The 72,089-nt window shown below is 40.8% G+C and overlaps 1 protein-coding gene across 1 annotated transcript; it reads right to left on the bottom strand.

The window, feature by feature from the left end:
* Positions 1-13,629: 13,629 nt before the first annotated feature.
* On the bottom strand, positions 13,630-64,558 carry LOC126298274 (28S ribosomal protein S21, mitochondrial). Its single transcript, XM_049989573.1, has 3 exons — positions 64,367-64,558; positions 18,731-18,797; positions 13,630-14,262 (listed from the first exon to the last, which is right to left on the bottom strand). The coding sequence occupies exons 1-3, from the start codon at positions 64,450-64,452 to the stop codon at positions 14,146-14,148; spliced, it is 270 nt and encodes an 89-aa protein (XP_049845530.1). The 5' UTR covers positions 64,453-64,558; the 3' UTR covers positions 13,630-14,145.
* Positions 64,559-72,089: the final 7,531 nt, after the last annotated feature.

Below are 72,089 nucleotides of genomic sequence, written 5' to 3'. Positions count from 1 at the left end.
GATTGGTGAAATAATAAGTAAGGTGTATGGTAACAACTAACCATTTTTTATTCAGACATAAATACTCTCAGCAGTAATACAGCTTTACATCAACAAATCTTGTTTTTTTGTACCATACACTAATTAATACTGCTTTTAAATTCACAGTTCTTGTAACTGCTTGAAATCTTGTTATTTACAGTTCACAGTTTTTCAAAATGATAGTACTGATTGAAAAGAATATTTTTTTCCTTCACATTGTAGTACTGTTTACGGCAATTGCAGAATTATAGTTTCTCTTACACTAATACTATTACTAGTGCAATTCCACCCAAACAGAAGACCTAATTTATACTTTAAACTGGGTGGCTCTAAACATTTTCCACCTCAAGCAGCTGAAATAATTTAATAATACAATGAAGTGGATGGCCCTAAAATGTTCATCTCTACACTAAAATGAACTGGGTGGAACTCACACTTACAACTAGTGTATCTTGGATACCTAGCAGTAGGTGAAACTTAAAAACTAATCTACTTACACACACACACGAAGTGCAAAAGCGAGAAATACGGTAAACAATTTTTTTCCTTCATTTACATTTTTAACATTTTTTATGATTTTGGTTAAAATTTTTAATCTTTTATATACATTATACATTGCTTATTTTTAATTTCTTTTAATAATTTTTTCCCCCAGAACATACTGCTTATATAGTTGTGCCTAGATATTATGGTACTTATTTAGAAAAAAAAGAATATATTTACACACAATTATACATATTTACATGGACATCTACACTCATATGCACTCACAAGCACATAAGCACTCACACAGGCAGGCACGCTATACATCACACATACAATATTTAAACTATGATAAAAGAACCATACCATTAGGTACAAGCTATCACTCAGCCAGTTACTCTCTCTCTCTCTCTCTCTCTCTCTCTCTCTCTCTCTCTCTCTCTCTCTCTCTCTCATTCACACCGTCGTACTCCCCCACCCCCTCTTGCACTCAAGTAGCGTGAGTACGGGAGGGTTTTGATCTTGTCATCACAAATGGCTTTTTTTATCATCAAGAAGTGACAATCTGACTTTAGATTGGAGCACAGTGTACATCTCATGACCTAGCGATCAAATACTAGTTTGCTGTACCAAATGCGGAGGCTGCGGCGGAGCACTGCGAACACCACCGTACAGGCACTGCAACTGGTCATTGACCATGAGGACACGTGATGTCGCACATCGCATACCCTTAGCCAAGCTCTGGTTGTCTCCATTTGTTGTACAGTAATTTTGGATCTTAGACTCACAAACTCCACAATCATCAATCCATCCACCTCATCTTTCATTAATCTGATAACCTTCTTGTTCTGAGGAACAATACTGTAAGGATTATTGCCTGTGTATCCCGATGTGTCAAATTCATTACTGTGACACCTAATTACTTCATACGGATCACAGAACTTCACCCAGTAGATGAAGCTATCTTTATCTATGTAAAGTAACTTTGGTTCCATGAAATGCATCCTAGCAAACTCATAGTGGAAGCGGCACATGTGGAGTTTGGATATGTCCAGTATACACACACCCAAATATATTGTTTTCATAAACTCTACTGAAACCTTCACATCTGCACAGCAACAAAGTTCTCGTTGAAAATTGTGACCCACTTAAAATTTGGTCTGGTGATGCACTTTCTTACACTTCATGATCCATCCCATTTGATTCTAATCAGAATATCGTGTTTGTTTCTTACATTCTGCATGGTTTTACTGAAAATTGAACTATTCATCAATTTGTAAAAGTATTTTTCAAAATCACTAGTTGCACTCACACTATTTTCAGTATATAATTCAATATACTCCTTCAACTAGGGGGACTGATTGAAGGAGATAGCCTGGGTGATTCCACCTAGTTCCATCCCTAAGGTGAGACACTGCTGGAGATTATGATAATGAATTACATACCTCTGCTTGTGTCCAACAGTGGTCACCATTTTAGGGATAGTGCTTCCTCACAGAACTTGTTACTTTGGACATAATGGTAATTGTCATTTCATGCAAACTAACAGGGTATATGAGGTCTGCCTCCACCACATACCCTACATCAGAATCAGCCGCTAGACCCTTTTTTTTTCACTAAATCCCTCTAATTCGTTTTTGGGCACCCATTGAAACCCACCAATTGGCAGCAGCTGCATCATGGCATGCTCATATAAGTTATTCACATCCGATTACAGAATATAACTTGAACTGAGGGATTCGTTGAACCCCACACCCATACGTGGATTATTTGCCTTGCCTTGGCGTGTCGATGGACACCCTTGCAAAGCCCTCCATGGATCCCACACTCAAAGAAAAGAAGCATATCGGCATCAGTCAAAAGTTGGATGCTGCACCTCATTTTCTTCAGCATTGCAAGCCAGGACAACCTAGGTGCCATGTAATAAAAGATGGGGTCCACAAAGCACTCAAGTCTCCAGTTCATGCTAATGTTAAAGTGAATAAAAGCAGGGCTCAGATTAACAGTAAAAGTAACGATAAAACCTTACAGTCACATGATACATGAGCTGCACTTCAGAATAAGATGAGAACGTCTTGTTCTCAGTGGTTTTCAAATCATTATAGAAAGGATTGTCCTTTTCGTGATGCAGAAAATTTTAAGTGTGGTTAACAAAGTCATACTAACACATTCTGTTTACAATGCAGCCAGGGCAGGCACTGGTCACCTGCACAGCTATAGTGTAGCTTTCAGTAAGTGAATGTTGTGGCAGCACTAGTACCAACTGATGCTCCCTTTTATACTTTGCTGAAATCCTCTGCTGTAGTCTACAAATATAAGAACAAACTTTTTTGTTGAGTTAAATTTCAGTTAGACACAGGAGCACCTGTTTCTCTAACCAATGAAGGCATCTATGAAATGAATGGTAGCCAACAGCTACAGAAGCCTGCTTCTGTTTTGTCTGCATATAATAGACACAAAATATCAGTACTTTGTGTATGTATTTTGCTAGCAACTTTTCATGATGTTACAAAGTGTACTATGTTCTAGGAATAGTGCAAAAAATTTCTGGTTTTAGACTTGTTTGATTTGTTCAACTTGCACATACGAAACAATGTGTTACAAATCAGTGTTTCAGTGTCTCATACTAACGTTTCTTAGTCGTGTAATAAGTACTTAACTCTTTATACCAGGTTTAGGAAGGGTTAAAGATTTTAAGGCACCCATTACTGTTAAAGACAACGAGCAATCATGATTTCGCCATGCTAGGCCAGTCCCCCACGCAATATGCGAACAGACTGCTCGGGAACTGCAATGATGGAAAGACATTGGGGCCATAAAACCAATTTCTGCAAGTCAGTGGGTGTCCCCATTGGTAGTACTTCATAAGTCGTCAGGAGGTTTAAGTCCGTGTGCTGATTTCAAAACCACAGCACAACAAACATGGTGAATTAATTTCCTCTTCCACAAGCAAAGGAATTAATGGGCAGACTGGGATAGGGAAATCCTTTTTCAAGATTTATTTACATGAGGCATACTTAGTTACCTCTGGATGAGCAGTCCAATCAATATTTTGTGATCTATGCTCACCTGGGCTTGTTCCAGTCCCAAAGACTATCTGTCATTCAGAAGTGCTTTAGCTCTGCTGTTTTTCAGGGTTTCCTGGGATTGTTAACAGCCAGTCTCCTATCTGAATGATATAGTTGTTGTGGGCCGTAGGCCTGTGCTGAAAATTTGGCAAATTTAGAATGTTTGTTTAATGTGCTTGCTGCAGCTGGCTTAAAAACAAGGAAAAGATCTCTTCCTTCCATGAAGAACTTGAATATTTAGAACAGGTCATAAATGTCCAGGGTATTCATCATGCTTGAATATTTAGCTCAAGTCATAAATGTGCAGGGTATTCATTCTGCTTATTCACACTTGTCTGCAATTAAAGATCTGCCAGCACCTCATAGTATCAAGGAGCTACAGGTCATCAAGGGGAAGTTAACATGTTACATTAAGTTTATTGCAAATGCTGTGAAGTTTTCTGCCCTGCTGAACTGGCTGTGCTAGGTTAGCTGCAGATGCATCTTTTTGTGGGACTGGACCTGTGTTCTCCCACAGCAGAGGTACATCTGATAGGACCAGTGCTTTTGCTAGAAAAACTCTCAACAAAGTGCAGTGCAATTGCACTCAACTTGAAAAAAAGGTGCTCATCATTGTCTCTGGTATTACAAGATTCCACCAATATTTGTACAATTGAAAGTTCTATTTGCTTACTGCTCATTGGCCTTTAATAATTTTATTCAATTCTTCAAAGCCTGTGCAACTGTGGACAGCACACAAATTGCAAAATTGTGGTCTGTTCTTGCCTAATTATCAATATGAGTTGTTTTACTGTCCCACTGCAAAACATTCGAATACTGACTTGTTATCTCAGTTACCTGCTGGTACCGATAGAGCATTCAATTTGTCTGAGGAATAGTCAATACTCCAAGATTTTGAAATTCTTCATAATGTTCCTCTTGACTTTCCGCGTATTTCTGATGCAGCTGCTTCTGACCCAGCTCTCTGGGTAGTTCTGCAATACCTGCACCATGGTGGACTCTTAGTCTGAATGTCAGCAGCATGTGGTCTAGTGACTAGTGTTGTTGCCTCTAGATCATGGGGTCCCGGGTTCGATTCCCAGCTAGGTTGTGGATTTATTTTCTATACCCCAGGACTGGGTGTTTCTGTTGTTCTCATCATTTCATCACCACCACCATCTGTGATGGTAACTAGATTGGACTGCGTGAAAAATTGGACTAAGTGAAAAATTGGCACTTTGTATGGGCGATGAACACCACGCAGTTGAGTGCTCCAAACACCAGTCATCATCATCATCATCATCATCATCTGAAAGAAAATCCCCGCACAGTGGTATGTCGCTACTTTTTGCGTCATCACACACTGTCCACAAGGTCAGGTATTCTGTTGCTGCATGCAGAGAATGATGATGCACCGGTTGTGATTACTAATTCCCTTCAGCACAAAGCTTTCTCACTGTTACATCAAGGTCACTGGGGCATAGTCACAAAAAGCAACTCGCCTGATGCCACTGAACTTTGCAGGTCATGGGTGCCAAAATTCAGCAAACACAATCCAGATCAGCTGATTTTCAACAGTTTTATGCTGACAGCGGCATACACCGGGTAACTACTGCTCCTTTCCACCTTTGATCTAACAGTGCAGCCAAACAGTTCATTTAAACATTCAGAAGTCACAGTGAGAACCTCTGTTCCTCCCAAACACAGGAGTAAGCCTTAAAGATTTTGCTTTCCTCCATTCTATATGATGGGAAGTCATCAGCAGAATTATAGCACAGTCATCACCGTACCCTGTTGCATCTTCTGCAGCCGCCATGGAAGCCACTTCATTCCGCTGGGTCAGAGAAAGATTCAGCCACAGGGCAAAGTCGTTTTTTTCTAGTTTTTGGCAAGAAACAGTGTTGGGAGCATGGTGTCATCAGATAAGTATTGGGTTTTTCGTCTTGCATCATTCAAGGTCCCTCTGGGCTGCATCATTACCACCACATGCAGCTCAGCATTCTTATATCAGTTATTCTGCCACCAAATTTTTCCCCATAGACCCAGCATGCCGCTGAGGTATGCAACAGTAGTCATCTCCATCTCTCCGCCCACTGTGGTTGGTGCCATACAGAGCAATACCAATGGAGATCAATGTCACACTACTGTCACCAACATCACTGTTGGTCCTGCTGCCAGAACTGATGTCCATGGAAACACTGTCCCCAGACACCTGTCACAATGCCCGTTTCCACCTGCTGTCCTCACAACCCCAGCATTTGTGTTCCTGGATGCGGGTGTGCCTCCATGGTTGATTTTTTGACCAGAGTTCCTGGTCACTCGCAAGGTGGACAGGGAACTGCCATCAACCGTTGTTACAATATCTGCCATCTCAGCTATGTCCGCATTCCGGCATTGCAAAAAAAAAAAAAAAGTCATGCAGTAGAGTGCTAATTACAAAAATCTTCGAAGTCCAATTTACACAAGTCATAGGTTGCAAGCTGTCACCACTTTTATAGTTCCAATTTACACTGAGGTGACAAAAGTCATAGAATACATACTAATATCATGTCGAACTGCTTGCTGCCCAGCATAGTGCAGCAACTCGATGTGGCAAAGACTCAACAAATCGTTTGAAGTCCCCTGCATTGAGCCATACGGCGACTATAGCCATCTAGCATTGCAAAAGTGTTGCTGGTCCAGGATTTTGTGCATGAACTGACCATTCAATTATGTTCCATAAAAATGTTCGATAGAGTTTGTGTCCGACGATCTTGGTGGCCAAACCATTCACTCGAATTGTCCGGAATGTTCTAGAAACCAATGGTGAACACCTATGGCTTGGTGACAAGTTTGTGAATATGAATTCCATTAATGGCTGCAAATGGTCTCCAAGAAGCCAAACATAACCATTTATAGTCAATGATTGGTTCAGTTGGCCCAGAGGACCCAGTTCATTCCATGTAAACACAAACCACTCCATTATGGCATCGCCACCAGCATGCACAGTGCCTCGCTGACAACTTAGGTCCATGGCATCAAGGGGTCTGCGCCACATTCAAACCCTCCCACAGCTCTTACCAGCTGAAACTAGTTATCTAGGGTCCAACCGATACGGTCACAAGTTCAGGAGAGACGCTGCAGGCAAAGTACTGCAGTTGGCAAAGGAACTTGTGTCAGTCATCTGCTGTCATACCCCATTAATGCCAAATTTCGCCACATTGTCCTAACGGATATGTTTGTCCTATATCCCACACTGATTTCTGCAGTTATTTCATGCAATGCTGCTTGTCTGTCAGCACTGACAACTCTATGCAAATGCCGCTATTCGCGGACATTAAGTGAAGGCCATCAGCCACTGTATTGTCCATGGTGAGACGTAATGCCTGAAATTTAGTATTCTCAGCACACTATTGTCACCTGGATCTCGGAATATCGAACATGCTAACGATTTCCAAATCGGAATGTCCCATGTGTGTAGCTCCAACGACCATTCCATGTTCAAAGCCTGTTAATGCAGCCAAAGTCACGTCAGAAACCTTTTCACATGAATCACCTGAGTACAAATGACAGCTCCACTAATGCACAATCCTTTTAATACCTCATGTACACGATACTATTGCCATCTGTATATGTGCATATCGTTAGCCCATGACTTTTGTCACATAAGTGTATTACACAATTTGAGATCTGTTACGGAACACTTCTGGAACAGTGGAAGCCATCTTAGAGTAAGTAATCCATTTCAAGTCTAGTTCATCCAGTATGAGAGTTCCACCCATAGCAACTAGGGTCCGAAATGTAAACATTATTAACCAAAACAATATATTGACTGGCACACAGTTCACCAATCAAATCGCAACTGCCCAGATCGGCCGCTGGCTGGCTTACATGTAGGAGTCTAGCATTGTCTTGTCAGCGGGTGCTCTTGATGACAGGCGCTATCTGCGTATTGGTAACGTGGTAGTCGACAGTAATGTTGTGCCAGAGTCTCAGTTTCCATAGTGTCATCAAGTAGTGCCACGAAAATCACAGTAATACTAAACTAATATATAATCAACAAATAAAGAAGAAAAAGAGTACTTTTTAGCAATGAAAGTATAGAATTAGCTGATGAGCTTTGGATCTAGGGAAACTGAAGACAATGACTGATTTGCAGCAAAAGTAATGAAGAGAAGGAAAAATGTCATAAACTGCCTTCAGTAAAGTAATGAGAAGTTTACAATCAGTGAGACTTCTGGCAGACATGGAGTCTAATGGAAGAACAATTTGAAAACTGAGAGTTTCTGCATTAAGCAAAACCTATGGTGAGAATTACTAGGAGAGAGGGAAAGAAAAAACAAACAAGTGAATCAGGAAACATGCTTGAGCAGAAGATGTAACTATGACTGTAATTAAAATAAAATGATGAGCACAGCGTGTAAAAAATTGAGAGCATCAAGACACTTCTCTGTTGGATTCCAAGATGTTGGAGAAGCCGAACACGATGACATTCAAAAACACAGAACAACCTGAAACTGGACAGTGAACTGTGCATGGAGAAGTCTGGAGGAGGCCTTTATCCATCAGTAGATACTGAATGGCTTATGATGATTATATGCCCATATAGAAATGGCTGACATCCTAGTAACTGCAGACAGCCTTTCCACCAACAGGGTGTATACACGCTGGGACAACCAGGAAATCCGGGAAAACCGCAGGAATTTTTTTATATGAGAGAAAACCAGCAAAAACAGGATTTTTTTATAACTCCAAGAATTTTTCATTGTTTTAGTTTTTAGTCAAACGTTTGTAATTGTGACTGGTAGGAATTGATAAACAGCAAAATGTATCAAAGGCTTTAGGACGAAGACAATGAAATGCTTCATAACAGCAAACTGCCTCGGATGAGCATGACATCCGAACTGTTTATTTTAAGTTCGGTTTGAGCAGTTGCCAGAGGGCTGGTGTGCATGTGCAGTTGAGTTGCATATGAGTAGTGCCTTCTCCTGCTTCTCGCTACTGGAAGTGTGGCTGCAGCAGTAGCAAGACACAGTCATGCTACACAGAAAAATTTTTCTGGCAAGCTGCCAGAGTCACACATGTGCAGAGCAGTCTGGGTTTTAGTGGGGAGGGGGATAGTGACCGATGTTTACATTTAGTGATTTTGCTGCTTCCTGATGTCCTATTTCCTCTTCGTTTACAGTTCACAAGTCAAATGAAAACAAAACGGATTTCTGTGACCGGGAGCTATCAAGTGAATTAAAATACATTCACATAACTACAGAAGGCTCTTATCAGTTTCAGTTTCCTGATTTGATTTTATTTCCTCATTCCTGGCAGTCAAGCATGAATCGCCTTGTATATCAATGAAGTTATTTTTGTGTTTGCTAAGTAAATGTGGCTTTTATTAACCTTTTCCACAGATGCAGATACTAAGTGATTCATTCCACACTACTGGCTAGTTTCAACTCTTCACTGAATTTAAAGTGCACATTTTCATCTTCTGGGACATACAACACTATGCAATTATAAAGAATCAAAAATGAGACAACACAGTACTGGTACTCCAAGAAAATTTGCATCCTCAAAAGAGCACTGAAAAGGTTGATATCAGGTTGGAGCCTACTTCATTGTGAATCTGAACATATGAATGTGTCCTTTAAGCCAAATTATGCACTTTGGTATGGTTTTATGAAATTCTTATGCTCTTGGAGTATCCTCTGATTCCTATTTCATTTATTACGTCATGTAAGACATCTTAATGCCATATATGTACAAACATAAGGGCTTCCTACATCATCGTAGCTGTCCATGCGTGGTAATGCCTGTTTTCTGGCACTCTCTGGCAGCTGCTGAAACAAAACCACATTTAAGGAGTTGAAGGAAAATATTGTGGATGGTTCTTTGAAAAGTGTTATCATTTTCAAAGTAAATTTTCTTTTACGCAAGGTGAACTATGTTACGTGTGAGAATGTGCAATGAATTTTTTAAATCACAGGACGTTTGGCTCTCATTTAAACCTTAACACTTTCAGGGCCATGCACTAAGAATAATTTCGAGCCAAAAAGACCAAACATTATTGTCTTTCTTTAACATTTTACTGGCACATTTAAGTGATGTATCTTAAAGTGTAACAGACACTAAAAATACCAATGTTATATGTGAAAGCTTAGATTTTCTTGTAGCTATACTATGTACATTAATTTAAACCATTAATTTTCCTGTTTGTGTGTTAACACTACTTAACAGTGATGTTACTATTGTCTGAACACACCATGTGTCCTATGCTCTGAATATCTGCTGTAACTGGCTGACAAGATCACATGACATGAGCTGTGATTGGCTTACAATAGTGCACTGCAATCTCTATTTCAATGCATCAGAAATTAACATGCTGTGTTTGGTGGAATTCGAATGTATACTTTCATAATACAAAAATATGCAGGATACATGTTGCTGCACATCAAACATCTTTCCAAAACACGTTCTTCATTTTTTTGTATATATATATATATATATATATATATATATATATATATATATATATATATATATATATATATATATATATATATGCCGAGTTCTGGGAAGTTCTTGCTAGTGTTTAAAATCAATACCATTCAAAGGATTCACTGCCGCTTATTGTGGGAAAAGTGTGTTTTCACCTTGGAAGTGCATTTTTAACTGGGAGATCCACGTATACATCTTGAACAACCAGTTAGATGTTACAACATTGCCCAATTTGGTTTGCTCACACAGAATTAAGGAACAGTTATACAATTATCGAGATCATTAAAAACGTGAAGTCAGCACAAAATTCTAAACAAATGCGTTTGGATTAACTGAAAAATATCCAGCTTTTTCTCTGATAATTCCCCTTGTTTAAAGTGAGACAGTAGACTAATTACATCTCATTTTGATCACTTGAAAGGCTCTGCTAATCTTTTGCTTGGAAAATGCAATATGTACCTAACAAGAAGTGGAGCAAAATGAGTAAATACCGTTTTTACCTCAGTAATGCATCATAGGAAAGGAAGGAAATTGACAGAGACCCGAAGTGTAAAATAATTTGTGTGAAGGTTATAGTTAAAGCAGGCTCAGACATGGTAATTGGATGTCCCTATAGGCCCCCTGGATCAGCAGCTGATGTGGCAGAGCACCTGAAGGGAAATTTGGAAAATATTTCGAGTAGATTTCCCGACCATGTTATAGTTCTGGGTGGAGATTTTAATTTGCCGGATATAGACTGGGAGACTCAAATGTTTATAATGTTTGGCAGGGACAAAGAATCCAGTGATTTTTTTTTAAGTACGTGATATGAAAACTACCTTGAGCAGTTAAACAGAGAACCGACCCGTGGCGGTAACATATTAGACCTTCTGGTGATAAACAGACCCGAACTATTTGAAACAGTTAACGCAGATAGTGTTGAGGATCAGTGGACAAAGTTCAAAACAATCGTACAATATGCATTAGATGAGTATGTGCCAAGCAAGATTGTAAGAAATGTAAGAGAGCCACTGTGGTACAACAACCGAGTTAGAAAACTGCTGTGGAAGCAAAGGGAACTTCACAGCAAACATAAACATAGCCAAAGTCTTGCAGACAAACAAAAATTATGCGGAGCGAAATGTAGTGTGAGGAGGGCTATGCGAGAAGCGTTCAATGAATTCGAAAGTACAGTTCTATGTACTGACTTGGCAGAAAATCCTAAGAAATTTTGGTCTTATGTCAAAGCGATAGTTGGATCAAAACAAAATGTCCAGACACTCTGTGATCAAAATGGCACTGAAACAGAGGATGACAGACTAAAGGCTGAAATACTAAATGTCTTTTTCCAAAGCTGTTTCACAGAGGAAGACTGCACTGTAGTTCCTTCTCTAGATTGTCACACAGATGACAAAATGGTAGATATCGAAATAGATGACAGAGGGATAGAGAAACAATTAAAATCGCTCAAAAGAGGAAAGGCCACTGGACCTGATGGGATACCAGTTTGATTTTACACAGAGTATGCAAAGGAACTTGCCCCCCTTCTTGCAGTGGTGTACCGTAGGTCTCTAGAAGAGCGTAGCATTCCAAAGAATTGGAAAAGGGCACAGGTCCCCGTTTTCAAGAAGGGATGTCGAACAGATGTGCAGAATTATAGATCTATATCTCTAACGTCAATCAGTTGTAGAATTTTGGAACACGTATTATGTCCGAGTATAACGACTTTTCTGGAGACTAGAAATTTACTCTGTAGGAATCAGCATGGGTTTCGAAAAAGACGACCGTGTGAAGTCCAGCTTGTGCTATTCGTACACGAGACTCAGAGGGCCATAGACACGGGTTCACAGGTAGATGCCGTGTTTCTTGACTTCTGCAAGGCGTTTGATACAGTTCCCCACAGTCGTTTAATGAACAAAGTAAGAGCATATGGACTATCAGACCAATTGTGTGATTGGATTGAAGAGTTCCTAGATAACAGAACACAGCATGTCATTCTCAATGGAGAGAAGTCTTCCGAAGTAAGAGTTATTTCAGGTGTGCTGCAGGGGAGTGTCATAGGACCATTGCTATTCACAATATACATAAATGATCTTGTGGATAACATCGGAAGTTCACTGAGGCTTTTTGCAGATGATGCTGTAGTACATCGAGAGGTTGTAACAATGGAAAAATTGTACTGAAATGCAGGAGGATCTGAAGCAAATTGACGCATGGTGCAGGGAATGGCAATTGAATCTCAATGTAGACAAGTGTAATGGGCTGCAAATACACAGAAAGAAAGATCCTTTATCATTTAGCTACAATATAGCAGGTCAGCAACTGAATGCAGTTAATTACATAAATTATTTGGGAGTAGGCATTAGGTGTGATTTAAAATGGAATGACCATATAAAATTAATCGTTAGTAAAGCAGATGCCAGACTGAGATTCATTGGAAGAATCCTAAGGAAATGCAATCCGAAAGCAAAGGAAGTAGGTTACAGTACACTTGTTCGCTCACTGCTTGAATATTGCTCACCAGTGTGGAATCTGTACCAGATAGGGTTGATAGAGAAGATCCAACAGACAGCAGCGTGCTTTGTTACAGAATCATTTAGTAATTGCAAAAGTGTTACAGAGATGATAGATAAACTCCAGTGGAAGACTGCAGGAGAGACACTCAGTAGCTTGGTACAGGCTTTTGTTGAAGTTTCGAGAACATACCTTCACTAAGGAGTCAAGCAGTATATTGCTTACTTCTACATAAGTCTCGTGAAGAGGCCATGAGGATAAAATCAGAGAGATTAGAGCCCACACTGAGGCATACCGACAATCTTTCTTTCCACAAACAATTTGAGACTGGAACAGAAGGGAGAACCGATAGAGCTCCTCAAACTACCCTCCACCACACACAGTCAGGTGACTTGTGGAGTATGGATGTGAATGGATGGAATAGCAATGAAGGACCATATGTGCAGAATTACTTGCACATTGCATGGCTGATTGTGACAATTTTTTGTCAAGCATTGTCACTGGCGATGAAAGACAGGTTAATCACTTCCAACCAGAAACAAAATGGCAATTCACGGAATGGCACCACACCACCTCGCCTCTGAAGACAATGTTCGTAGCCATATCCTCAGCTGGTAAAGTCATGGCGATGGTCTTCTGAGTCTCTGAAGGGATTATTCTGTTTGATGTCCTCCCCCATGGTTCAATGATCAGCTCTTAAGTGTATACAGCTGTCCTCAGGAAATTGAAGAAACAACTGAATTGTGCTTGTCGCCACAAAAATGCAAACGAACTTCTCCTTTACCATGACAATGCAAGGCCTCACACAAGTCTGCACACCCAAAAGCAGCTCACAAAACTTCATTGGACTGTTCTTTCTCATCCACCTTACAGTGCGGATCTCTCACTTTCTGACTTTGATCTGTCTGATACCCCTCATCTATTAAAATTCTCTCTCTGAAATATAAAGGGAGAACTATAACACGAACATTAAGTCGGATGCGAGGTTTTGTGATAATGTTTGTTTATATAACACAACGTCTATAAAGAGTATCTCAGAAATATTAAAGTATCAGGTTTTACCATTCCATAATTTTTGTAAGTCCCCAGGGTAGTTCACACAATAAGACATGTGTAATTTCCCAAATATTTATTATTAAATCATTCTTTGTAACAAATTTTTAATATTATCTCACACATGTATAGAAAAATGGGTAAGGTACACTAGATGCATTTTTCAAAACATCTTTAATTACAGACAGGCTTAGGGGAAAAAATCCACTAGCAGTCTTTGCAGATGACTGAAATATCGACACATGCTCCACTGATTTCCATCTGTTGAATACACACTCTTTTTCCAAAAATTCAGATTTTTTTTGTATTATTTTAGTTTCCAGTGACCAAATAGCACTTAAAAAATGTAAGACTAGCAACTTCGTTACAATGGTCAACTTATTAACGTAATTTACCCATACAAGAAACCAATGAAACTGATTAATAAATTATTTCATTCACAAAACTTGCAGATTTTTTCCACAGTTCCCTGGCAAACATTTCTTCAACAACTGCTAAAGAAATAAACCAACTTTATGAGAAACATTACCAACAAAGCAGCTGACACTACTGAAAACAAGATATTGCAAGGCCTACATTAATAACATCCCGGAAAGGGTTCCGTACGATTTTTTCTCATAACGAATTGTATCTTGCGACTCATATCTTCATTATAAATTGCCTTACACCTTTCGTAGTTAACTCTTCTTCTCACCTGAAAATTTTAGAAGGGTGAAATTAGTATCTATTGATGTGGCTGAGAAAAGAATTGATAATGCATGATAATTGAGGATGGGGAATGATGACTAAATGAGGTTACATTTACAGCCTACACTAATTATCATTTACCTAGTTTATGTGAACACTTGTACTAAGTTACAAAACTAACCTTAAATTTTAAAATAAATGTCTGGTTTCATTATGTAATGAACATAGGATAAGAAAACTTTACAGTACAACCTTGTTCCACTGTTAACAGAATTAGCTTCATAAGAGGCTCTAAATGTAATTTTAACAACAGTTGTATCTATACAAAACCCATTTTATCCATCTTTATTTTGTAGGTATCAGAGAATATTATTGTCAACTTCTGCTTATTCATCATACCAACTAGTCAGTGTTCAAGAACTTTATCTTTAGGAACTAAAATGCCACTCCCAATCCTGTCATTTTGTGCAAACAGATGGCTGCAACGCATCCTGAACTCAAATGGGAATCCCTGGAGGGAAGGTGATGTTCTTTTCATGAAATATTGTTCAGAAAATGTAGAGGACAGTAATTTGCTTATAACTGTGGAATGCATCCACCTCAGCCAAAGTACATTTCACATAATGGCCATACAGACATGAGAAATTAGAGCTTATATGGGGGCATATAGACAGCCGATTTCCTCTTGCTTCACTTATAAGTGGAACACAAAAGGAAATGACTCATAGGGGTACAAGGTCAACATTGCCATATACCATACAATGGCTTGCAGGGTACGTATGTAGATACATCAAATCAACTGAAGTTGAATATATTTGTATCAAGTTTATTGCAAAAAAAAACCTGGATCAAATCTCTGCCAGATGTAATACCTTTAATTTGTCCTTTGTTATTGTCCTCTACAATGCTGGCAGTTCTCTCAACTTTCATAATACATATTATGCTTATGCACTCCACTCATTTGCTTCTCTGTTCTCCTGCTTCTGCAACACGTCTTGGAATCTGAGAATTGTCTTTGAGCTATCTTGCTTCATATCCATATATTTGTCTTTCTAAGAAGGGAACACTGCAGTAACTGGGCCAGCAATGCCCTCTACTTCATCGCCTCCTATCTTAAATTCTTCCAAATTCTGAAATCAAATGTTTTTATTTCAGCTTCTGGTAACTGAAAATGACTGGCAGAAATGGCACATGTTTGCATGGGTACTTTATTTCCTCCAATACACGGGAGCAATTGATGGGAAACATAGTCCTGGATTGTCTTATTGTTAGTAGGAGTGACTTTTACAGTTACAAAGGGCCATTTAGCATTGTGCTGTGGAGTGGCACAATGCCTGTTACAACTCTTTGAATGTAAGTACTGGTTGCCACGGATGAATTACGGGCAGAAGTTTATTCGAGAATGTGTCCATAAGTACACTAATTTATATAAAAAAAAGTGTAACAACATGGTATTTCCCTATGTTTTCCTGGCAGACTACGCTTTTCCATTATAAGAACACATTATGAACCCATATGCAGGAAGGCATGTTCAAGGTTGAAATCAAGGAAATTTCAGTTACCAATTTTCTAAGGCAACAATGGTTGTATGAAACACATTCTATATTATTCCTACACTTTTTGTCTCTGCTGAATCAATGTTGCTGCAACCCAAGAAGTCATGAAGTGGCACCTGTGCAGCGTGTGTCTCCATAATTTTTTAAGGTGAATTGCAGATGAACCAAACCAACATATCCCACAAGGAAGGTTCGATTGTTATAACTTGCAGAATCAAGGTACACAAGAAATGAGATGACACTCATCTCTTATTATTGCACCACAGAACATACAATGGAGAGCTTCTAACTCAAATAAATAAATCCATAATGAATTTGCAAATTACTTTTTAAGCCCACATGAAAATGTTGCAGTACAGTATAAAATACAAATAAAGACAGGCAAGCATGAATTTGTGTACCTCTTTGTCCACAGTGTATATTGTTTCTTTGGGTTCATGAACATCAAGACATCCCAAGAACTTATATTCAACCCATGGCAGCTCATACTGAGTCGTGCATTGCCTGCGCCCTGCCCAGTCTCTCTCACTGTCTTCCATCTTTCACTTCTCCCTTTGGTACTGTACAACAAGTAAGTGACATTTTACGAAGGAAACTCCAGGTAGGAATATCAGCAATGCACTAAAAGATAGCGTGCTTCTAATTGTAAATAGGACATGTTGAGTTGCAGACAGACATAAAGCTTTCGATCACAGCCTTCATCAGCAAAAAAGAAACACAAGCGATTCGTAAACACAAGCAAGCACACCTCATGCACACATAACAGCTAACTCCAGAAGCTCAAGCCAGAATGCAACTAACACATGGGATGCAAGCTGCAGTCTGGAGGGGAAGGGAAAGGGATAGTAATGTATACACGGGACGAGTGACGAACGCTGTCTGGTGGAGTGTGCAGAAACTAGAATGCCAAGAGGCAGGAGGTTGTGGAACAGAGAGGTGGGAAAAAAGGAGTGGAAAAGGAGATGAACAAGGAAGGATTGGCAGGTGTGTTGGCAGAGGGCAGCAAACAAAGAGGATGGGAGATGATAGGACAGAGGGGGTGGAAACTGTTGGTTGGAGCGTGTAGAGACAGTATGTTACCGTAGGTTGATTATCCCAGACCTATGGTAACATTCTGTCCCCACACCCTCCACCCAACAGTTTCCACCCCATCTGTCCCATCATCTCCTCCAATTCTCATCTCCTACCCTTTTTGTTTGCTGCCCTCTGCAACCGCAGCTGCTCATCTTTCCCTGCTCCTCTCCTTTTCCATTGCTTTTTACCCCACCTCCCTGCCCCATAAGCTCCTGACACTACGCCTCTTGACATTCTAGTCCCTGCACTCTCCACCAGACAGTGATCATCTCTCCTGGCACCCATGCACTACTATCCATTCTCCACCCCTCCAGATTGCTGCTTGCATCCCACGTGATAGTTGCATTTCAGCCCAAGCTTCCAGAGTTGATGCTCATGTGTGCATGAGATGTGCTCACTTGTGTGTATGAATTGTGTGCGTTTCTCTTTTGCTGATGAAGGCTGTATCCAAAACCTTTAAGAAAGTGTCTTAACTGTACTAGTCTGTAACTTAAATTGTCATCTTTATGATAAGTAGCAATCTATCTTCTACTACATTACTGAGTGATACTTTTCTGTATGCAGTTGCTACTGGTGTTCAAAAAGCAGCAGCAATTTTCTGCAGTGAGTTGCGTCTGGTGTTGTCATTTTTGTAGTCTGATTCTTACATTCCATAAGCAAGCCTTTGACTTACACAATATTGAAATTTCACAATTTTCTGCCTCATCCACTGCATTATCACACTGTTTATGAAGCAGTGACAATACCTGTACATGAAATCACAGTTCAGGATATAAATATAAGTTAGTGCTGTGCAACCACAATATATGGCTGCTGGCTAGAAACATTATTTTCTTTGATTTGTACTACATTGTAAACATCAGCCACATGGTATAGCTGGAAACTTGTTGGAAAGATGTTTCAAACTCATTGTGCCTGCAGCTTCAGGAGCAGCTACATGTTGTTTTCCCTGCCAAAATCCTCATTTGCCTGGTAGAAGTAGGAATATGTTGTGATTGGGAAGCAGGATTATGATTTTTTTGGCTGTCCATATACACGCATTGCATACTTAACACATGCATTGTGAATTTTTGTGTGAAGAATGAGGATTCAAATTTCTGTTTGATCATACTGATTTATTACGCACACGTGCATGTGTGTGTGTGTGGGGGGGGGGGGGGGGGGAGGGGGGGGAACTTTTGTTTTTGCATGCCACAATGGTGTATCTGAGTTGGGAATTTGGGTCGGCCGGACTACATGTTCATATTGCAAATGCGGTTGAGGCAAAGAGAAGTAAAGCGTCCACGTTCGAGTTCCAACCAGGCGCAGGTTTTCAATTCACATCCTTGATTAATTGCAACGCCCTAATGCGGCCACGGTTGGAAAAATTTCCCTAAATACTAACATTGATTTAAGTTTTCTAAAAGAAACACTTAAGGCACAAGCTGGGATAATCCATGTAAAAGGTTGTACCAACTTTCTTTGCCTCATTTGTACACTCACAAGGTCTGTTGTATTTGTAATCACCTCTACTGAACATGAGGGTTTAATTTTCTTTCCTTCTGCACCTGCTCCATGTAAAATATGGCATAGGCTGCTACCAAAAGATGTGCACAACATATTATCAGTAAACACAAATATGTCTTGCAAGGGTAACAGAATTAATATAGTTAAGAACATGTGTTAAATATTAAAAAAGTACCACTCAAATGATTTAAAACTTACTGGTCATATGTGCATTTTGCATTCTACTGTATTTACAATGGCTGACACGTAATACATGTTCAGCAGTTACAAACAAGGTCTACTCAGTATTGTGGCCTTTATGAGTGAAGTGTAATAAAAAATACTGGTATAAAAACTTACTTGGTATGGTTTTTCATAATACTGTATCCTCCTGAACTGATCAAATATGCCTTCCTTCCCCAAAATTCTGCAAATAAAACAAATCAAAATTACCACCTGCACATTAAGATACCATTTCTGTAGTTATTATATTGAAAAAGCAGAAGTAAATCTGACTGCTGACAATATAAGTATTACATTTAAGTTTAATGGAGAAACATTGACAGAAAAAAGCACAAAAGAAATTTTTCATAAAATTAATCATTGGTTCTCTGTAAATTGATTATCACTTAACTTTAAATACAGAAATTGATACATTGCAAGATTAAGTTGAACAATAACAGCAGAATATGAAGAAAGGACAAAATGCAAAAACAGAATATGTGAAATTTAAATTTTAAGATTCTGTTTACTTTCCATACTTCCAGCTGTTACCATCATATATTAACTTCTGCAGAAACTCTACACTAGGGCTAGGTATTCATTACACAAAAATATACATTATGGAAAATGTGTAGACTAAATTTCAAGCCTCTGTCAGACAATTTTTCACCCAACTAGGCATACAAACAGAAGTTTCACAATATATTTACATCTTTATTATGTCTGTTGCTAACATGCATTGAGAATTTGGAAACATTAGCATTCATAAATATCTACCTGCTTTACACTGTAGCCTTAGACACTTACTTTACTTCATGTAGTACTTATGATATTGAATTATTTCATATGTCTCCTACACTGTGCTGCCACAATGCTGTTAGTACTTTAAGGTTTATACAGGGTGTTACAAAAAGGTACGGCCAAACTTTCAGGAAACATTCCTCACACACAAATAAAGAAAAGAATTTATGTGGACATGTGTCCGGAAACCCTTTATTTCCATGTCAGAGCTCATTTTAGTTTCGTTCTTCCACCTATAGCTCAACGGAGCACGTTATCATGATTTCATATTGGGATAGTCTACCTGTGCTGCTAGAACATGTGCCTTTACAAGTACGACACAACATGTGGTTCATGCACGATGGAGCTCCTGCACATTTCAGTCGAAGTGTTCGTACTCTTCTCAACAACAGATTCGGTGACCGATGGATTGGTAGAGGCGGACCAATTCCATGGCCTCCACGCTCTCCTGACTTCAACCCTCTTGACTTTCATTTATGGGGCACTTGAAAGCTCTTGTCTATGCAACTCCGGTACCAAATGTAGAGACTCTTCGTGCTCATATTGTGGACGGCTGTGATACAATACACCATTCTCCAGGGCTGCATCAGGGATTCCATGCGACGGAGGGTGGATGCATGTATCCTCGCTAACGGAGGACATTTTGAACATTTCCTGTAACAAAGTGTTTGAAATCACGCTGGTACGTTCTGTTGCTGTGTCTTTCCATTCCATGATTAATGTGATTTGAAGAGAAGTAATAAAATGAGTTCTAACATGGAAAGTAAGCGTTGCCGGACACATGTCCACATAACATATTTTCTTTCTTTGTGTGGGAGGAATGTTTCCTGAAAGTTTGGCCGTACCTTTTTGTAACACCCTGTATATAAACACCACCTCGGCTGCTTGTAAGAAATACTTTAATATTTACTACTGGTTATGTTCATCGAATAAAATGTTCTCGACACATGTGATCATAAGATGTTCAATGAATGTAACCAGCAGTGAAAATTAAAGCACTTCTTAACAGCATGTGAGGTTGTTTTTAAAATACACCTTAAAATATAATATTGAAGGTTTAGTTCTATACTGAAGTTTTGATGGATCCTATCTAGGTCTGACATTTGTTTACTTATGGCCAGCATATTGAACATGCACTAAAAACAAGCTCTGTACATTCTTACACATTTTTACATATACTGCTTGTAGTGAATACCTGCGCTAGTCTCATTTTCTAGCCACGTAAGTGAAGATTTATGAGTTTTAGAAAATATCTCATATTCTTTGGAATTATGTTAGAAGGCCACTTGGGCCTAGCATTTACTTTACAATATGTACAGCTGACATTACTGACCTTGTGCCTGTAAAGAAGTTAAGTGCTCATAATTTTCTATTATTGGATAAATATAACACATTTCAGGATAATCACAGAGGCCTTTCTTCAGAGTTGCAAGATACACAGTTGGAATAGCTTGATAGAGGCAGGAAAGGAAGAGCTGTGCCGTTTGGGCAAAGCTGGAAAAAGTGAGGAAGGAGACAGTGTGTGCAAAGGCAGTCATTGGGAATTGAGGTAGCTGGGAACTTGCAGGTGGTAGGAAGGTAGTAATAAGCAACCCTGGCATAGAGAAGCAACTGAAAGAATTGGAAACAAGCAAGTTGCCAGGTCTGGATGGAATCCATATCGGTTTTACAACGAGTCTTCTATGGCACTAGCCTCATAGCTTGCATTTATCGGGACTCTCTCAACAAGCGCAAAGTCCTAAGTGACTAAAAAAAGCGAAAGTGACTCCTGTATATAAGAAGGGAAAAAGAACACACCTGCAAAATTACAGACCAATATCTTTAACATCTGTTAGCTGCAGAATTTTAGAACATATTCTGAGTGTGAATATAATAAATTTCCTAGAGATAAAAAAGCTTCTGTTCATGAATCATAATTTTTTAAAAATCATGGCTCTTGTGAAACTCAGCTTGCTCTTTTCTCACATGGAATACTGTGAACTCTGGAGGAAGGGTAACAGGCAGATTCCATATTCCAAGATTTCTGGAAAGCATTTGACATGGTACCAAATGCAGACTTAAAGGTATGAGCATATGGAATAGGTTCCCATATATGTGAGAGGCTCCAAGACTTCTTAAGTATTAGAACTCAGTATGCTGTCCTCAACATTGAGGGTTGATCAGAGATAATGGTATCATAATGAGTGCCTCAGGGAAGTGTGACAGAACTTCTATCATTTTCTATATACACAAATGGTCTGGCAGACAGGGTGGGCAGCAATCTGCATTTTTTGTTGATGATGCAGTGGTGTATGGGAAGGTGTTCAAAATAAGTGACTTTAAGATGATACAAGATGACTTATACAAAATTTCTAGTTGGTATCATGAATGGCAGCTGGCTCTAAATGCAGAAAAAATGTAAGTTAATGCTGATGAGTAGAGGGAAAAATGCATAATGTTCAGATACAGCATTAGTAGTGTTCTGCTTGACAGTCATGTCATTTAATATCTGGGTGTACCGTAACAAAGTGAAATGATATCTAACAAGCATATGAGGGTTGTGATAAGAAAGGTGAATGGTTGACTTCAGTTTATTGGGAGAATTCTAAGAAAGTGTGATTCATCTGCACAGGAGAACATATACAGGACACTAGCTTGACCTAATTCTTCAGTACTGTTCGAGTGTTTGGGATCCACATCAGGTTGGATTAAAGGAAGACATTGAAGCAATTCAGAGGCAGGCTGCTACATGTGTTACCAGTAGGTTCGAACAAAATGCTAGTTTTACGGAGCTGCTTCACGAACTCAAATGGGACACCCTGATGGGAAGGCTATGTTATTTTCAAGGAAAACTAATGAAGAAAATTTAGATACTGACTGCACAACGAATCTACTGCTGCCAACATACATTTTGTGCAAGGATCATGAAGATAAGATACGAGAAATTAGGGCTCATACGGAGGCATATAAACAGCTGTTTTACTTTCGCTCTGCCTTATGAGTGGAACAGGAAAAGAAATGACTAACAGTGGTACAGGGTACCCTCCATCACGTACCATGTGGTGGCTTGTGGAGTACATATGTATATGCAGATGTAGAATGTGTACAAACAGTGAACAAATCACAGCTGTCAGAGCAGGAGTAGAAGTACGAAACATGCAGAAGACTTTGCAGACAATAAGGAAAACAAACATCGTTAATGCTAAGTTCTGAAACGTAACAGCCCATTTTTCATAAGATTATGAAGATAATCTGGAGTGCTACTAAGTCATTAGATATGACCTGTATATGCAATTTCACATTTTGAGCTCAGCAATATGATTTTCAACAACTGCATGCCAAAGTATTCGCTAATAGTATGTCCATCTATTGATAGGAACATGTATCGTTGATTCATTTACTTGTAATTAGCATTATTCATTTACAAACAATTGGATAACAAAAAAAGCATCAAATATACTGTATTTTATAAAATGTCAGAAATCTATAATAACTCTGTTTGTCATACTGTCAACTTGCTGTGCTATTGTTTAACAAAACAACATCTAATTACTTTGTAATTACTGTAGTCCACAATACGAAACTAAATGAGAATGAAAACAAAGTGTTTATTTAGGCTACTGAAATTTTGTCTACACTAAACAATACTGTACTCATATTTGAAGCAAGAGTTATGGTAGGTATACTTGGGATAATGTAGTTTCAGTGCAATTAACAAAAATGTAACCAGTATTGTTTATTTGAATCATTTGACTTATTTTTTCCATGAAAATGACCTATTTATATTTGACCTTGTATCTTACTGCATGTATATAATTTTGAACAAATTCTGTGATTGTAATTAGCGAAATTACTATATGTAACAATGTTCCAATTGTCAGCGAATGTATATAAGACCCATGAGAAATCACACGCTGGGGCCAGTACAATGTGAGATTTGGAGCTGCACGGTGAGACGTGACATTAGTTCAGGAAATAAACAATATTCTAAATCTGAGAACATGCACCTAAATCATTTTTTGACCTTTCACACTACTGGACAACCATTGTCTTCTCTGGCCCGTCATCACTTAAGAAATTTACAGGAAGAATCAGCTGCAGCGGAGCAACAAAAATAAGTTTATGCCAACTTTTTTTAACAATTTGTGTTACACCCGTCCAACGTCAAGAACTTTTATTTCAGCTACCAGCTTCACAATTGATATGCATAAAGACTTACTTTATTTATTTTCGAAGATTATAATCTCCCAAGCAAGGTGGGTACACTGTAATCTGGTCCTAGCAGCTGGGATCATGATTTAATTTGGGTCAAAGTGCTGATGTCACTTGTGAGTTTCAGGTGTATGATTCAAACATCAAGACTGAGATTTTATTTGAGAAGAAAAATTTTGGATTGGACGCAAACATCTGGAACTAAAAAATTAAGAGGGTGAAGAAACTGAACTGTGGAGCTGTGGGTACCAATGGCTACAATCAGTTTGGACATCGCAACAACTGAGGAATACCATCTACTATTATTTCATATTTTCTTCAATGTCAGTTCACTAGGCTGAGTGAAGAACTTCTTGTTTGGGGAGTGTGGTTTTTGTTTTTTCGTATAATCTTTTCATGATGTGCGACAACGGTAGGGCTGACAATCAAGAGGTGGAGGAGAAGGTAAATTTGATACATGGTAATTAGGAGATAGTTCAATGTAATGCTAGTGATATACAATCAGAAGGGGAAGCATAAGGCAGAGATCCAAACAGTATCTGTTCACCAGTCCAAGGTTTCAGTAATGAGGAAATAGTTGGCAATAGTAGCAACATTTTTAATATGCTTGCAAGATTTGTAGGGGAGGAATTAGATAAACAAAATCAGAAGCTAGACAGTTGTGTTGGGAAAAAAACCTGAAAACACAGCGAAAAATTAAGCAAAAAGTTGGATCAACAATGGAAAAAAATAGATTATTTAGATAAAAACTTGAAGAGGAAAGATCAAACCCTAAAATGTATCAGAAAAGAGTTAGAGGATTAAAAGTTCATGTAGAGAAAATTAGAGAGATAACTTAGGGGTTAAAAATGGATATAAATGATTTTAAAACACATGTGAACACACAGCATAGTACCTTTGAAACCATTATTAGTTCTATAGAAAAAAAAACGGAGAACTTAGCAAACAATCTGATCAACGACATAGAGAGAAATGACAGGAGCTTAAAAATCTTACGCTCTATGATTAAAAACGAGAGCAACAGTATTAATTTGAAACTGAGTGAATCAAACAGAATATTTAATAAAGAATTGTCAGATGTAAAAGATGGTGGTGCATACGTTAGTAATACAGTGACAGAAGAAAACTGCAACACCAAGAAGGAGTTATGTCAAATCAACAAAAGTTGGCTGGTGTGTTTCCAAATCTGAAAGATGCTAATTATTCAAATTTTTTGCCAGTCGCATAGGAGTGGGGTAGTAGTGCTGGAATGAGGATGAAGTGGTGAGTTGATGATAGTCAAGAATACCTTTAATGCGACTGAGTTTGAACAAGGTTGTGTAATATGGCTACGAGAAGCTGGATGTTCCTTCTGCGATACTCAGAAAGACTTGGCAGGGCTGTAGCCACTGTAAATTACTTCTGGCAGCTGTGGTTACGAGAATGTACAGTTGCAAGAAGACCAGGCTCCTGATGGCTGACTGGCACTACCAAGAGGCAAGATCATCGTGTTCGGTGCAAGGCTCTGGCACATCATACTGCATCTGCAGCAGCAATTTGAGCATTAGTTGGCACCACAGTGCCACAACAAACTATTACAAATCTGTTATTTCAAGGACAGCTCTGAGCCAGATGAAATGTAGCATGCATTCCACTGACCCCAAACCACCACCATTTGCAACTTCAGTGGTGTCAAGTGAGAGTTTGTTGGATGGCAGGATGGAGGCCTGTTGTGTTTTCCGATGAAAGATGCTTCTACCTTGGTGCCAGTGATGGCTGTGTGCTTGTTAAAAGGAGGCTAGTTGAGAGTCTGCAACCAACCTGTCTGCACACTAGACACACTGGACCTGCACCTGGAGTTATGGTCTGGGATGTGATTTCATATGGCAGCAGGAGCACTCTTGGTTATCCCATGTGCCCCGACTGCAAATCTGTACATCAATCTGTCTGGTGATTAAACCTCTTGTGCTGCCATTCACTGACTGACAGGGGTTCTGGGACTTAACAGTGAGTGGGTAGATACAGTCATGGGAGTCAAACTTTAAAGTGAGGAAGCTAAAAACACACACTGCAGAAGACATAAAAGGGTATGTCAAATCTAAAAACTGGAAAAACAGAGGGATGAAAGAATGGTCTTTGTACAGGGGAGCTTTCATGGGTCCCAGATCCAGAAAACAAGAAGAGGGGCCCCAACCACAATCACCTTGCCTATGCTCCAGTAGGAATGCAAAACCTTATAAACTGAAAATAAAAACCCCTTTCATGAAGGAAAGTGAGGACCAGTTTGGCCATCTGTGAATTGTCCGCTAATATTAAGGGCAAGGAATTTGGAAGGACATACTTAGTACGAAGGGTCAAAAGAAGGGGATATTCCATCAATATATGGGATACTGTGAACCTGGTCCAACAACCACACTGTCAGCGTAGCTCGTTACGCGAGAGAAAACAATGGGCGAGCCCTAGTATGACCGATGAGTAGACGACAAAAGACAGTGGTCTCCTTCCAAGAGGAGCAGAAGGGACAGTTTCAACTGCAGTTGTCTCCTTGACTGTGCAGGATTTATTACTAACAGTAGTAGCACACCAGATGTCATTCCACTTTTGGGCAAAAAGCTATTTGACGTGAATCTGCATATCTGCACTTGGAATCATGAAAGGGAATGGGAGATAAGTATCTGCCCCTCTAGCCAAACAGACAGCAAGTTCATTCCCCGGGATGCCCACATGACTGGAACCCAGAGAAAGACAACTGAGCAAGCAGCACAGCTGAGGGCAGAGAGAAGGTCATAGATAGCAGAGACCAAAAGGCGACGAGAGTAGCATCAGTCTATAGCCTGCAGACTGCTCATTGAGTCTGTACCTATTAAAACACTGAGGAGAGACTGAGTAATAAAATGGAGGGCCCTGTTAATGACTAGCAATTCTGCTGTAAACGCACTACATGATGCCGGCAGAGACATAAAAGCGTACCCCGCCTTATCTATTGTTTTAGAATCATCAGTGTAGAAGATGGTAGCACCCTGGAACTCCTCAAGAATGGAACCTATAAGACTATGGTATATCATAGGGATAACAAAGACTTTAGGAACCTGGAATAGGTCGCTCCTAATCCGTGGTCACGACACCATCCAAGAGTGAGAGGGAGGGGGACGGGGTGAGGAGGGGGGCAGGGGAGGTGCAGGAGGAAAGACACTGGGCACAGATGGAAGTGACACATTCCAACCGGCAATCCCACCCGAGGGCAGCTTTGAGGAGGGAGAACACACTCTTTGCAAAGAGGACGGGGTACATGGGATGGAGGACGAGGTACACGGGATGGTCAGGGATTTGTTGAATGGTGATTTTGTAAACAAACAGGAGTTGGCTCCACTGTATTTTTAAAGGAGAAATCCCCACTTCTGCGGGGAGGCTGTTGACAGTACTAGTGTGAAAGGCACAAACAGCCACACACACTATGAACAGCGTCAAGTAATTGCAGAGTGGAAGGAGCTGCTGAGCCATAAACCTGACAACCAGAATCTAGTCTGGACAAAGCAGAGCAGTGCATGGTAAAGATGTGTGAGCCAGGAGGTGGAGAGCATTAAGCTTCTGCATACATATAGTCTTCAGGTGACTAATATGGGGCACCCATACCAGCTTTATATCAAAAAGAAGGTCCAAGAAATGGAATTGCACTACAACACATAGGCCTAAAAGGACATCACCTAAATAAAGTTCTGGATCGGGGTGTACTGAACGTCTATGACTAAAGTGTATAACCCGCATTTTGGAGGGAGAAAACTGGAAGCTTCAGGAAAGGGCTCACACAGAGGACTGTCAGATGGTGCCTTGGAGCTGGTGTTCAGCAGATGCTACCAAGTGGGATTTGCACCAGATGCAAAAATTGTCAGAGTAACCAGATGCCCAACAGAAGGTACAAGCCCATTGATGGCGATGAAGAAAAATGTGACACTTAACACAGAACCCTGTGGGATACCATTCTCCTGGGTCTGAGGGGTGCTGAGTGAGGTGCCAACTCGAACATGGAAGAGCAGGTGGGATAAAAACTCACTAATAAGAATTGGAAAGGGGCTGTGAAAGCTCCAGTCATGGAGGGTAACTAAAATGTGATGACATGAAGCCCTGTCATATGCATTATGTAAGTCGAAGACCATGAAAAGGTATCGGCAGTTAGTAAAAGCTGTCTGATTGTTGTTTGCAATCTGAGTAAATGGCCAGTTGCAGATCATCCTTCCCAGAAGCTACATTTATATGTGGATAAAAGGCCCCGAGATTCGAGTACCCAACATAATCTGCAGCTAACCATCCTCCTGAGCAGTTTACAAAGAACATTATAAAGCTAATCGGTCAGTATAGACATTGGATTCTTACTGGGCGTAATGATGGGGGTAACTACGCTGTCTTGCAATTGCAAGGGGAAGGCACCTGTGAGCCAAATGCAGTTGAAGTCCCTGAGTAGATTTTGCCTCTGGGTAATGTCCAAATGTTGGATCATCTGGCTGTGGAAGGAATCTGGTCCTTGGGCCATGTCATGTGAAAAGCTACAACTTACACACTCAGGTGGTGGAATACAGGGACTTCCCTCATGGAGTGGGTGCCCTACATCCACCACAAAGGGGGTTCACTGTACAGCAGGATAACATATGCAAAAAACACAAGCACTGAAAGCACCTCGTGGGTGGTGAGATGTACACAGCCTTATGTCACATCGGGAACACATGACCTTCACCTTCTCTGGGAGGGTATCTCCCTCAAATGCTAGAATAAAGATGTCGGTATCGGTGTGGTTGTATGTGTGACCATCCTGCACATGTGGTACAAAGTGAACGCCACTCTGCTCCAGATTAGCCTGGAGATCCTCGCCAGTTTGCAGGATGAGGTCCCAATGAAAAATCACTCCCTAGACCTAGTGAGAGATAATAGACGCTATGACATCACCAAGATGATCACAAGCCCAAAGAGTGGCAGACTGGGTGGCACGAGGAGGACTGGTCAACAGGGAGCCCGACTGTATCTTACTGAGACACTCCACTTCACCAAACTTGTCCTCGATATTCTCCACAAAAAATAACAGCTTTGTGGGAGTGAATGTGTTCCCGGCCATCATAGTACAGACCAGGTAGCAGGGAAAGTATTTCATTCCAAGGCAGCGAGCCTTGTCCTCTTCCCAGAGCATAGCCAGGGAAGGGAAGGGAAGACTGCAGGATCATATGAAGCAGCATTTAATGAACATTTATTACACAGAGAGATGGCTGTTTGAGAATAACCAGATTTTTGCAACTTGATACACTTCATGTGCCAGGCATCCACCCTGGTACCACCCACACCGATCAGGGGCTCTCCCCATGGGCGCCACCCAGCCAAAACAACAAGGGTTGTCTGGTGCAGCAGTCTTTGAGGGAGTTCCAATGCTCAAGGAAGACAAGCAACCACTCCTTGGCGTACATGTGGAGGCAACAGCTCATGTTGCAGTGGTGTGGTCCCTGTGTTGTCAGGGGCTCAGAGAGATGGGTACATAACAGCCCCACCACACAGACTAGCGGCACGGGGTGGTGACCTAGTGCGGTGGAGGGCGGTTACGGCAGGGAAGGAAGGGGGGGGGGGGGATGAATCCAGACAACAGACGCTAGGAAGGGAGTTCGTCCCAAATGGCTCACACTAAAAACAGAAAATTTAGAAGTAGAGGTCAAACTCCAAGGGGGGACCAAAACACCAAAAATAATGAAAGAGAACAGGTGAGAGGTACAAGATTGCAAGGAATACAGGGAACCAGGTGGATAGCCAGGCTGACATAAATCAGAACACCGAGAGAGGGGAAGGAGTGGGCAGCGGTGAAGGAACAAGGATGGGGAGGGACGGACACAGTGAAGGAAATGTAGCCAGGGTAGGAAGAATGGGCTGCAATAGCTCGGCATCCCGTGTGCACCATGCACTTATGAAAGAACCTGTGGGCTGCTGCCATTCATGAACAGCATTCCAGGAGGTGTTTTCCAACTGAATAACGCTTGCCCACATACCACTGTTGTGACCCAACATGCTGTACAAAGTGTCAACATGTTGCCTTGGCTTGCTCTATCACCAGATCTGTCTCCAGTGGAGCGAATATGGGACATCATCAGATGACAACTCCAGCACTATCCACAACCAGAATTAACAATCCCTGTATTGACTGAACAAGTGCAAAAGGCATGGAACTCCACCCCACAAACTAACACCTAGAGCCTGTACAACACAATGCACACACATTTGCATGCTTCCATTCAACAATCTAGTGGTTACACCAGTTATTTATGTACCAGTGTTCAACATTTGCAATGGCTTATCTCACATTTACATTAACCTATGATTTTGCAATGTTAATCACTTAAATAGGTTACTGTTACGTAGCAAATGTATTCCTGAAATTTCATTACTCTACATTAATTACTTTTTGGTACTGCATTTTTTTCAATCAGAGTATTTCAAATGTTAGGGAAAATGTAAATGACATCAAGGAAAATGTTTTAACCAGATATTTTTGTAGCAGCAATGGTGGTACTTTGAGTAGTATAAACATAATGAATTTTCATGGGGAAAACTAACTCCACCCCTTTGACTGTATTTGCCAGTACAGGGATAATTTTAGCAACAGTATGCCAGACAACTTAAAAATTAAATTCGTAAAGAAATTGTTTGAGGGGGACGCACTGTTGTTGTTGCACGACTCCTAGTTAGGATCAGATCAGAATTCTATAATGCCCATAAGGTAGTACTCAGATGGAAGATTTTTGGGAATAGCAACTTAAAACATTTATCTGTTTAAATAAACCAATAGATGAGATAAAACAAATGAATGTATTAAAAAGATGATTGCCAAAAAGTACAGTGGAGGTTAGTTTATGAGACCAGTTGACTCTACTGAACAATTTTTAAGATATGTTGATAAACTAGATATAGCAAGAAAAAAAAACGAGGAACAGAGAGATAGGCAGAGAGAATATAGGGGCAATGATGATCACGGAGACAGAAACATAAGAAGAGGTAACAGGAACAATTATCATGAGCATATTAATAGGAGGGACACAATTGGAATGACAGGTGCAGGGACAATGACAGGTGAAATAATAATTGGAATGATAGATGTAGGGACAATGAAAGGGGTCTTGAGCAAAGGAATAGGCAGAGGAAAGGTAATGACTAAAGGTTTGATAACAGGAATTTTGAAAGTAGAAGTAATGGATCAGAAAACAAAACTGTGTCTCTTGGGTAGCCAGTCAGTTTTGGGGCAAGACAAAATAGATACCAAAATCAGACAACTAATTTTAGGAGAGGAAGAGGTAATTTTCAGAGGGGGTTCCACCATAGAGATTACTGTAGCTCACACAAGGTAAATAGGATAGAGTTTAGTAGGGAATTTTCGGAAGATTTATTAAAGGAAATGAAAGCTGAAGTAAACATGGAACAGATGGCTGAAATTGATCTTGACCATGATGTCTTGACAAACTTATTTAATGAATCTTGTAGCAATAACAGAGCAGTAGCTACGATGATGATGATGGTGATAATGATGGATGGTGATGGGTGATGATTATACTTGGGCTGCGAATAGTGATGTTATTGATGATGATTTGGGTAAGATTCATATTGATGTTGAAAGTGATAGTGATGATGATGATGATGATGATGTTAAGGGTACAACTGTAGGTCTTGATGATTTAATGAAGAATAGGGAAGTACATGACGATCTCATTATACCAGTTAATATCAGTGAAATAGTGTGCACTTATTCTAATGTTAGTAAGGAAAGTGAGCTGATTACTAATGAGATTTTGATAGTTACTTACGATTATTTTGATAACATTGATAATGGCACTGAAATGCGCAATGTTTTGAAAGTAATTTGTCAGAATATCAACCAGAATGGGGGAGGAGGGAGGCTGAATTTTGAATCTAATGAAGAGCCAGTTAGATTACAATGTAGTTTTGGAAAGCTTACAGCCTGTGGAAAGTGCAGCAAAGAGAGAAGAGGATTTGCTGTATAAAAATGAAAACATTTGTAACTGTGATGTACAGGGGAGTCCATATATGTCTGTTCAAACTGATAATTGGAGGGGTAATTGCCTAGTTGGCACTGGAAATTTTATTTGTGGATATCAAAAAACCTTCAGGATAGAATAAAAGATGGGGGAGAATTTTGCTGAGTTTTCAGTAACTGGGGTCAAAATTAAGAGTTCCACTGAGAACATTAGTAAAGTGATAACCATACAAGTTTTACTGTATTTAAATAATGTTTCTTTTATGTACGGATGTTCAGTGATTGAGAATTTGAATGGAAGTTTAATACTGGGATTGAATTGGACTGTCAAGTTTTAATTGGAATGAGATGAAATTGTCATTCACTGATTCTAAGAGGGGACTTTCTCGGGAGACATGCACTGTTATGATAAAACAGTATCAGCAATCAGGTCACAGGGGTAGTGAAATTTGATGATAGAGGATACTATGGGGGAGGTGAAGGGTTTTGTGGTGGGCAAATGACTAGTGATTCTTACAGTGAATTTTTATCAAAAAAGATAGGGGAAGCTGATGCTTTGAGTATTGAGCTGTTTCACAGAGGAAGACTGCACTGTAGTTCCTTCTCTAGATTGTCGCACAGATGGCAAAATGGTAGATATCGAAATAGACGACAGAGGGATAGAGAAACAATTAAAATCGCTCAAAAGAGGAAAGGCCGCTGGACGTGATGGCATACCAGTTCGATTTTACACAGAGTACGCGAAGAAACTTGCCCCCCTTCTTGCAGCGGTGTACCGTAGGTCTCTAGAACAGCGAAGCGTTCCAAAGGATTGGAAAAGGGCACTGGTCATAACCGTTTTCAAGAACGGACGTCGAACAGATGTGCAGAACTATAGACCTATATCTCTATTGTCGATCAGTTGTAGAATTTTGGAACATGTATTATGTTCGAGTATAATGACTTTTCTGGAGACTAGAAATCTACTCTGTAGGAATCAGCATGGGTTTCGAAAAAGACGGTCGTGTGAAACCCAGCTCGCGCTATTTGTCCACGAGACTCAGAGGGCCATAGACACGGGTTCACAGGTAGATGCCGTGTTTCTTGACTTCCGCAAAGCGTTTGACACAGTTCCCCACAGTCGTTTAATGAACAAAGTAAGAGCATACAGACTATCAGAGCAATTGTGTGATTGGATTGAGGAGTTCCTAGATAACAGAACACAGCATGTCATTCTCAACGGAGACAAGTCTTCCGAAGTAAGAGTGATTTCAGGTGTGCCGCAGGGGAGTGTCATAGGACCGTTGCTATTCACAATATACATAAATGACCTGGTGGATGACATCAGAAGTTCACTGAGGCTTTTTGCAGATGATGCTGTGGTGTATCGAGAGGTTGCAACAATGAAAAATTGTACTGAAATGCAGGAGGATCTGCAGCGAATTGACGCATGGTGCAGGGAATGGCAATTGAATCTCAATGTAGACAAGTGTAATGTGCTGCGAATACATAGAAAGAAAGATCCATTATCATTTAGCTACAATATAGCAGGTCAGCAACTGGAAGCAGTTAATTCCATAAATTATCTGGGAGTACGCATTAGGAGTGATTTAAAATGGAATGATCATATTAAGTTGATTGTCGGAAAAGCAGATGCCAGACTGAGATGCATTGGAAGAATCCTAAGGAAATGCAATCCGAAAACAAAGGAAGTAGGTTACAGCACGCTTGTTCGCCCACTGCTTGAATACTGCTCAACAGTATGGGATCCGTACCAGATAGGGTTGATAGAAGAGATAGAGAAGATCCAACGGAGAGCAGCGCACTTCGTTATAGGATCATTTAGTAATCGCGAAAGCATTACGGAGATGATAGATAAACTCCAGCGGAAGACTCTGCAGGAGAGACGCTCAGTAGCTCGGTACGGGCTTTTGTTAAAGTTTAGAGAACATACCTTCACCGAAGAGTCAAGCAATACATTGCTCCCTCCTATGTATATCTCGCGAAGAGACCATGAGGTTAAAATCAGAGGTTAGAGCCCACACAGAAGCATACTGACAATCCTTCTTTCCATGAACAATACGAGACTGGAATAGAAGGGAGAACCGATAGAGGTACTCAGGATACCCTACGCCACACACCGTCAGGTGGCTTGCGGAGTATGGATGTAGATAGAAGAGGAAGTACAAAAATGTTTATCGGAATATAATCATATTTTTGATGAGAAACCAGGAAGAGTGAAGAATTATCATAGTAAACTTAAAGTTGAAACCTCATGACCCATTTTTCATTAGCCTTATGGTGCACCCATGGGTAAGACTAAAGCAACTGAAAGGGAGTTACAGAAAATGCAAAAGTGGAGGATAGTGGAAAGGAGTGGTAGTCAATCTAATAATACATTGGTGGTAATTACTACACGAGATGGTGGGAATAGGCTAGTTCTGGACTCCACAGACATTTGAAAACATACTTGGAGAGAGGGGGGGGGGGGGAGAGAGAGAGAGAGAGAGAGAGAGAGAGAGAGAGAGAGAGAGAGAGAGAGAGATTTATCCCATAAAACATAGATGAATTACTGATAAATCTGAGAATGTAAAATACTTGACTAGTTTTGCCTTCTGTTTTTCATCAAACTGAATTAGAACATGACTCTATAAAATATACTGCATTTTTATATAACAGTAAGAGTTTTCAGTATTTTGTGATTCCATTTGAGTTGAATGTTTCTGCAGCTGGATTTATTAGGGGGGTTGGATATTGTTAGCCAAATTAATTATTTATGTAGATAAAATTCTATTACCCACTATGACCTGGAAGGACCGTGAGTACTTTAAGGGAAATTGGGGAGAAATTGAGACAAGAAGGTATGACTTTGATGTTAGAGAAATGGAAATGTGCCATGGAACAACTTTTTTTTCGCCACAAAATAACAGAGCAGGGAATTTTGCCTGATGATGAGAAAACTAAAGCCACTGCAAAATTTTCCTAAGCCAACAAGGGAGCTAAAATCGTGCTTCAGTATTTTACGTTTCTATAGAAAGTATGTCAGAAATCAAGCTTTAAATGCACTTGCTTAAGCAATCTGTTGAAAAACAATACTCTATGGGAATGGAGTGAGAAGAGTCAGATTGCCTTTAATGAGATAAAAGAACAACTTTGTAAGAGTGAAATTCTACACAGACCACATATTTCTTTGCCATTCTGTTAATGACCAACCACAGCAATTCAGGCTTGGGTGTTCACTGGTTTCAGGAAAAGTAGTAAATGGGGTTACAGAACATCATTCAGATGCATCCAACACCACAGCTTTACAGAACCATGACAAGAATCACATCATCACAGAAAAGGAGCAATAGTTTGGGGGTGAAGTAATTCAGGAATTATTTACTGATCATAAAGTTAAAGTTTATTCATGAATCACAAAGCCTCATTTTATATTCAAGAATGTAAATTATAACACAGGAGGATCACCAGATGAGCAGTTTATTTACAATAGTTTGATTACACACTAGAGTACATTAAACGAAAAGCGAATGTTATTGTTGATGCTTTGTTTAGGTCACCTGCGGTGGAGGTGGGGGGTGATGAACACAGTAACGGAAATAAAGAAAGAAATTTCAAAACTATGTATATTAAGGGAGTGAAAGATCAGAAAGATATCAGGAGAATTTGCAGTCAATTCAGGAGAAACAAAAACCATGGTCACTGGAAGTTAGTTAAAAGTTACTTGGTTAAGAAATTTTATGGGAAACTACAGCTATATTATCAAGTTTACAAAGGTGTATTATTCTACAGATACAGTCCAGATAGTGGAAAATGGAAAGTTCATTGGCCTGAGCAGTACACTGACCACTCATGAAGTACACACATTAAAGCTTTGGTCACTGCAGTTCATTGAAATGCATGCAGAAAATTCAAGAAAGTGTTTACTACCACAATATAGCTAGAAGAATCAGCAAATATCTTACTACTTGTGATAGATGGCAGACAGTCTGTTGTAACTGCAACCATTCCAGATGTGGGGTTGCCGAGAACGAAAGCGCGTCAGGACCAAACGGGAGCGGCCGGCGAACAAACAAAATGAACAGGAAGGGCGGACATGAACAACAACGGATGACTGAGCAAGACCAAACGAACAACAACACGCAAATAGCAATGGGGTCACAAGCGAAACCTCATGAATCCACAATGTCCACTCGTACACGGAAACCAAGTAAACACGCTGCCTATAGGCGAGATGTCGATAAACTAATTGGAATATCAGACTACCTGCTGAGTGAGAAGCAGGTGCTTAAATACCTGATAGAGTACGTTGCTATTGGCCACTGGGACCATGTGCTCCACCGTGGTGCCCTCACATTATACACGGGCCAGGAGTGCGCGCGCAACCACGGGTTATGGCGCGACAGATGGAGAGAACTCTAGTGGTAATGGCGTCTGGCACGGATTCGAAACCCGCGGCGCTTGGTATCACATACCTCCCCCCTGAAACTTGCACAAGGGAGGAAACGCCCCGGACGGTGCCAAGGCAGTCGGCAGGTAGGAGAAGACCCAGGCTGGTCAACCGCTGGTGGCCAGGAGGAAGGGACGTCCGAGGTGTCCATGACAACCAACCCAGAGGCCAGGGCAGAGGGGGGGAGCCGCCGATCCACCTGGGGCAGGGAGGGCTGGTGGCACGCCCAGAGGGAGGCAGCAACCGGGTGCAGTGGTGGCAACTCGAGGACCACATCTGTACCAAAAGGAGGTAGAGGAGGAGGAGGAGGAGGAGGAGGAGGAGGAGGAGGCGGGTGGCGGCAGCGGGAGTCCCATAGAGGCACGCGGGAGGAGCTGGTTATGGTGGCGGCGCTAAAACCCTTTCAACGTCTGCACTGACGTCACACACTGCCACTTGTGGCTGCGTCATAAGATGCTCATTACCCACCTAAGCAATTTCAAAGGAGTCTGCAATGCAGAGAATCTCTTCCAAGGAGGAGTTATTGAGTTTCAACGCCGCAGTGCGGACCTCAGGATCGGGATCCAGCTGAACCACCACATCCCGGATCAGGGATGTCTGCATACGAAGCCTTACACTGCTGATTGGTGCACGTAAAATTGCATCGACGGCAGAGACCCTGCAAGTCCATGACCCAGGAACGATGTGATTGACCAGGCTGCTTATGGTACTGGTGGAACTCTTGCCAAGAGGTGACCACATGGTAGTGTTGGGAATAATAGTTTGTCAGCAAAAGGTATATCTCCTGGAAAGAGAGAGCCACAGGATCGGACAACGGTGCCAACTTGCGGAGAAGAAAGAATGTGTCTGGGGAGGCCCAAGACAAAAACAACGACCACTGCAAGGAGTCATCTGTGACTTGAAAAGCTGTGAAACGTTGTTTCAGCCACTGTAAGTATGTTTCCCAGACTTCTGGGAAAGTACGAAGGAAAACTGAAACAAGTGGAAAGATATATATGTTCAGTAAACTAGATTTAAAAAAATCAATAATGTCATATCCCAATGAGGAACTTGAAACTTTTATCACATGTCAGGAGCATATAGAGGAAATCTGGATCAAGTTTAAAAGAATAGTAGACCACACCTCTGGTATAAAGTCACTGTAAAGAAACTTCTAAAGAAACAGAGATTACTGCATAATAGGTGTAAAATAAAGTATAGGGCCATAAACAGAGAGATGCTGATGCATTTGGCTGTCATGAGAGCAATGTGTGATGTCTTCAATTACTACTGTGGCAGAATATTGTCAAATGACATTTCACAAAATTCAAAGACATTCTGGTAGTATGTAAAGACTGTCAGTGGCACCAAAGTAGTGCCCAGTCCCTAGCGAATTAGACAGGAACTGAAATTGAGGGTAGCAAAGCAAAAGCTGAAATGCTTAACTCCATTTTCAAATGTTCCTTTACAAAGGAAAACCCATGCGAATTGTCCCAATTTCATCCTTGTACCACTAAAAAGATGAATTAGTATTAGCAGTGTTGAGAAACACGTGATACCGTTAAAACTGAACAAAGCTTCAAGCCCTGATGGGAACACTGTCAGATTCTACACTGAATTTGTAGCTGAGTTAGCCCCTCTTCTCACTATAATCTACACTCCTGGAAATTGAAATAAGAACACCGTGAATTCATTGTCCCAGGAAGGGGAAACTTTATTGACATATTCCTGGGGTCAGATACATCACATGATCACACTGACAGAACCACAGGCACATAGACACAGGCAACAGAGCATGCACAATGTCGGCACTAGTACAGTGTATATCCACCTTTCGCAGCAATGCAGGCTGCTATTCTCCCATGGAGACGTTCGTAGAGATGATGGATGTAGTCCTGCAGAACAGCTTGCCATGCCATTTCCACCTGGCGACTCAGTTGGACCAGCGTTCGTGCTGGACTTGCAGACCGCGTGAGATGACGCTTCATCCAGTCCCAAACATGCTCAATGGGGGACAGATCCGGAGATCTTGCTGGCCAGGGTAGTTGACTTACACCTTCTAGAGCACGTTGGGTGGCACGGGATACATGCGGACGTGCATTGTCCTGTTGGAACAGCAAGTTCCCTTTCCGGTCTAGGAATGGTAGAACGATGGGTTCGATGACGGTTTGGATGTACCGTGCACTATTCAGTGTCCCCTCGACGATCACCAGAGGTGTACGGCCAGTGTAGGAGATCGCTCCCCACACCATGATGCCGGGTGTTGGCCCTGTGTGCCTCGGTCGTATGCAGTCCTGATTGTGGCGCTCACCTGCACGGCGCCAAACACGCATACGACCATCATTGGCACCAAGGCAGAAGCGACTCTCATCGCTGAAGACAACACGTCTCCATTCGTCCCTCAATTCACGCCTGTCGCGACACCACTGGAGGCGGGCTGCACGATGTTGGGGCGTGAGCGGAAGACGGCCTAACGGTGTGCGGGACCGTAGCCCAGCTTCATGGAGACGGTTGCGAATGGTCCTCGCCGATACCCCAGGAGCAACAGTGTCCCTAATTTGCTGGGAAGTGCCGGTGCAGTCCCCTACGGCACTGCATAGGATCCTACGGTCTTGGCGTGCATCCGTGCGTCGCTGCGGTCCGGTCCCAGGTCGGCGGGCACGTGCACCTTCCGCCGACCACTGGCGACAACATCGATGTACTGTGGAGACCTCACGCCCCACGTGTTGAGCAATTCGGCGGTACGTCCACCCGGCCTCCCGCATGCCCACTATACGCCCTCGCTCTAAGTCCGTCAACTGCACATACGGTTCACGTCCACACTGTCGCGGCATGCTACCAGTGTTAAGGACTGCAATGGAGCACCGTATGCCATGGCAAACTGGCTGACACTGAGGGCGGCGGTGCACAAATGCTGCGCAGCTAGCGCCATTCGACGGCAAACACCGTGGTTCCTGGGGTGTCCGCTGTGCCGTGCGTGTGATCATTGCTTGTACAGCCCTCTCGCAGTGTCCGGAGCAAGTATGGTGGGTCTGACACACCGGTGTCAATGTGTTCTTTTTTCCATTTCCAGGAGTGTATCATAGATCTGTTGAACAGAAAACTATGCCCAGTTGTTGGAAAATGGAACATGTCATGCCTGTCTACAAGAATGGTAGTAGAAGTGATCCACAAAACTACTGTCCAATATCCTTGATATGGATTTGTTGTAGAATCTTAGAATATATTCTGAGCTCAAACATAATGAGGTATCTTGAATAGAATGACCTCCTCAATACCAACCAACATGGTTTTCAGAAACAACGAGCATAGAAAACTGAACTTGCACTTTCCTCACATAACATACTGAAAGCTTTGGATCAAGCCAACCAGGTAGATGCAGTGTTTCTCGATTTCCAAAAAGCATTTGACTCAGTACCACACCTATGCTTATTGTCAGAAGTTTGCTCATATGGGGCATCAAATGACATTTGTGACTGGATTGAGGACTTTTTGATAGGGAGGACACAGCACGTTATCTTGTATGGAGAGTAATCATCAGATGTAGAAGTAACTTCAGGTGTGCCCCAGGGAAGTGTGATGGGACCTTTGCTGTTCATGTAGTATATTAACTATGCATACAATATTAATAGTAAAATCAGGCTTTTTGCAGATGATGCAGTTATTTATAATGAAGTACAATCTGAGATAAGCAGCATAAATATTCAGTCAGATCTTGATAAGATTTCGACATGGTGCACAGATTGCCAACTTGCTCTAAATGTTTAGAAATGTAAAATTTTGCAGTTCACAAAATGAAAAAAATGTAGAACCTTATGACTATAATATCAACAAGTCACTGCTGGAATCAGCCAACTTGTACAAATACCTGGATGTAACACACAGTAGGTATATGACATGGAATGATCACATAGGTTCGGCTGTGGGTAAAGCAGGTGGTAGATTTCGGTTTATTGGTAGAGTACTGGAGAAGCGTAACCAGTCTGCTAAAGAGATTGCTTACAAATCACTTGTGTGACCCATTCTAGAATATTGCTCAAGTGTGTGGGACCAGTGCCAGATAGGACTTACAGGGGATACTCTACCTATACACAGAAGAGCACCACGAATAGTCACAGGTTTGTTTAATCCATGGGAGAGTGTCACACAGATACTGAAGGAATTGAATGGCAGAGTCTTGAAGACAGGCGTGAACTATCCCATGAAAGTCTATTAACAAAGTTTCAACAACTGGCTTTAAATGATTACTCTAGGAATATACTACAACCCCCTATGTATTGCTCACACTTGGATTGTGAGGAAAAGATTAGAATAATGACTGCACACACAGAGGCACTGAAACAATCATTCTTCCCACACTCCATACTTGAATGGAACAGGAAGAAACACAAATAACTGGTACAACTGGACGTATCCTCTGCCATACACCTCACAGTGGTTTGCACAGAATAAATTGGATGTACAAGTAATAGTGGGTGGGTGAGAGAACAGCTCAGACAGGGACACAGCATATGACATACAAGGGGAAGTTACTCGCTATTACAGCAAGCCATGTAACTTTCAATGAATGCTGCGCTACACTTCAAAGTGACACAGTCCGAACATTCCACTGATCTGCAACAGAGAAAGCTGATACCATCCTACATGTTCTAGTACCATGCCTGATATCAATACATATTTTTTTCTTTATTTGGTCATTTTATGAATGGCACATATACAACAGTTTCATAAAGTAGCTACTTTCTTATTCCAGCAGGAATTTATTACATTTTGTTACTCACTGTGTAATATCCCGAGCTAACAGATGTTTTTGGTTTAACTCATATAGGAGGTGGCTGCCATGCTTGAACCAATCAGTCAAAAGGAAGCCAGGAAGGTCGCTGCCATATAGGAGGGTCTTCAGACAATAAGGAACCAGTTTGAAGTCAACACAGAGAATATGAAAAATTGATTGGACTGGTGATAAGAAAAGAACCAATACAGAAGAAATATAAGGTAAAATTGTTTACCTTTGTGTTTATTTATTATTTTCAAAATGAGTGACAGTGAAGTTGAGGAACATGTTTGGTGGTAGGGAACTAAGATTAAAAACCAGTCATGAAAAGTGGCAGTTAATACTGAACTTTGTGAGGACAGTGGACTCAAATCTGAATTAGGAACGATGTGGGAAAATGAGTGACAGATTATTGGTGAAATGTCAAGAGTATGGCCTACAGAATATTAAGAGATCAGAAAAGAGGAAAGTAAAGTACAAATATTGAGTGATGTGACTGTAGAACCAAAAGTATAGTCAGAATGGTATGTAGAAAAGTGAATATTAAATTTACTAGTAAGAATCAGTGCTTAGTTGCATTACTGAAGATTATGTCATGATCTCCATTAAAAATTTGACAATTTGAAAGAAGACATTACAAAACTGGACAAAAATAGTAGAAATGTTAAAAGGGAAATTAAAAGTGACATTGGCAGTTTAATGACAGAAATAAAAGGATACAGCCAAAACACTGGAAGTGACTTCTGAAATGAAATTTGTAATGTAAAATTGGATTTTAGCAACAGTATTTATGTTGTAAGTAATAACCTGGGTTCAATGTAAGTCTCTTTAGAGAGAGAAAAATTGGAAGAAAAATTAGGAACTTTCAGTCATGACACGCCACACAGGTGAAACGAAACTGAAAACAGCTGTAATAACCATACGGAAGTCATTGCTGTTGCTTCTTGTCACACTAAATCAGAAATAGAAATTGAATTGTGTTCTTATAATAATAGTAATGAAATAGATTTTCAGGCAGAACCAATCAGTAGGCTCACTGTTCAAGTAAAAAATTGGAGGCAATTAAGAGACTTGTTAACCCTTTCACAGACTTTTTTGTAACAACTCAGAGAAGATAACTTTTTTGCTATCCTATCAGAACTGTAGTCTTATATGGAGCAGAGACCTAGACCATCACCCAGAAGATGGAATGAAAACTCCTGACATTTGAGAATGCCTTCCTCAAACAGAGTTTTGGGCCAGTGAAGGATGGAGATGAATGGAGGAAAAGAAAGAAATGTGAATTGCAGGAGCTATTCAAGTTGATGGACATTGTGAAGTGGTATGGACACGTAATACATTGAGAAGTCCAGATCATTAAGCAGGTAGTGGAGGAAGATAATAGAGGTAAAAGACCACAGGGAAGACCATCACTCCGAATGACTGATCAGGTCAGAGAGGATATGAGTGGCCTGGGACTGTTTGAAGAAGAATACATGGACCAAGGATGTTTACTTACCATAACATGAAAGAATCCTTGAAACTTGATCACACAATAAAGGTATGAGCTGATACAGGTCACAACAATGTATACTGGTGAAGCGAAAAAATATGTTCTGACAACAGTAGAGATCCATGACAAACAGAAACTGAATGTTGTAGCAGTTTTCATACAACTGGTGCAGTGTACTACCACAAGATGCCAGGCATAGACAGAAGTGGTAAGACGCATTCCCAAAAGCTTTGCGATACCCCTAAGTTGGTGGCAGGTATGCTTCTCAAGGACCACAAATGACAGATTAATTTTGTGGTATGTACACTCCCCAAGCCCCATCCATAAACTACTTTGGTGGTAACCATACTTCCCAATAACCATAAAAACTGCTGTTATTTGGAAGGGTATATACTTCCCACAGTACTGAAGGCTATATTTCACAACAAACAGAAACTACAGCTGGTGCAGCAGACTGCCACTAGATGCCAGGAGCATACAGAAGTGGTAACACATATTCCCTTAAACGCTGTAAAGAAATATATTTAGTGGGAAGTATATTCCCTATGGCCCACAAAAAGGTTAATACAAATACTGATATTTTTTAGATCAATGAGACAATATGGCTAGTTCATGAGGTAAATTAATTGAAGTTAGCAGTTAGCTGAAGCAAATGTAAACAATGTTGATAGGGAATGCGTGCAGGTCATAAATTAAAATGCCGACAAAATAGATGATATTGGCACAGAATGCCAAATGAGGAGTGTAACACCTTTGCAACTGTAAATGATGCGAGTATATTGCAAACAGTTAAGGCTGCTGCAAGTAAAATTGAGACAAAATGTGTGCAGATAATGAATAAAAATTTTCTATTAAAGAGGGATGTACGACTTTTGTAATTGTTAATAAGGTAAGTGAGTTGAAAGCATGTGAGATTAAAGTAACAACAGTATGAAAAGGATTGATTGCTGCTCTCCACATACTGGATGCGCTGAGTTACAGACGTACACAATGAAGAAGAGTGCCTCTCCAGGACTTTCCATTGTAAGACTAGCATAAATAACATTGTGGCAAAGTATGCAAATGGGGAAGGAAAAGTTAGGAAAAGTGAAAACTGATAATGTAAATCAAACCATTATTAAATTAACAGTAATAGATGTATCTCTGCTTACTTGATGAAAGATCCATACCAAAAGACTGGAGAGTTGCACAGGTCACAGCAATATTCTAGAAAGGAAATAGGAGTAATCCACCGAATTACAGACCCACATCACTAACGTCAATCTGCAGGAGAATTCTGGAGCACATACTGTGTTCAAACATTATGAATTACCTCAAAGGTAAGGGTCTATAGACACACAGTCAGCATAGTTTCAGAAAATATCATTCTTGTGAAACACAACTAGCTCTTTATTCACATGAAGTAACGAGTGCTGTCAACAGAGGATCTCGAATTGATTCCATATTTCTAGCTTTCCAGAGGGCTCTTGGCCCCTTCCTCACAAGAGACATCTAAGTGCCTATGGAGTATCACTTTAACTATGCGACTTCATCTGAAATCTACTTTCAGCTAATCTACAGGAAATCATCGAGTAAAACAGAGGTGATATTCAGTGTTCCCCAAGAAATTTTTGTAGACCCTCCACTGTTTCTAATCCACATGATGATTTAGGAGGTAATCTGAGCAGCCTTCCTAGAGTACTTGTAGATGATGCTCTCATTTACCTTTTAGTCAAGTCATCATAAGGTCAAAACCAATTGCAGGATGGCTTAGACAAGATATAAGGAAAGTGCGAGATGTGGCAATTATCTCTCAATAAGGAAAAGCGTGAGGTCATCCACAAAATAAAAATAAAAAGTCATTAAATTTGCATTACACGATAGATCACACAAATTTATAAGCTATCAATTTGACTAAGTACCCAGGAATTAAAATTACAAACAACTTAAGTTGGAACTATAACACAGATAATGTTGTGGGGAAGAACACTAAGAGATTCAAGAGATCTGCTAGAGAGACTGTCTACACTACACTTGTTCATCCTCTGCTTGATAATAGCTGTGCGGTATAGAACCCTTACCTGAGAATGTTGATGGAGAACACTGAAAATGTTCTTTGTATTAGCACAAAACAGGGGAGAGAGTGTAACAGATATGAGAAGCGAGTTTGGATGTCAATCAAAAAAACAAAGGCATTTTTTGTTGTGGTGAGAACTTTTCACAAAAATTCAATTGTCAAATTTCTCATATGAATGTGAAAATACTTTATCACCAACCTACATATGGAGAAATGATAGTCATAAAAAAAAATACGAGAAATCACAGCTCGTGCAGAAAGATTTAAGTGCACATTTTTCCCATTTGCTGTTAGAGAGTGGAACAGCGGAGAAATAGCTTCAGGATGGTTTGGAGAATACTCTGTCAGGCACTTTAGTGTGAGTTGCAGAGTAGTCATGCAGATATAGATCTAAGATTTTCAAAATTCTCAAGAAAGTGACTAATGCACAGAAGGCAATCTTCATTCAGTATACAGTATTTAATGGCATGGTATTTGTAAAGTGTGGAATGTTCAAAGAATTTGATGGCTGTCTAGTTGTATTTGCAATTAGTTTGGCTAGTAAATATTGGATTTCACACAATGTTGTAAGACTATGTTGGAAGGCAGGAGTTGGAGTAATTCTGAATATACCAATACCTATTGGTTCACTGATCATTAGTGAATATACTACTTGGAGAGTAGTGCCTTCCAGATGAGTGAATTCATCCCTCCTTTTCTAGTTCACTCTCTGCTTCTATTATACTATCTGTATATTGTAAGAAAAATACAATAATCTGCTACTATGCTCAATATATATGTAATTAAATTTGTACTACAGTTACTGAAGTTCTCATGTGTTGATGAATACTAAGTACTAACAATATCTAAGATGAGAGAAAAGAGAATTTAAATAATATGCCACCAGCTAACATTTTTGAAAACTGCTTTGTCTTTGAATCTAGTGATGTTGAAACATTGCACCAGACAGTGACTCCTTCAGTCAAAAATAAGGTAAAATTTGAGGTAACCCAAAAGTATCAAAGAATACAAAGCCGTAAAAAAGTTTTATTGGAAAACTAAAGCAAGTATGTAAAAGAACTTGAAATTTGTACAGCAGCAGTAGAGGAGAATTCCTAACAATGAATTCAGTACCATTTGTGAAGATACTTGAGAGTAATGTTAAAGTCATATGATCAATGTAAAGTGAAGCTAAGTTCAGTTGCCTGTAATAATGTGTATTTTAAGTAAAACATAAAAGTGTAGCCCTTCAGGCCAAAGTACAGGAAGCGGAAGTGAAATACGTTATGTTGACTGCAGTAATATTTATCAAGAGAAAGGTTAGTCAAAATGTACACCTCAGGCACAAGTAAAGAGAAAGATGTTATTCAAAGTAAAATAGTGCTTGGGTTAATTAGTGGTTTGTCTGTCACATAAAGGAAGATACAGTCTTGTCAGTAATATTGTAGTTTGTTGCTGCTGAGTGTCATTCTTAAGAAAAATATTTTGTGATAAGGTAAGACAGGGTGAGCCGTGCTCTCTACCAACTATGCGTTGTCGCGAACTTCGCTGTCTATCTGAGTTTGGTTTCCCGCCCTTGTCGCAGTTACGTCGTGCTTCTTCTTCCTTCTACGTGTGGCAGTAGCGATGTGTATCGATATTTGCGCCGTGTACCATATTTGGTTTGGTGCATATAGTTTCCAGCAAGGGGGTCTGCAGTCAGTCGGTCAGTTGTTGTGGACGAGGGAAGTTATCTCCACGCAGTGCAGTCGGCTGGGGGCGCTGGCAGCCCCTGCGCAGTGTCTGAGCATGTGTGGAGCCGTCCGATCGCTACAATCTTCATGGTTCGCCGACCCAGGATGTCAAAGTTGTGAGTAGTAGTTTCAACTACCCAAGCCACGTCTATTCATGTTGTGGTGGTTTGCTTTGGTGGTTTGCTGTTGGGGAGGTTTTCTGGTGAGCAACACTGAGTGGTTCTACTGCTGAGATTTAGCCGCCATGCGGTGCAATTAACTATTTTGGTCGACTACGTTTTGAGTGCACCCATGGGATTTTCTGTCTTGTGGCCGTTAGTGTTCTGGTTACCTGCCCTGGGCACTGACATAAATTCAGGCAGTGTTCTTTTGAGCGAAGTTAACTATTACTGTGTTTCAAATTCAAGTGTACCATCAGAATTTTCTGCCTAGTGGCCATTACTGTTCCGGTTACCTGCCCTGGCCACTAAAGTAATTTCAGGCAGCATTCTTTCCTCACCTGTTGTCGCTGTCCAACGTAACATGGTGTGTAATTTTGACAGCTAATACATACTTCATTGTGGATTATCACGTTTGCAACATTGCCGGTTTGAGTTCTCATGCACTGATTGACGCGAAGCAAGTCATCGTGACGGTTAGGTCCGTGGCTGTCCCCTGGTTGGGTTCCAACGTATCAAGTATAGCTGGGCTCACCACCTGTCTCACCTAAGTGAACGAAGCCAGACCGACAGACCGACCTCCCTAGAGGTTTTCAGATTGCCACCAGTGTTTATCTGTTGTCAGCTATTTTAAATTTTAGGCTTATGGTTATTTGTTTTGTTTCCTTAAAATTTTGGAAAATTAATTTTTAAATTTATCTTTCAAGCTTAAACACTGCAGCCTTCTGCCTTTAAAGATTATGGTAATATATTTTTAAATTTTTGAAGTTTAATTGTGGTCCTCAGCCATTGGTATTGCACTTTGCATATGTTGTTTCTTTAAATTATTTTGTTGCTATCTTAATTGGATTTTTATCTTGTTGATTTTTAAGATTTCTTGTTGTTAAACATGCTGGCCTTCTCCCTTTAAAGGTCTAAGGCAGGCTGTTCCAGCTCGTCGGCTCCGTTGTGAGCCGCGGAGCGCTCCCTGTGTCCATTCAAGCGGGCCAGCACGTGGCACGGCTGGCTGAGGCAGGCAGCAAGGCAAGCGTTTTGATGTGCCAGCTGCGTCTTACAAGATCGACAACCTCATACTCTTAGCTGCTAAGACGTGGTAACATGCTAAACCAGGAAATACGATGTTCAGGAAATAAATAAGAAACAACTTTTTTTACAAGAAATTGCATACTAAATTCATTGGGCCTCTGTAGCTTGACATTTTCTTTTCATTACAAGATCGGAAATATCAGGCGTCAAAGTGTTCGCAGCATTAATGCGGAGGATGGCCTTCATTGTTGCATACTGAAGAAACGATCGCTCGTTACTTTTTACTCTTTTCATTGCTGAGAAAAGCTGCTCACAACAATACGTAGATCCAAACATGCACATGATCTGAGCGGCATTGTTGTGAAGCTTGGGAAATGTTTTTTGCTGTAATGAACGATACCATCAGGACAAATCCAACGTGTTGTAGTACCTCTCTATCAACAAAGTTGAATTTTGCAAATCAATAATCTCCAAATGAAGTGACAATGACAAGTCATCGTGGTAAACTGAAAAAGGAGTGCTGAACACCTTAAGTTCCATTTCCAAACTGGTGAGGTCTCGGAATCGTGTTTCAAACGACTTGATGAGCTGCTTTAATTTTGCTTGGTAATCACCGAAAGTAGTACCTTCAGGTAGTTTTAAAGAAGGAAGACGATTGAAGAACGTTAAATATCCATTACTCATCTGCCTCTCAAATAAACTTAACTTTTCCACGAACGCTGTGTTCTGGTCGTGCATGTCAACGATTAGCTGCCCGTTGCCCTGCAATGACAGATTTAAATTATTTAGATGTATAGTTATGTCAGCTAGGAACGCCAGGTCTGATATCCATTTTATATCTTTCAGACGACACATTTCTTCCCCTTTCATTTCGAGAAAGAAGGGATATTTCCTCATGAATGGCAAAGAAAACGTCAAGAACTTTTCCCCGACTCAGCGAACGAACTGTACTGCGGTAAGGTATATCCCCATACTCCGCTTCCATATCTTTCAGGAATCCTTTGAATTGGCGATGATTCATACCGTGATGCCGCACAAAATTCACACACTTCACGACATCTTTCATTACGCCACCTAGCTCTACTGCTTGAGCACACAGTGCCTCTTGGTGAATAAAACAATGAAGAGTTTATTTTCCAAACGAGAAGCAAAACCTTGGTGACGGCCGATCGTTTGTGGTGCACCGTCTGTCGCTACAGAGTGGAGCTTACCCCACGGCAAATTCATATTGTCCACTGATTCACAAACAGCTTCAAAAATGTCACATCCTGTTGCGGTGTAATCGAGTGGTACCACATCCAAGAGTTCTTAATTTACTTGCAGCTCCATGTCGACACCACGCATAAAGACTGCAAGCTGAGCACAGTCCAATATGTCGGTGCTTTCATCAAGCGCTAGCGAAAATGCAACAAAGCTCTCTGCCTTTTTCCTGAGCTGTGTCTCTAAATCTGCTGTCATGCCCAGGATTCGACGAGACAGTGTTTGCTTCGACAGGCAAACCCTTTCAATTGCCTGTACCTCCCTCGGAAACAAACATTCTGCAACTGCTACCATGCACGATTTTACGAGTGGTCCCACTGAAAATGGCTTGCCACTCGTCGCAGTGATGTGAGCAGCTTTGAAGCTTGCTCAAATTGCAGATTTAGTAATGTTTTCTCTGCTCTCATTCACCTGAAAATTATAAACGCATTACAGAACACGAACTATGTTGCATGTTTTGATACCCTCCGTATTGCGAAACCGTTTTTAAACTTACATCTCCTGGTATGTCGTTCTTAAGCCTGGGTACCAGCTCTCTGCGTGCAACGCCTTCTACGTGATCGTAGTGCGCAGCGTGAAGACATGTATAATGTCGTTCTATATTGTACCTCTTCGCAGAATTAAATACTTTATGACATACAAGACACTGCCGCCGACCATCCCTCTCAATGAATAGAAAGGTATCCTCCAATAGAGGTACAGGGCTCCTGCGGCTAGTCATAGCTGTCATTGAACAAGGATGCCAGATCTAGCATAAAGTGGGAGACATCCCATCACCAAAAATCCTGCCTCCGCTCCTGAGGTGCATTAAAATGTTATAACTGAGACTAAAATCTACTTTCGGAGAGGAAACTGGGAACCAGTTCAATGATCTGTGAATCATACACCAATAATGGAGGCAATGAGACAACAAGTCCATACTTAGCATGGAGGACCCAAAGGAGGGGGGTCATTTCACCAAACTATGAGCTTCTGTCTGTAAGGCTCCACAACCACAATATGGGGGTGGCTCATTTGACAAAAAACAACTATGCGTTAACTTGGTATGACCAATGTGAAGACGATGTATGACAGTGGATTCCTCCCAGAAGGAAGAAACCCATACTGCAGTAGTTAGGTTAGGTTAGTGTTTTTTTAACGTCCCGTCGACAACGAGGTCATTAGAGACGGAGCACAAGCTCAGGTTAGGGAAGGATGGGGAAGGAAATCGGCCATGCCCTTTCAAAGGAACCATCCCGGCATTTGCCTGAAACGATTTAGGGAAATCACGGAAAACCTAACTCAGTACAGCTGGAGACAGGATTGAACCGTCGTCCTCCCGAATGCGAGTCCAGTGTGCTAACCACTGCGCCACCTCGCTCGGTTACTGCAGTAGTCTCCTCGATTGTGCAGAGCTTATTAGATGGGGCAGTAGCCCACCAGATGTACCAGTTCTGAGCGTGCAGAGATTTTGTGCCCTTACAAATCTGCACCTCGGATCGTCAAATTGAACAGGAAGCAAATAAGTATTTCTCAAACTAAATGTGGGCCAGTTCATTCCCTGGGATGCCCACATGACTTGGGACACAGGGAAAGAAAACTGAGCAGGCAATGCGACGAAAGTCAGTGAGAATGTCATGAATATCGGAAACCAGAGAATTGTCAAGAATACCATCAGTCAGTAGCCTGGAAACTGCACATTGAGTCAGAACATGGCCAAAGGAGGCCCATTTAAATAAATGGAGGACTCTGCTAATGGCTATCAGCTTTTCCGTAAACACACTACATATTCCCACCAGTGAATGGAGCTCCATACCGGTCGGGGATGTAAAAGCATATACCATCTGATCCACAGTCTTAGAGCCATCAGTGTAAAAATGGGAGCAACCTGGAAATCTTGAGGAACTTGATGTTTCAGATGCCGAAAGGTCATTGGGGCGACCGAGACTAAAACCTAGGAAGAAATCAGCTGTACTCCATGACCTGCACACCATCCGTGGGGGAGTGTGCAAGACAACACGGAGAGCCCTCGTACAGAAAGATATATGAGAGATGTTCAGGGAATTATCAAATGGTGATTGCATAACAAGAGTTGGTATAGTTGAACCTGAAGGGGATGATTCCCGCTTTGGCAAAGACACTGTCTTATGGGAACACACTTCAGATATACTGCACAATGGTGGAGTGGGTCTAATAGTTCTAAAGTTAAAGGAGCTGCCGAGCCATAAATCTGGCAACTATAGACCAGTTGGGACAAAACCAGGAGCCAGTAAACACAGATAAGAGTAGTATCATCTGCACCCCAAGATGTGTGGGCAAGGAAGAGTATGTTATGCTTCCGCATGCAGTTAGTCTTCAGGTGAGAAATGTGGCACAGTCAAGTCAGCTTTTTTATGAAAAAGGACACTCAAGAAACAGGACTGTGCTACAACGTCCAGCTGCTGGGTACCTAATTAGAGGTCTGGGTCAGAATGGACTGTGGTACGATGGCAGACAGCCACGAACTGCAATTTGCAGGAGAAAATTGGAAACCAGAGGAAAGAGCCCCTGCAGAGGACGACCAGATGGCACCATGGAGCTGGCGTTCAGCAGAGGATACCGAATGGGAACTGTACCAAAAGCAAAAATCATTGACTTACAATGCAGGAGTGACCAACAGCCCAACAGAAGTCACTAGCTCATTGATGATGATATGAAAGAGAGTGACACCTTCAACACAGAAGTCTGTGGTATGTATGCCATTCTCTTGGACCCATGGGGAGCTGAGTGAAATGCTAAGTCTAACCCAGAACATCTGGTGGAATAAATATTGATGAATAAAAATTGGTATGGAAATCCAGAACCCCAGTCATGGAGGACACGTGAAATGTGATGACACCAAGCAGTGTCATTTGACTTACGCAGGTCAAAAAAGACAGCTTCCAACCTAAGTAGATGGTGAGTTGTGGATTATCCCTTCCAGAAACCACACTGATCTACATCTACATCTACATCTACATACATACTCCGCAATCCAACATACGGTGAGTGGCGGAGGGTACCTCGTACCACAACTAGCATCTTCTCTCCATGTTCCACTCCCAAACAGAACGAGGTAAAAATGACTGCCTATATGCCTCTGTACGAGCCCTTATCTCTCTTATCTTAGCTTTGTGGTCTTTCTGCGAAAAGTACGTTGGCGGCAGTAAAATTGTACTGCAGTCAGCCTCAAATGCAGGTTCTCTAAATTTCCTCGGTAGCGATTCATGAAAACAATGCCTCCTTTCCTCTAGAGACTCTCACCCGAGTTCCTGAAGCATTTCCGTAACACTCGCGTGATGATCAAACCTACCAGTAACAAATCTAGCAGCCCGCCTCTGAATTGCTTCTATGTCCTTCCTCAATACAACCTGATAGGGATCCCAAACGCTCAAGCAGTACTCAAGAATAGGTCGCACCAGTGTTCTATAAGCGGTCTCCTTTACAGATGAACCACATCTTCCCAAAATTCTACCAATGAACCGAAGATGACCATCCACCTTCCCCACAACTGCCATTACATGCTTGTCCCACCTCATATCACTCTGCAATGTTAAGCCCAAATATTTAATCGATGTGACTGTGTCAAGCGCTACACTACTAATGGAGTATTCAAACATTACAGAATTCTTTTTTCTATTCATCTGCATTAATTTACATTTATCTATATTTAGTTAGCTGCCATTATTTACACCAATCATAAATTGTGTCCAAGTCATCTTGTATCCTCCTACAGTCACTCAACGACGACACCTTCTACCAAGTTCCATAGATGTTTTAGATTTTTCACTTAAACTCAAAAATTTATGTCTTGGTAGTTGATGGCACTTTCCCCAATGAATGTCTTATTCATTATCTTCAAAGGAACTTACTTACACATCAACATTTGTTTAATAAGTATGTTGTGAGTAAAAGTCAACAGCAATTAATGAAATCTGCATTTGTTAATTTTTTGTGGTGGCCATATAGTACCCCTGCCCTTCCCCTTGGCCGTACACATTAATTGAAAGTGCATTGATATTGCTAAGAGTCTGATAAAAGATTTTTCAGTTTCTTGATCCTACTTACACGACAGTACATCTTTCAAAAGCATGTTGTTAACATTAACAATTCATTTTTTTGGGGTGCACATGAAGTACCCCCACCCTTTCCCACCCCGCCCTCACTCCCTTGGTATTACAAATGTGACATTTCTATTGATAGGCAGCAACATGAAGTACCCCCCCCCCCCCCACCCTCACTCCCTTGGTATTACAAATGTGACATTTCTATTGATAGGCAGCAACAATATCTCAATCAATCATCCTTTCTTCTTATTTCAGATTTTTAATTTAGTTTCAACCAAACATTATGGGAGAATGAATAAATTATTTTTGTGAGTATTTTCTAGCTTTATTTCGTAACACAATGAATGATCTGGATTTAACCATAGGATGATGTAATTTTGGATTGTAGAATCAAAAAGGTGGCATCCAAGTTCATCTTAATAACATAAAAGATGTACTTAGCACATCCTATTTAAGTATGCTTACCATTTAGGTATCAAAATAATCTGCTTTAAAAATACTGAGGAGATAACCATCAATCTTTTGAGAGACAATAAGTTTTGCATACTTTTATCAAATTTAATTCTTCGGGAATGACATTTTTCAAATTCATTGAATTAGTTATATCAATAAATTCCATTTGGAAAATATGGTTTCAGACATTTAAGTACCCAGGAAAATCTTGTCACCAAAGGTAAAATATTCTGTCAGGGCAGTGTGTGGGCTCTGAAGCAGAAACCAAAAGAATTGAGACAAGAGTCACTGAGAATAAAACTATGTATTATTATTATTATTATTATCAATTTTTGAATGATGGCTCTTTATTGAAATCCAAATACAACTCCTTGGTAAATGCTGATAAAACACTTTAACTATCAATAAACGTAAGCTTGGAGGCCAGTTCTGAAGCATGATTTCCATGGAGCAAGTTATATCTGCACTAAGATGATGTTAGATTACTCTATACTGGAGACACAACAATAACAACAACAACAACAACAACAACTCTGCTAGAAATCCACAAGAACTCACAAGAGCTTGAACGGTGATAAACTGGCTGAGCTGTAGATGGGAAGTCCCTTTATTCTTGTGATACATGGCACCGGTGGCATCTCATACCAGGGGCTGGGGCACTCATGTGGCTAGTGGTTGGGTGGTGCTGGTCACTGTCAATGCCGCTGTCTGACAAAGGGGGTAGCTCTCGCAGTGCCAGCCTCGGAGTGTCAAACAATGTCTCCCCCCCCCCCCCCCCCACTACCTGTGTGGTATTGACTGGTCACAATATCACAGACGCCTGCTGGCATGCTACTACTGTACATAAAACTACTTTAAGTGTAAGGGATCAAGCATTTACATTGGAAAGGGGGCACATTTTAAAGGTGGACAATATCTGATCACAATTAGAGTAGATAAATATTTTGAAATGTCAGCCATTGAAAGCACAAAACTTGACATCCATAAAAATTTAGTAATTTTGTGTGCGTGTGTCATTTGCCTAGGAGCAATGTGGGCACCTTTCTTAAATTACCTGAAGTGTTGGACAATCTCAGCTCCCAAATCCAAAAATCAGATGTGGAGATGTGAACACAAAGTATTAAGGGTGAAAATAGTAACAATTTCTTAAAACATCTTGAATAATTATGCCATGGTTGTGATCACTGCAACAAAGGCAACCTAAAGTTCAGTACCAGTCTTAGACCATGTTATTTATACATATCACCAGGGAAAAATGTGACCTACCTACACTAATAATAAAACTGTAAAACTGTGTCTGAACACATGAATCTCCCAAATTACTAGTGAATTTTCTTAGAGTTTTCACAGTTAACTTGAGAATAGCTTGGGGCAACATATAGACTTTATTTAATCAAAACTGGATCACAGGGAAAAAAAGATATCTTAATTTCACATTTTATCTCAAATCGTCTGCTCAGCATCTTAGTTCAGATGTTTACCTCAGTGACACGATAATCACGGCATAGTCAATCAAAGAACCAACAAGTGGCACTGTTAGTTACATAGTACACCAGAGAACTACTACATATAAGTCCTTTAACTCAGTGACAGATGTCTTGCATGTAACACGAATTACGGAAACAAATTCACTCTTGAAAAACCTATTTCCTGTTAGTTTTGAACTTTTTCATATTTGTGACAATGCTTTTATTGGTTGACATGTTCTACATAATACAATTCAATGCAATGAATACAATGCTTACACAATCCACAATGTGTTTGACCCATACTTTCATGCCAATATTACTAAATGTGAAACTCAAAAAAATGCTTAGCAGGCTGAAATGTATACATGTATCCATACAATAGTCAGTTCATTTGACATCAGACTGCTGCCTAAGATCACTTGGTCATGCCAACGTATGCCACAGAGCTTGTAGAGGGGAAGAGTTGGAAGTGTTTGTTTTATTGAGTAGTAGATCCACCCTGAGGTGTTGCCCACAGTATAACAGTTATTTATTTAAAAAAAATGGTCAGTTATGTATTTATCTACCTACCTCCCTCCCTCTACCTCCTCAATCCCTCTTTCTCTGTCCCCCTCCTCCTCGCCCTGTCCATCTACTCTTCCCCCTGTGTTCATCTCCTCCTTCCGCCTCCCGTCCCCACATTTTCTACCCTCCCCCAATTGGCAGATCATAACTAATATGTTTACCATACTTGGTTGAAATTGTTCCAAGGGTTTAGGATGAGTTTTTTGCCTGTGGCTTTGTTCGTGTGCACCTATTTCAAACACATTTCACAAGTATTTAACATATTTCACACATATTTAGAGCTGCATTTCACCCATTCCCCTAGTGAATTTCATCCTGCAGTTTCTTCCATGTAGCTCCATGTTTGTGTCATTGTATCTCCTGAACTGTGTGTCATACAGTGATATATTTTTGTAGGTACATTCTGTGTCACATGTGGATACTGTCTGTGAATTGTGTTCGCAATAGTTAGTACCAAAGAAGCAATAAATTTAAACGTCATACACAATGCGGCAGATTTCCATTCATCTCAGTGTTTATAGTGTCATATCCACTCATCTGTGTGTCATACAATGATATAATTTTGCTGGTACATTCTATGTTATATGTCTGCAAACTGTCTCATGAGTACATTTAGTAGTAAAGAAGTAATAAAGTAATACATCATGCTTCATGTGGCAGTTTTACTGCATGACCAGCGAAAATGTAGTAACTGATGAACTTTTTTTCCCTTTCATCATTTTGTGGGGGTTGTCAGCAAAAAAAGTTGGTAAAGTTTGATATTATGTGTAAAGTCTGTTGAAAGTTACTAAATGCTCTCATTCTCAAATACTGAATGAATAAAATATGGATGGCTACACTCTTTTTTCAGCCCCCCCCCCCTCCCAATATCTGTAAAAGATAGTTATTATTGGTCATTTGGTGTCTGTTTTTCAAGACCCACATCATTGCTCCACATTTTATCAAGAACTCCACTTTGATTGTGATGAAGCTGTGCAAGCAGAGGTGAGCTTGTGGCTCCTTGAATGAAGTCAAACCACGGTTGCCACATGTTTTCCCAAGTGAGATTCTCTGATATTTCACTGATTTCCAGACAAGCTTTAGCTTTTTTCCCAGACACATTTTGTGATCTCAAGGATAAGTAAAGACATATGACAAAAATATGTAAGGACGTCTGTATTTCTCCCCTGTATGAGCAAAAATATTAAGTACTAACATCAACACCTTTTGCAATGAACTCTTTTTGGCTGGCAAAAACAGGCCAAATTGTATGTGTGTTTCATTAAGACCACTGTTGCTATTTTATTTCAATAAAACAAAACATATGGTGACAAAAATATGCATTTCCTTGGAGTCGCAAGACAGATTTAAAATACCTTCACTGATTTCAGAAATAGCCTCAGTAAAAAAGTAAGCCTCTCAAAAAAAGTGTACTAGGCAAGGAAGAGTTGTGTAAACCACCACTATAGGTGACCACCAATAAAATGTTGGTTCTGCTATGTTCTATATTGTTGTTATCATTACTTCTATTATTTAACAGGTATTGTGTGATTTTTCTTTGAAGAAATAAATGAGTATACAGCGTACAAACCACCAGCGACTGCCACAATTTTTTTCTTCTTATCGTCCATACTTTTTAATATACACTCCTGGAAATTGAAATAAGAACACCGTGAATTCATTGTCCCAGGAAGGGGAAACTTTATTGACACATTCCTGGGGTCAGATACATCACATGATCACACTGACAGAACCACAGGCACATAGACACAGGCAACAGAGCATGCACAATGTCGGCACTAGTACAGTGTATATCCACCATTCGCAGCAATGCAGGCTGCTATTCTCCCATGGAGACGATCGTAGAGATGCTGGATGTAGTCCTGTGGAACGGCTTGCCATGCCATTTCCACCTGGCGCCTCAGTTGGACCAGCGTTCGTGCTGGACTTGCAGACCGCGTGAGACCACGCTTCATCCAGTCCCAAACATGCTCAATGGGAGACAGATCCGGAGATCTTGCTGGCCAGGGTAGTTGACTTACACCTTCTAGAGCACGTTGGGTGGCACGGGATACATGCGGACGTGCATTGTCCTGTTGGAACAGCAAGTTCCCTTGCCGGTCTAGGAATGGTAGAATGATGGGTTCGATGACGGTTTGGATGTACCGTGCACTATTCAGTGTCCCCTCGACGATCACCAGAGGTGTACGGCCAGTGTAGGAGATCGCTGCCCACACCATGATGCCGGGTGTTGGCCCTGTGTGCCTCGGTCGTATGCAGTCCTGATTGCGGCGCTCACCTGCACGGCGCCAAACACGCATACGACCATCACTGGCACCAAGGCAGAAGCGACTCTCATCACTGAAGACGACACGTCTCCATTCGTCCCTCCATTCACGCCTGTCGCGACACCCCTGGAGGCGGGCTGCCCGATGTTGGGGCATGAGCGGAAGATGGCCTAACGGTGTGCGGGACCGTAGCCCAGCTTCATGGAGACGGTTGCGAATGGTTCCCACCGATACCCCAGGAGCAACAGTGTCCCTAATTTTCTGGGAAGTGGCAGTGCTGTCCCCTACGGCACTGCGTAGGATCCTATGGTCTTGGCGTGCATCCGTGCGTCGCTGCGGTCCGGCCCCAGGTCGACGGGCACGTGCACCTTCCGCCGACCACTGGCGACAACATCGATGTACTGTGGAGACCTCACGCCCCACGTGTTGAGCAATTCGACGGTACGTCCACCCGGCCTCCCGCATGCCCACTATACGCCCTCACTCAAATTCCGTCAACTGCACATACGGTTCACGTCCACGCTGTCGCGGCATGCTACCAGTGTTAAAGACTGCAATGGAGCTCCGTATGCCACGGCAAACTGGCTGACACTGACGGCGGCGGTGCACAAATGCTGCGCAGCTTGCGCCATTCGACGGCCAACACCGCGGTTCCTGGTGTGTCCGCTGTGCCATGCGTGTGATCATTGCTTGTGCAGCCCTCTCGCAGTGTCCGGAGCAAGTATGGTGTGTCTGACACACCGGTGTCAATGTGTTCTTTTTTCCATTTCCAGGAGTGTATAAACTACTTTCAAAGTGCCAAAATGTACTACTATAAATAAAATGTCTACAAAATGCCACACTGTACAATACACTTTGATGAGACAGTCACAATTCCTGAAATCCCTTGCCCGTAGCCTCTGGCCTGCCGAGAAGCACCTTGCTCCTGGATCCATGGATAAATCACAAAAATCCACTGCATTACGCCACACACAAAGAGACCCAGCCTGTGGGCAGATTGGTTTATACTAGGTCCAACTGGCATTGCCTGGACATTAGTGGGAAACAATGGGCTTCAGATCAGCAAACACAATCCATTAAGGATGCCTGCAGAAATGGCCTGCAGTTTTAGCCTGTCACGGGAATCCACTTGTGTGGCCTGCTATTCACATACATAAAAAAACGATGTATGACAAATTCTACAAATTGCGGCCCTAGTGCTAAATAAAACAAAGTGCACCAACTCTTCACATCTATGAGCTCCATAGCATATGTTGGCACGACTCCATGATCTTAGGCAGCAGTCTGATGTCATTATGAACCGATTCCTGAGTGGATCAGCTTTCTAAGCTTGTTTCGAGTCTGTAACCACTTTCTAACTCATTAAAGCCTCTAATGAAGTCTCCAGCATTGAAAGATGAAACTTTAGGCAGAGAATTATACCTTGGACCTTGTCCCTATGCCCAAAAATCAAATATCAGAAATATCATTTGATATGTCTGTTACATTTTTGCAATGAAACCGCTGAACCAATTTTGGTAAAAGTTGGTGCAGAGATAGCTTTAGCCCTGAGGAAGAACAAGAGCTATGAAGTAGGGAATGGAACATTTTTACATCAGTGAACATAAACCACGTTTAAAAAATATTAAATTTGTTGCACATTGTATATGTTGTATCATCACATGCCCAAAATTGGCACCCCCAACTAACAATAATTCCACCCTCTGCGAATTCTAAGATCTTACAGGCTGAGAGGCTCCTCAGCAAAAGGGCAAATAACTGTAGCTGGCTCATGATCATTATCAGCCACAGATAGTGCCTGAAACCTGTTTGTCAGACAAGCTGGGAAGGCCTTTCGCTCTGTCACCCAGAAAGGACCCCCTAGCATAATTATTGTATGAAATGTGTGTAAAATTTTGTTCATTATCTAATACTAGGTTTCTGAATTTATCTTGCCATTTAAGTTTTTTTTTTTTTTTCGTGAAAAGACCATAAAATATGACAGTGAGTAAAAAATGGCACTTATGTAAACATTACAATTTACCACAGACCAGTCTGTTACCACAACCTTTATTTGGCATTCACATTCATTGGCTTGTTAACTCACAACCAAAACATCTTTCCAGCATAACCTAGACCTCTGGCTATGCTACAGATCAATCACTGCAACACAAAGATTTCAGAGGTGTCCAGTATCACTCTCTAGCATACTGTTCCTATGTACACTCAATTCTTAGCTATGGGATTCTTTTTTACATTTACATTATATTAACTTTATTCCACAGATCCCATGGAGAGTGGACACCGGGATTTGAAAACAAGACAAGGATGTACATTTAATTTAAGTGTAATACAGTGAGATGATATTGTTTACTGCATTACAGTGCTACTTCTAACTATACATTAACCTAAAACAATAAATTTATGAGTTTATTTGGAGATATTCTTCAATGGAGTACAGAGTTGCCCAACAAAGTACTTCAACTCAGTCTTAAGTTCCACTACATTATCCACATGACATTTAATGTACTCTGGTAGGTTGCTGAATACACATGTACCTGGTTATCTGACTACTTTCTATACAAATGTTAAGTCTTTGAGGTCTTTGTAGTGGATGCTTTCGGTCCTAGTGTTATATTCATGCTTTTAACTATGTTGTGTGCACAGAGAAATAGTGGTAGTGAGGAAAGACATTAATGAATGTATGTACACACTGTGGAGTAGTTTTCAAAATATCCAAGTCTTTTTTTAAGAGGTCTCTGTAGGATGTTTCTGAGTTAACAGCAGATATAGTTCTTATAACACACATCTCTGTTCTGAAAATACTATCCCTGTAACTTGAATTTCCACAGAAAATGATTCCATAACTCATTAGTGAATGGAAATATTCAGAATAAATGTTCCCTCATTTCTAAATTGCCTATAGCAGAAATCATGCAGACTACAAATATATCTGAATCAAGAAGCTTCATTCACTCTACACAGCCGGTTTCCCAATTTAGGTTGTGCCCCATCTGTAGTCCCAAAAACTTGACACCTTCTACTGTTTGCATTCCACTGCTTGAGAAACCTATTTTTATAGCTTGTGGAGTTCTGTGAGACACACTGAACTCTATGTACTCAGTGTTGTCAAATTTAATGGTAATCCATTTGCCCTGAACCATCTGTTGCTGTTTTTTAGTTTGGAGACTGGTACCAATTTTTATTCCTATTGTTTTGTTTTGTTTTAGGTCATAAAAACAACTAGGTTCATAAACGCCCATGCCAGAACAATAGAACACTAAGAAAAAACGGGAGTTAAAAATGACTACACGTTAAGTCCAATTGACAGAAGAAAAGACAGTAAAAACAGGGACTTGGAGAAACGTCCATAAAACACGCCATAAAAAAATGGAAGTCCTAAACTAAAGATTAAATGTCCTTCACCATATTGTTGCAATGGATAAAAAGTAAAAGTGGTCAACAGCCCACAAGTGATTCGCTAAACAGGCTGATAAGCATTTCTGAATTAGAAAGGATTAGCATTGTTTTATCCTTCCTCTGATGATGAAGACAGTTCATCTAGTTTGCCTGTTCTGAAGAAGTAAGTTAAAAGATATACGGCTTTCAACAAAGACTGGTTAGAAAACATCGATTTTTCCACATGGCTGAGGAAAGAAAACAATTTCACAGAAAAGTGTGGCATCCCTACCAAGGACTATTTTGGACTCATATCTAGGTATTCTAGCACAAAACTCCTGTAGCGTATCACAGAAACTATTCACCACATCTTCATCTGATTCTTCCGTTGATGCACACACAGTTACTAAGGGCACACTGTGAAATTTGCCTTTGATATGCAGAGTAAATATTCTTTAGTTATGTGGAGTGAAAGCGATAACAGATCCACGCATATCTTTGGAGACTACGAAACCAACTCCACACTCCCCTTATCTTTCATCTTTTCCTGTATAAGACAGGGAAAATTTCTGCTTATGAATCTCTTCTACATGATTTCCTAAAAGTGCAACAATTCCCATTCCATACCTTATCAATACTGTTCATAGCTCCTATCTGTAACAGTGTACACATGTTTCATGTTCCAAATTTAGGCAATAGTATACCCATATTCCTATTCCTTGGTGCAATTTGTCTTTGTATTGGCAGTCGTGATGATAGGTTTTTCAGGGCAGGGGTATAGTTCATGCACCTAGAGGACCAGGCTTTCATTTTGGAGTTAGCCCGTAGAGGGGTTGCCAACCTTGTTCATATCCCCCTCGAACCTATGGTGTGGGACACACTTTGTCTGGCTACTGCACTGGGGCCAAGCAGGTTTGGGTGACTCAGCCAACAGCTATGCTACTGCCGGAGTAGCCCTCGGCTTCTTCAGACCTCATAAGCGTCCCCACCCAGCACACAAGATGTCTGCGATGAGGTGGTATCCCTTGGAGATTACACAACTAGCTAAATACATTATTAAGTTCAGCTGAACAATATTTCATTCTTTTACTACGGATTTCATCATGACCACCAAACGTTTTATTTTTAAGAGACTTAATAGTACTGAAAGTTTCCTTTGGGTTGTTGGGTGTAGTTGAATTTTGTAAAAATTGTTATGGAGAGCTTTTCTTTATGAACTTAAGGTAAGCTCTTTAAGAAATGTTTCAGTTTAAATTATGCGCTATTGACTGGAAAAAATTCGTTACAACTTTCTGTAATTTTAGGGCTATCTTTGATCAGATGACTCCATTTCTAAGGCACGGTTTAAATGTGTTTCATCTGCTTCCACAGGTTAATTTCTAAGGAAAACAGTTTTAAAAAAGTAATGTATGACTACACTGCAGAATGCATTATATATTTTTTATTTGCACCAGAGGTGTTGTCCACATCTTTCCAGTCTGTATTTGCAAATTCTTCTTGAATTCCTCAATTCTTTTTATTACCCTTGCACTTTTCTAATTATTTTTATTTTTGTCATGTCCTCTGATACTGAATTTAAAGTTGGGCATTACAGTCTGAGAGGTCATTAATTGTAGGAATCATGACTTTGCATTCTCGATACAGCTATAAAAATATTGTTGGTGTCAGTGTAGACTTGTTGCGTAACTTGTTGTAGAATGTATGTGGGGAACTGGATTATGCGAAAAGGCAAATGACCCATGTATAACTGTAGAATAAAAATGTGATACAAATTTAAATCAAAATCTCCACTTAATATGTTATGTCCAGTAATTTAACAAAGCACCAAGTTGTTTAATAAATAAGTCAAAATTTCCAGCTAGAGACCTGTACATTGTGATTATTTTTATTGACTTCCCATGAAAATGTAGCTCTACAGCACAAGTTTCAAAATGCTGATCACTTAAAAATCTGTGGGTATCAATGTTTCTATAGTTACATTCCTTCATAATGTAAGTGGAGATAAAAGAAAACAGGGACACAATTTTCAAACTACAGAAAAAAGGCCGTATAATAATAACTAAAAGTAGTAGCTGGGTGTAAGAAAATATGTATTCTGACAGTGTCAAGTTGGCTCACCTACCCATGTGTTATGCATATCACGAAAAACATTAGTAAGTATGATACAAATAGTTCAGTTGAAGAGGAATATTCTATATGAGTAGTTGTTGGCTTTGACCAGTGACGTAGCAAACATGTGACAAATGTCATAAACAACACGGGTAATACAATGTGGTATCAGTGGCCATTTTCTCAAATGGGCTACGCTACAGATAAGGTTTTTTCTTCAGTTTCACATTTGTTGGCTTTGCCAAGAAAGTTTCTGCTGTGTTTTCCATTTCTTCTGTTTCGGACGCAGTGCGACTCACCTACTCAGAGAGTGGATCTGGTGCTAGAGTGGTTCTAATGGACAGTGTGGAAATGGGCTAAAGTTTACAATGGGCCACCCTTGCACAGATGTTGACAATGCCTGTGGATGTATGATTAAGAGCAAATGTGTTATTACTTTCGACAATAAAAATCAATCACTTATACACCGCCATCCATCTCACTAGCCCCATGATTTAATTAAAAAAAAAAAAAAAACAAATCATATGAAACACTAACTCACAATTCAGCTGTTTCACCCACTTAGATTTCTCCGAAAGCCCTTTGTAAAGTTTTACCACAATAGATATTTCACATGTTATACTTTTCAGCTGTATTAAGTAACAGCTTCACGTGCTTTTGTTTTTTCAGACACATTTTATATCAATGTTTCACATAGTAGTTACATCAGTGATTTACCTCTTGTGCATGTTGTACTCTCATTGTTGGCCATATAGTTGTGGTTTCCCTTCCAATCATAGACTGAGTTGGGTGACTATGCCAGTATCGATGCAATGGACTTGCATTCAGGAGGAGCGGGTTTTATTCCCGTCCTGTTATCCTGACTTAGGTTTTCCCAAGTCACTAATGCATGTGCTGGAATAGTTCCACTTATTATGCCATGCCCGAGTTCCTGCGCTACTGTCACTAATTCTATCCTAGTTTGTTCATGTTTTGTTTATGTATGTATTACTTTTTGTAATGTTTGACATGTCCGATACTGTTGTTCTAAATGGACCGAGAACTAATAAACGATAATTTTTACTTTCACATTGATTGGCTATACCAAATCACAATCGAACTGTCACCTTCCAACCTAACCTAGAACTTGTTAAGCTACTGATCAGTTTGTTACAACAACAATCGCCCCCCCCACACACACACACATTCATCGGCGTCCCCAAATGACAAAACTGAATATATGCAAAAAAAGGTAATGTCACAACATCCATTAACATTACGTCTGTAGTCTTAACCGATGACATCTAATGAAAGCGCCTAGTCGGTGTAGCCAACGAATGTGAAAGCATGGATAGTTGTTGTAGCAAACTGACCAATAGCTAAGCCTAATGTTTATTTCCGCGCCGTACAGAAAAATGCAAGGTGGAATCCTACACTAACTTTTACCGCTTTGTCTTGCAGTAGCTATTAATATTAGTCGGTGATTCTTTAAGTGGGTCGAGCAATATCAATTCATTTACTGATGTAGAAAATAAAATCAGACAAACACTGGTACAGAAATACACGAATAATTCAAATACGATAAAATTACTACGGTACACAACACAGCGGTGACCGTACCTATTTAACAGCTTACAGGCGTCGTCAACGTTGCCGTTCTTCACCATAACAGTTCTTGCTATGAATCTTGCATGATTTGTAGTCATTGTCTGCAGAAAGAAGTGTAGTTTTAATAATAAGCTGCAACAACAAGAACACAACACAACACTATTTATCAACAAACAACTCTATACAGTAATCGATTAGCTGTAATCGAAGAGGAAAACGACTGTCGAAATAGTATAATCGATAGAAATATAGCAAATATTGCAAGGTAACACTATCATATTTCTTTGTCAAAGCTGATATGCCAAATATTTATGTCAGAGAAATTTGATGTTGTAATAAGAAACTTTATCAAATCTTCCCTGTCTTCAAATAAATATGATTAAATCTAGGGCCTCGCCACAAAAGTCGTTCGTCTTCTGTTGCAGGCGACTTCATATCCACAATCTACTTATGAAAACATCCATGCAGCTTTCCAGCAAGCCGAGTAAGGGACGTGGTCACGCTCAAAAGTAAAAACATTCTTTCTTAGCTTTCCATTCTACTTTGTCAATTTTTGAACTCTGGATGCCACCAGTTAAAAAGCGCTTCATCTGTTTTGTACTTTTTGTTAATTTTTATAGTTGTTGGAACAATAATTCCGTTAATTAAATTATTTAAAAATAAAAATATTTCTTATAACACATACAGTGTACTAAACATTTATTTACCTCCAAATAAATTTATAAATCGCTTCACACACTTGTGGAATTATTTTGGTTAATGTGCAATGTGATATTCGAGTATTGTGTTGTAAACTAGAATAGCTCTTTCCTGTATCAAGAAATCACAGTGTCACGGTTTGCCTGTCTTCTCCACATACTGCATTTCTCAAGAGAGTATTCTGTTTTGTAGTATGAGAAGCCACTTTACTGACCAAATATTAAAATACACTCTCATACACTCGTAAGTAGTTTATATATTAAGACTTATCCACTTGCAGGTCTCGTAACAAATTTTGCTGAATGTTTTTATTATCTCGGCGTAATAACTATGGCTTCTTCCAAGTATGTTTCCTTTTTTCCGCCGCTTCTCTTCCAAATACACACACAATGCAATTACTGGTAATAACAACTGCAGCTCATAATAATAAGTTGTTGTCCGTCATCTTGTAATTTGATGAAAAATCCCTTTTTAGCGCCACGTCAAAGATATTTGTCAAAGAAATATAATAGTGTATACTGGAGTAATGTGGGTGAGCAAAGGTTCACGGACATGTCTGTTGCCCGTCCACATGCAACGATCTCTCTGTGCACGTACCTGTGCAAATATCTGTGAATGCGAAACATTGCTCTCCTCTCATCTGGTACTTTCCCCTCTTTGGGGAAATGTGTGGCGGAGTGTGTAGCCTTTTGGCTTTTACTCCACGAGTTAAAGTTTGTGTTTGTGTGTGTGTGTGTGTGTGTGTGTGTGTGTTTCTATGATTTTTGGATGTCTGTGTATATTGATGAATGTTCTGTGTGTGCCTGCTACTTGCCTGGGGTTGGCCAGCTGATTTGATTTTAGGGGAGAAGGAATAGGAATTGGAGACAGGGATTTGCCCTTCAACTTAGTCGTCAAAGATCGTCATCGAGCATTTGTGATTATCGCGGGACATGTACCAACCTATCGAGCGGATATGGTCATTTCCAGATCTCGAAGAGCTCTCATAGAAGGCCCTTGTCAACTCTTGGAAACACTGTGTCAGGACAGGGATTCCACTTGTGGCGTGCAGATCATCAGTGGGAAAACCTAGAGATAGATCCAGTTGGCTCCTGAGGGTACGGTTCTGCAGCCTCTGGAGTTTGTCCAGAAGCTGCTTCGCCACGTATCCCCAGACACGGTATGCATACTCCATTACTGGGCGTATGAGCGCCTGGTAAACATTTATTCCTACAGAGACGGGAAGGGACCTGGTTGTGTTAAGGATTGGGTACAGGATGGACACGCTGGCACAGACCTTCCTGTAGACGTCGTGTATGTGGGGCTTCTACAGGGTGTTTCAAAAATGACCGGTATATTTGAAACGGCAATAAAAACTAAACGAGCAGCGATAGAAATACACCGTTTGTTGCAGTACGCTTGGGACAACAGTACATTTTCAGGCGGACAAACTTTCGAAATTACAGTAGTTACAATTTTCAACAACAGATGGCGCTGCAAGTGATGTGAAAGATATAGAAGACAACGCAGTCTGTGGGTGCGCCATTCTGTACGTCGTCTTTCTGCTGTAAGCGTGTGCTGTTCACAACGTGCAAGTGTGCTGTGGACAACATGGTTTATTCCTTAGAACAGAGGATTTTTCTGGTGTTGGAATTCCACCGCCTAGAACACAGTGTTGTTACAACAAGACGAAGTTTTCAACGGATGTTTAATGTAACCAAAGGACCGAAAAGCGATACAATAAAGGATCTGTTTGAAAAATTTCAACGGACTGGGAACATGACGGATGAACGTGCTGGAAAGGTAGGGCGACCGCGTACGGCCACCACAGAGGGCAACGCTCAGCTAGTGCAGCAGGTGATCCAACAGCGGTCTCGGGTTTCCGTTCACCGTGTTGCAGCTGCGGTCCAAATGACGCAAACGTCCACGTATCGTCTCATGCGCCAGAGTTTACACCTCTATCCATACAAAATTCAAACGCGGCAAACACTCAGCGCCGCTACCATTGCTGCACGAGAGACATTCACTAACGATATAGTGCACAGGATTGATGACGGCGGTATGCATGTGGGCAGCATTTGGTTTACTGACGAAGCTTATTTTTACCTAGACGGCTTCGTCAATAAAGAGAACTGGCGCATATGGGGAACCGAAAAGCCCCATGTTGCAGTCCCATCGTCCCTGCATCCTCAAAAAGTACTGGTCTGGGCTGCCATTTTTTCCAAAGGAACCATTGGCCCAGTTTTCAGATCCGAAACGATTACTGCATCACGCTATCTGGACATTCTTCGTGAATTTGTGGCGGTACAAACTGCCTTAGACGACACTGCGAACACCTCGTGGTTTATGCAAGATGGTGCCCGGCCACATCGCACGGCCGACGTCTTTAATTTCCTGAATGAATATTTCGATGATCGTGTGATTGCTTTGGGCTATCCGAAACATACAGGAGGCGGCGTGGATTGGCCTCCCTATTCGCCAGACACGAACCCCTGTGACTTCTTTCTGTGGGGACACTTGAAAGACCAGGTGTACCGCCAGAATCCAGAAACAATTGAACAGCTGAAGCAGTACATCTCATCTGCATGAGAAGCCATTCCGCCAGGCATGTTTTCAAAGGTTTCGGGTAATTTCATTCAGAGACAACGCCATATTACTGCTACGCATGGTAGATATGTGGAAAATATCGTACTATAGAGTTTCCCAGACCGCAGCGCCATCTGTTGTTGACAATTGTAACTACTGTAATTTCGAAAGTTTGTCTGCCTGAAAATGTACTGTTGTCCCAAGCATTTTGCAAGAAACGGTGTATTTCTATCGCTGCTCGTTTAGTTTGTATTGCCGTTTCAAATATACCGGTCATTTTTGAAACACCCTGTATATAAGATAAGAGACCAGTGTTACACATAGATACTTGGCGGTTCTGTGCCAGAGGAGTTGGGTTCCGTTTAGGTGAAGGTGGAATGGGGAGCGTTGAGGAGGCCAGCGGCTTCCAAGCCTCTGAGTTATCAGCATAGCCTGAGTCTTCTCAGAGCTAATGGTGATGTGCCAGCGGCACACCCAAGTTTCTGTGTCATCTAAAACTCTTTGTAGCCTGTGTATGACCAGGTCCTTGTTCACATTTCGTGTGTAGAAGGCTGTATCATCTACATATTCTGTGGTGTGCACCAGGGGAGCCATTGGTGTCTCCACAGTGAGTTTACCTTCAAATTGCCCTAGTGCTGCTGTATCTTCCACATTGATCTCGTCATTTGGGGTCTATAGATTGCAGTTATTGTTAGGGGTCCTGTGGCAGTGGTTACTTCTACTGCCACTGCTTCGATTTTATTGGTATCTGCTGCCAGGGGAGTACCAGTTAAAACCTTCGTAGACAGCGTTAGGTTTCCTGGTTGCATTGCTGGCCCTAATGCGCTGGAGGACATGGAGGTCTGGATGGCAGTGGCAGAAACCTTCTCGGTGGTTCTGCAGCTGGCTTTCAGCTCCTTGCTCACAGTTTACCTAACCCTGGAGGGTGGGGGGGGGGGGGGGGGGGGGGGAGCAGAGCCTGGTTCTGTGGCAGCTGGACTGCTCGAAACGGCCAGCGACGAGGCCCACAGCAACAACAGGGCAGTACTCTTGTCAACAGCGGTAGATGGCCGCGATCTCAAGGCAGCACTAGCGCTCGAGGTTCCTAAAGGAGAGACAGCACAACTCTGCTTTCCGGCTTCTCCAAATGTTCCTCGCCCACAGATGATCTTCCTGACCGCAAAATTGTATTTTAAGGAAAACGTAGTGGGTCGTTCCTGCGTCCTTGGTGTGCCAAAGCTTGAAAGCTTTGCCCACCCTTGAGACGTAACCTAAAAGCAGGTCCCTATGGCTCAGTGGAGTACCGTATGTACTCCTGCAGCTCCACACACGATTTGCAAAGTACAGCTGTCACCAAGCGAGTGCTGCAAATTTCGTTTGTTCATATGACACAACTTCAAATCTACCACTCGTCCGCCATCTAGCAGTGTAGGAAAGAAATTGCAGAGGCAAGCAACTACACTCTCCGACCCTAAATGGTAATTCCAGTACAAGATTTGTGCTTCATTTCGCAGTCAGCCAATGGAAACATTCTGATATAAGTTGGTTTAAATACGGATCAAATGTGTAGTGTTCTGCAGTGATTGAGGAAATATTTTTGTCCACAGTCATAACTTAAGGAAACATGTAAGCATTTGCCAAGGCAACAGCAAAGCAAAGAAAAACAATGTGAGATTTGTGATGGCTCTTAAAACACGTGAAAACACACAGGTGTACGAAAGGAGAGGTACGAGAAGTATTGAATAGAATACGATGTACTGTAATGTTAGGCTTGTACCAACGACGGTAATGTCTTAGTTTCTTTTAATGTGTCTAATTCCTTTGTTAATAATGTATTAGTTCCTGTACTTTATGAAATTGCTTACCACATATCCTGTTTCGTTTTTAACTTGAAATGCACAGAATGTGAAGCTGACACATGCTTGAAATGGCAGGAATTTAAGATCCCATTTGGAAAATTTACATGGAAAAGATATGATGATAAAATTGGAGTTTGTCTAAGCCTGTGGCAGTTAAGGAAATATACATACAAAGTGTTGTGTTGTATTCATGATGGCTTTTACTGTTGGGGTAGGAAACTCTGAGATTGGGCTATCCCATAATCTTTTACTTAGATCGCATACAGACTCGTAAACAGAATGCCACATTTCAACCTAACTTACATTACAGGGTACACTACAGATAATTTGTCACCTCAGCCAGGTATTCTGTGGAATAGTGGTGGGCACAATCAAACATTAGCCATATTTCGTAGAATAAAAGAAAGGCAAGCAAAATATTTGTATTTACCAGTAACTAACTTTCTGTTAAATGAATGTAGCTTATTTCATTGCTTACAGTCTTCAGTGTTGTAAATTTTTTCCTTCTTTTGTGATATTGACAGCGCAGCCTCACCCCTTCCACTTTCCCTCCCAAAAAAGAGAAAAATATCTCGATTCAGGATTAATTGTTAAGTTGAAGAATCAAACTCATGTACTCATCATGCTGTAAAGTTTCTGCCCAGTTATGAAATACGATTACATTGATTTTATTTCAGGATTAATTGCGATTTCTTAAGGAAGGCAATTTTACAGAATTGTTGAGCGACCATTAATTTATCGCAATTGATATTTATATATTTAGAGTTTCAAGTAGAACTTTGGATACTACAAAAGGCAAGACATGTCTCTTGTGATGGCTATGGATGGCAATGCATACTCTGCAATATTATGCCACGATTCCCACAAATTTGGTGCATAATTCTTGTGGTAGGGCTTTCCATTCACCAGCGCAGTTGACAATTGTAGGATGGTTGTTGGTGCATGTTGATGTGCAGCAGTATGTCTCCACAACTCACCCACCCATTCTAAATCGGAATTAATTCAGGAGAATGGGCAGGCCAGCCAATTCACCAAATATCATCTCATTCCTAGAGCTCTTGCACCTATACTTTTCGGTGCAGCCATGCACTGTCATCCATAAAAATGAAACCATGGCTGACTGCACTCCTGAAAAGACAAACATATGAAAGTAGTAACGTCACAATGAGTTGACCTGTAAGTGTACTGTTCAAAGATTTGGAGGCAGTACGCCCATGCAACATTATGGCTCTCCACACCAAACACCTAGACCACCAAAATGATCATTTTCGACAATGTTCCTTGGTGCATTTCGTGTCGCCTAATGCACTCCTAAAACATTTCCTGATATAATCATTTTGGTGGTCTAATTGTTATGACGTAAAGAGGCGCAATATTGCAAGTGCATACTGCCTTCAAATCTTTGAATGCAGTACACTCCTCACTCAGTATTACTGTAACACTATACTCCTTCCCAATGTTTCGCATTCAGCCATGAGTCCATTTTTATGGATGACAGTCCAGGTAGAGGATCTCTTGGAAGCAAGGATATTTTGTGACTGGACTGGCCTGCCCATTCCCCTGACTTAGATCCCATTGTGCATGTTGGAGAGACACATTGCAGGATTGCCACATGCACCAACGACCATCCAGCTGTTGTGAGCCACACTGGAGGAGGAATGTAACTCCCTGTCACAAGAACTCCTTACTAACCTTGTGACAACGTGTGAGCATGTTGCAGAGTATGCATTGATGATCACACATCCTATCAAGAACCATGTCATGCTTTTTGTAATGTTCAGGGGACTATCATAAATCATAGTGTCCTTAGGGTAATAATTGTCTTTCAATGAAAGTATCATTTCTGTTTGTCATAGTGTATTACTTTCAGTTACGTTTTGTACTATATTGAAGTAGTTATTTCTATGTATAATTTCATCGAGTTATGTTACTTGGCAGTCACATGTTGAAGTTACTTTTATCCTTATATTTTTCAAGCCAGTGTAATATGAATCTATGGGTCTGTGAATGCTTCTGGGACCCTGTTGTTGTTTACTGTGGCATGAAACTAATATGTTTAGCTCAATCTGTTGCATGTAGATGATCACCATCGTCAGCTCCTGAAGAGTACTGAGAACCATGTTCCTATTACCATCTCCTTGCTGTTAGCGACTTGTTGCTCTTACTGACCCAATGCTGTTATCAACCTGCTGTAGTTGTCAACCCGAAGATGTCCTCAAGACATTGTATTGCATTATAAATTGAGTGCAAGTAGATGTGCCAGATTTCGTTCTGTTATCGGTTTTTTAAAGGTGACATTTTATCAACAACCTGTCGGCAAATGCCAGGGTGAAGCTAAGTCAAAGTTTGTCTCCCTCACTCAATTCCTGACATTCTCCAAGGACAACAACTTGTATCAAAATTTGTATTAATTCAAAGTATGCATATACTTATTTTATATTGTACAACCCACTGCTCAGATGCTATTTGATACACACTTATGTAGTCGCTCCATTATGAACACTTAATTAATGCTATGAAATATTTTTTCTTAAAAAAAAACGAGATTGTTTTATGTTAGAATTGTTCCCTGAATCCAATTATGGATGATTAGGCTAGTTATAAACACCATTAACGTTAGAATTATCATGTTT

The sequence above is a fragment of the Schistocerca gregaria genome, chromosome X (assembly GCF_023897955.1).
Source record: "Schistocerca gregaria isolate iqSchGreg1 chromosome X, iqSchGreg1.2, whole genome shotgun sequence".
In the NCBI taxonomy this organism is placed as follows: domain Eukaryota; kingdom Metazoa; phylum Arthropoda; class Insecta; order Orthoptera; family Acrididae; genus Schistocerca; species Schistocerca gregaria.
The sequence above is the reverse complement of the archived record's forward strand: the minus strand, read 5'-3'. Positions and strand labels throughout refer to the sequence as shown.

What these genes read in the sequence shown, in the direction of transcription:
- LOC126298274 (XM_049989573.1), bottom strand. Translation starts at nt 64,452, where the DNA reads ATGACTACAAATCATGCAAGATTCATAGCAAGAACTGTTATGGTGAAG. An exon ending in GCCTGTAAGCTGTTAAATAG is followed by an intron (nt 18,798 to 64,366) that starts GTACGGTCACCG and finishes TTTTATTTGCAG; the next exon opens with AATTTTGGGGAAGGAAGGCA. An exon ending in ATTATGAAAAACCATACCAA is followed by an intron (nt 14,263 to 18,730) that starts GTAAGTTTTTAT and finishes TAAAATTTTCAG; the next exon opens with GTGAGAAGAAGAGTTAACTA.